Consider the following 72,089-nt stretch of genomic DNA (forward strand, 5'->3'; position numbering starts at 1 on the left):
ACCGCACTCCGTTGATGTGAAGATGGATCTGTGATAACACATGGTGTAACAAGGTCATTAGAGGGGTGCAACAGTGTAGGACGTACCTTGGGTAACTGAGCATGCGAGTGCAGTAAATCCTCAATAAGTCTACAGGTAACTGCTGGGTCACCATTGTGATTTCGAAAAATCACTGCATTACGAGTAGTCCAAATTGCCTGGAGAACACAGCAAAAGTAAAGCAAGAGCCATTTTTGATCCGTCACCAAAGATTGTTTGTGAAGATAAGACAAGAAGTCGCCAATCCAAGATATAAAGGAAGTTGATGGGTTAGCTATGGCGTTAATCCCAAGGGCGGATGCTTTCCCAGGACGCTACCGGGCGGATGCACATGTACGAAATAAATGTTCCTCTGTTTCAGGGGAAGAAAGACAGAGAGAACACATGGAGTCAACCGGCACATGTTTGGATAGTAAATTATCATTCGTTGGCATAATATTATGAGCCAAACGCCATAACATGAATGAGATCTTTGGTGGAAATCCTTTTCGCCACACTCGTTTCCAAGGAAAAGTGTGAACAAAAGATCGTATGCAGAGAGCAGCTGAAGATTCAGACCATAGGTGGGAGTAACCGGATTTTACCGAATAAGAGCCGTCCTCTGTATATTTCCAGTAGAGAAAGTCATCAAAATTCTGAGCTGGTGGTTCCATAGCAGTAATTTCCTTCGCACAAATAGAGGAAAAGTATCGGAAAACCATAGACGGATTCCAGTCACCGGATTCCAGCAAGAAATCCGAGAGAGATGGCGCAGGCTCTGGAACTGGAACTGGAGGTGTGCCAAAAGGCTGTTTACCATTAATCCAACGACTCGACCAAAGGTCAAGAAACCGTCCATTACCAAGCTTCCAACAAATACCATTTTTAGCCGCAGAAACAGCCTTGCAAATACCAGACCATATAAAAGAAGGATGAGAAACGCGAGAGGTTGCCAGAGGAATAGGCAAATCTCGGGCATACTTCGGGACATGTATCTCGGCCAAAACCCAAATGGTCAGTGGGTATGAACTCGCCAAAAATTCTTAAGAAGCAATGCTTGGTGAGCGGATGGGTGTTTTTGAAACCAAGACCACCATATTCCTTTGGTGCTTGCGGATACTTTTGGAAGTCCAAAGAATGGAGTGCTTATTCCAGTCATTACGCCACCAAAAAGCCGTCAACAAGGCATCAATTTTGCGACACACACCAATAGGAATAGGTATCGCAGAAAAGACATGATTCAAAGAAGCAAGTAAGATTGCCGAAATAACAATCAATTTCTGTCAATCACGAGATGGAGAGCGACCAAGATGAAATACGCAAAGTGAGAGCATCAATAAAAGGAAGAAAAAGCGCAGACCTCTTGCGAGGGATATCAATAGGAACTCCCAAATAGGTACCAAAAGAGGGAACATGAGACATCTTCAAAATCGAAGTCAGATGCTCTCGGAAGTCTGCAGGTGTATTCGGACTGAACTTGATATAGGACTTACTAAAATTAATCATCTGTCCCGAAAGCACTTCGAAGTCCTTGAACAAATCCCGTAAAGTCTCAAAGGACAAAGGTGTTGCCTTGCAGCATAGAAAAGCATCATCCGCATAGAATAAGTGCGAAAGCGTTGGTGCATATCTTGAAATTTTTATGTCGGTTAAGGAGCCAAGTTTTTCTGCCCTGATCAGCTGGCGGGACAAAATTTCCATACACATAATAAAAAGGTAGGGAGAAAAAGGATCCCCTTGATGTAGACCACAGACAGATCGAAAAGATTCAGATGGTTCACCATTAATAAGCACCCTATAAGAGATCGTAGACACACATTCCCAAATAATATTTCGCCAGAAAATAGGGAAACCCATGCGCTTCATAACCATCATGAGGAAACTCCACGAAACACGATCAAAGGCCTTGTTCATGTCAAGCTTAAGCACAGCAAAACAGTTCGAGCCTTTTGTGGTTTTGTTAATATAGTGCAGCACCTCATGAGCTACAAGGCAGCTATCAGTCATCAGGCGTCCTGGGACAAAAGCTTGTTGCGAGTCAGATATAATAGATGGGATCACCAGCTTAAGTCTATTTGCCAGACATTTGGACGCAATTCGGTAGATAACATTACAAAGACTAATAGGCCGATACTGGGTGACCAACTCAGGGTGTTCCACCTTCGGAATGAGTATAATATGAGTCTGATTCCATTCCTTCAGCATTACGCCGGAATTGAGGAAATGTAAGATGGCCGCAGTTACCAGATGACCAATCTGAGGCCAAAATACCTGATAAAAGCGGGGAGTAATACCATCCGGGCCAGGTGATTTCGAACCATCCATACTACGAACTACGCTGAGAACATCAGCTTCAGTGAAAGGAGTAGATAGAGTAGAGCAGTCAGCAGGCGAAAGCGATGGAATATCCAGGTCATCAAGAAAATCTTCAGTGGACTGAAAAAGAGGTGCTTGAGACGCCTGCTGACTACCCATAATAGATCGGAAATAAGAACAAATCTCCGCCTCTATTTCAATTGGGTCAGTGATCCATGTGCCGTGAGAAGTGCGAAGAGAAATCAGCCGTTGCTTGGAAGAGCGTTGTTTAACACGGTTAAACAAAGAACGGGTCGGAAGGCCATCGAGAATCTCTTTACGGGTCTTGTTTCGCTGAATCCAGTAACTATGTTGTTTGGAGAGCAGCTGAAGGTGGGAAGATCGCAGGTGTTGATACCTGAGGGCGTCTTCCGAGTCCAAAAGAGAAGAAGATGCTTGATGAAGATCATATTCAATCGAAGACCAGTTTATACCGTAGCGGATGCGGTGTTGAATAATCCAATTCAGAATAGCAAAGCGCGCAGCAGCTAACTTGCGGGATAGGACATAAGAAGAGGAGCCACAAACTAGAGTATTCCAAGCATTAGATACAAGGGTCATCAGTTCCGGTATTTGAAGACACCAGTTATCAAGGCGGTATGGTCTTCTACGTGATTTTGGTTGCGGTAGGAAACGTAACATAATTGGCGAGTGATCCGAAATAAGAATAGGTAAGTTAAGGACTGAGGTTGCAGGAAAAAGATCAATCCAATCTTGGGTTGCATATGCACGATCGAGGCGTTCCATAATACAGTGGTTAGCAAGCTGGCCATTCATCCAGGTAAAACGAGGACCAAAGAAAGGAATGTCGACGAGATTGTTGTGAAATTTCCACGCTGTAAACTCAGCTTGACCTCTTATTGTTAAAGAACCACCAATTTTGTCCGAATGTAATTGCACTTGATTGAAATCGCCAATAACCAGAAAAGGAGAGCAACCAGAGATTTGATTAGAAATGTTATCCCATAGAAAAGACCTATATTGGAAAACAGGTTCCCCATACAGGAACATTACATACATATCTTTAAAAGTAGCTTGATTTACAACTATGCCCACTTTACAAAAAATAAAACGGGGGCAACTACTTATAACTTGTATATCTACAGAGTCATCCCAGTACAAAAGAAGACCACCACTACGACCAATAGAGTCCACCCCAAAGAAGTTAGGATAACCAAGATGGTGAGTCTTCGTAGTTGCTATGTCGACATTAGTATGAGTCTCTTGCAAAAACAAAATCAGCGGATGATATTTAAGGACACACTGATGTAGATACGGAATTGTAGGATCATCCGCTTCCCCAAAGCCCCTACAATTCCAACAAAAGATAGTCATGGATACCCTGGTGGTGACTTAAGGTCCACCACCTGACCTAACAGATCCGCCCTATCTTCAGCGCTGTGAGAAGACAGGAAAAGAGACGGAAAAACAGTTAGTGACGAAAAAAGGAAATCCCACATAAAGCCAACAGAACATCTAAAACGTTTATAAGAACAAAACTCCAGGGCCGAATCTGAGTCCATAAATTTGCGCTTATTCGGCCCACAAACACCAGCATGAACTAAATCCGGCGATATAGGTTTCGTGTAACTGAAACCTGGTAAACCCAGAAAAACATATAGACACTTAGGGGGGAGTGCAGGCGGCCCAAGGACGAATCCAAGGACAAGTCCATAAATTTGGAACGAAAAGATCGTTTAAACTTAGGACAACTCAAACGGTGCAGCTCGTTGTTTACCTTCCTCTTGAAAACAAATTTCAATTTCCTACCAGACGAGTCCATAGGAATGGAACAATTACCAGACCCAGAACTAGGCCCAGCAGCCAGAGGGTCACGAAAAAGGATACCCACATCCACATGGCGTGGGGGAGTAGCTGGGTCAGGGAGTCCAAGATCCATGATAGGATCCAACTCCATCTCAGGAGCCATCATACGAAAACCAGGCGAAACAGGAACAGCAGAGGTTGAAGCGCCATTAAGATCAAGGAGAGAGCATTTCAAAGGATGAGTCTCAAGCAAGACTTCTCGAGATTCATCTTCATGAACCGTAAACGCAGGTGGCGGCACAGCAAAAGGAGCTTCCTCATCACCTCCATTATCAGAAGGTGAAGAAGAAAACGAAAAAATTGGTGAATCTCCTCCTGAATCAACTTGAGCAGACTCATCAGGTTCCGCGATATCAATTTTAGAGGTCAAGTACTTCACTCTTGAAGGTAGCCCCATAATCTCCGGCGTGTAAAAGCGTGAACCAGGCGGGCCATGGAGTACTGTTAACCCACTTGCACTTAGTTCCTCCATCCGGGCCCGAATCCGGCGAGCACCATGAAATCTTCCAGACGGACAGAAGGATACTCGGTGACCCACTTCTCCACAAGTTTTACAGAATCTGAACACTCCCTCGTACGAAAACCCAATCCACTGATGAGTTCTATCATCAATCTCCAAATAGCACCCAGGGATCAACGGTTTCGAGAGGTCCACCCATACCTTTACTCTAACAAAGCAGCGAGAGGGGGTTAAAGAGTTCACAACCTCCTCCTCGAAAATGTCTCCCACATGAGACAACAGGTAAGCCGCAACAGAGGAGTGCATTAGATGAAATGGAAGATGCAGGACACGAACCCAAACAGGGACAATATGAAAAAGCATATTGTCCGGGAATGAAGTTGCGAGCACGGACGCAAAGACACCAAAGAAACTTCCATCAATATTAACAGTTTGACGCTTGCGGAAGTACTTGTAATCAGCCAAAGATGAAAAAGAAAACAAGTAATAAGGGTGCATGGGTCGAATTGAAATCGACCCATTTAACCTCCAGTGAATACCAATCTGGTACATAATCCGGTCAATAGCCAGATATCTCTGGTCTATAAAACGGGCAGTTAGGACTTTATTGAAATCTAACCCCGTAAGGTCAACACAAAGGTGAGGTGGTAGTTTTATATTCACACCAGCCCGACAAGGGGCGGTGGAGGAGGAAGAAGCCATGGTTATATGTTTTGGTTTATATATAGATAAAATATGAAGTTGAAGCTCTAGGGGTGAATAAAAAACTGTAGAAAGGTATTTATAGATGATAAACGGGAAACAAGGGTTAGGCCGGAGCACGACGTGGCATCAGACCGGAAATAGCATCAACACGTGTGCTAAAACAGGGCGGCCAACGAGACATCCCACCCAGAAAAGAGTGGAGTTAGGCGAAGAAGGAAAATACAAGCTGAAAAAGGGGGTTAGGCGAGGAGGAAAGATAAAGAGATGGTGGATCAAGATGTCGGAGATGTGTCGGAAACAGGACAAATAAGTTTGGCGGTGGATAAAACCCAAAGGGTAAGAAAACTCCCAAATAGAGAGAAACTCTCTAGTGATAGAGAGAGAATTTTTGTGGTTATATTTCCGTTTTAGTCGTAAGTGGGTTTTTTGAGATTTCAAGATAGAGATTTAGTTGATAATATGCGTCAACTAATTAGATAAAACGATCGTTTTGTTCAACTTTATTTAGTTAGCTCAGTTTGCTTTAGTTAGCTTCATTAAAAAGGCTAAAATTCAATTCAGACATTTAAGTTCTTCAATTCAACTCAACTAAATTCGATTTAGTGCAGTTTAGTTCATTAACTTAATTTAAGTTAAGTTATGTTTGATTCAGGTTCATTAGGTTCAATTTAATCCAGTTTCGATAGAATCAGTTAGGTTATACTCAATTATTCTATTCAAATATGCCACAAAAATATATTTTCGATAAAATATGATATTAGCTTAATAAGTTTAATAAAGTCAATTTAAATTAATGTAGTTTAATTTGCATTTAGAAAAGGTGCCTTATTTTTTTTAATATAACTTACTTCATGGATATTATTTAAAAGATTTTACTAGGTGGCCCGTGCATTGCACGGGCATTAAATCTAGTATATATAACTAAAGGAGGTTTTTTTCTAGATATACTATTAGTATTAGAATTAGGAGATAATTAATTATTTACAATTTTTATATTATAACTATGAATATAATTTTCCTATTAAAAATGATAATTAATTAATTAATTTACAATTTTCCTATTAGAAATAGGAAATAAATTAACAATTTATTAATGCTTTTTTTCCTAATTATACTATTAGAATTAGGAGATAATAATTATTTAAAATTTTAAGATTATAATTTGGAATATAATTTTCCTATTAGAAATGAGAATTAATCAATTATTTTAAAATTTATTATTAAAAATAGGAAATAAATTAATTATCCACAAGTTATTAATATTAAAAAATTATTCATTAGTATTTGTTCACTTTTTATTTAATTAGAAGGAAAAAAAACCTTTGATATATTTATAATATCCAATTTTATAATAACTTTCGATTAAAAAAATGAGGTATTATGAGGCTAAAAGAGTAAAAGGCCCTAGGCCAAACTGGGTTGTGACAAATGTGCATACATAATACGTACTACATGGAATTTACTCATTTAAAGAGTAAAATGAACGCTGAAATAGGCCCCTACGTCTTTTGTTATTGCTAATGTCATATTTAATTATACATAATATGAAGTTTATTTTTCAAATGTCATATATTTCTCCTACTAATTTTAAAGTTATTTCCCTCACAATACACTTCAACTTATATTGATATTTTATTATTATATTATTTACATTCATTTGTCATTATATAAAAGTATATTAATCAAAATTTAAATAAGATATTTACACATTATTGATAAGTACAAAGTTTGATATCTATTTTTCAAGGAGTATTAAAAGATAAAGAAAGTTGTCGCTAATTTGCGAATCGAAATATCATATTATGACAAATGAGTAAATATTTTGAAAAACTTTATTGTGCGATTGTTTTATAATTTAAAGTAAAAATGGTACCACGAGTAATAAAATAGATTTGAATAAGGCTTGAAGGTAAATTAGATACAGTTATTATAGAAATATGTATAAGGTTAAGATTCACTCACTACTACAGAAATCATGAAGGACATCGGACTTCTAGACACATGGACATCGGATTATAGGCCGATGTAGAGTTCAGTCCCGTCCATATGGGGTGTAATGGACATGGGATTTTAAACCGATGTCCATTAATATATGCACATCGGATTTTTAAATATATCCGATGTCCATATGAGTAATGAACATCAGATTTTAACATTAATCCGATGTCCATATGTGTAATGTACATCAGATTTTTATAGAAAGCTCATGTCCTTTGAAGCTAGAATTACATCGAACTTTTATAAATCCGCTGTCCTTTATATTATTTTTTTTTTTTTTAAATTTGAAAAGAGCAGGCCAATTCATATTGCATTACACGAATTTGAATGCCAAAACATTAATACAAAACATGCCAACTGCCATTCAACCAAAATGATCGATTTCAATTAATAAAAACCGATCCCAATCATCATACAACGCAACCATCTCCGTCATCCGAATTCAACAACTAACGAACAACAACAAAGGGCATAACAAATCCCAGCCAACATAACATATGGTCTTGCAGATCATGTAATCAGTTTTTCAAAATGCAACTACCTAATACATTACTACGCTAGCTAGCTATCTACGGCTAGATATTGAGAAAATAGTTCGCCCACAAGTCCCGAACCTCATCTAATTCTTCTTGTGAATATGGCGTGGTGTCTTGAAAAACCTGTAATGCATATTAATGACAATGGGGCGATCGACATGGCCTCACAAGGGCAGCTTCATATAAGCTAATAATTAAGGGAAGAGGGTGCGCAGCTAGCTCATTGAATTGGCGAAGCAGTTCGCCCACAATGCGTATAGGCAGCAGGTCAAAGTAGGATAATTACTTGAAAAAATACCGAGTTTTGCTATAATGTCGAAACTGACCTCATTGATAGCTTTTGTTGGATTAGAACGCGTGACGATTTCCAGCATGTACCTCATGACGTAGTACCCGCATCCACTGAGTTCTCTACAATCATCAAATATCAAAACCCACATTCAGTTACATCCACGGTAGCCAAAAAAACACCCAACAATTTTATCACTCTCTTCCAATTAGATTATCAATTAAATTATAACCCTATAATTCATTCTTCAGTCAAAATTACAAACAAATCAAAAACCATTTCAGTAAAATATTCAAATAAACCATAAAATGATCGAGAATAAATATATAAATGATAGGGGAAGATTAATTACCTAATAATAAAGAGCGAAGATCGAAGCAGCGGCAGCTAGGGTTTGATGTCGCGAGGTGATGAGAACGAAGACTGATGATATCGCCGGTGAAGAGAAGAAGGATGATGTCGCCGGTGATGAGAGAAGAAGGGATGAACGATGAAGCAGCAGCAGCAGGTATGATTTTGGGTTATTGATCGGGTTTTGAAGTGAAGAAGCTAAGGGATGAACGATGAGATAGAGAAGAAAGGGATGAGTAAGCTAAGGGTTTGGGTTTGGGTTTGTCTAAAAAAAAGAATGATATGGAGTAAGTATAATAGATTGACTCAGTATGCTAGTGAAAATAATTTGGGGCGGGGGAATTGTTTTCATTTTGCGCCCAAATTGAGGATTATATGGACATGGGTTGTAATTTAATCCGATGTCCATTATAATGGACATGGGTTGAAAATAACAACCGATGTCCATATAATATAATTACATCAGACTTTTATAAAAATCTGATGTGCAAACTTATTACATCTGTTTTTTCAAAAATCCGATGTCCATCCACTGATGTCCTTGATGAATTCTGTAGTAGTGACTTCAAGCAACGATCAACATTAAAAAAAGTCATGAAAAACACATAAAAGGGTAAGAGTAGTCTTTCCCTAACATAGTGAAGGCCACCTCTCTCAAGCTTTACTTCTGACAAATTTACATGCATAAAAAACGGTACTATTCAATTATATGGAGCAAACTAATTATTGTTGATGTTATATATATTTTTTTTTGTGTAAATTGAGCACATCATCACTATAATTTAGGGAGAGATACGAATTGAGGAAGGGTGAGACATATTCGTCATGCATAATACGATGCTTTAACCACCTTTAGGCAAAAATATAAAAATAAATGAAGAAATTTAAACCTAAAATGGGGACACGTACTTGTCAACTCTTCTATAGTTCTCTACCGCATTAATATTCGCATGAAGTTTATGACATTTATTTCATATTAATAAAAAAAAATGATTATACTGCTTCGTACAATTTGTGATTTATAACTTTTAGCTAACTTATTTGAACTTGCTTAAATTTACATATTTTAAGTAAAGAATATTAATTATAAATATGATAAAGATAAAGTTTGATCTTTAATTTCCTCAGAGATAAAAAAAAACTCAATTTTTATTTTCTTATAATAAACTAATTAAAGGTCATAATGTAAAACAAGAAATTGCACCACAATCTACTATTTCAATATGTCGATGATCAACACTTAAAATAGTACATTTGTTATTTAAATAGTGTAAAAACTCTCAAAATGCGAAAAAAAATGTTCAATCTGTCGTTATCAAACTAAACCTAAGTTTCTGCATTTTTTTTTGTCATGTTCAACTTAATCTTTACGGGATGTAAAAATGATGAAGTTCAGAAAGTAGCGGATAGTTTTCTGTTAGTTAGATGGACTTTTCAAGAGAGATATGAAAGCTAGACCGTTTTATGTGTGAACCGAAGGGATTAAGTAGTGAGCTAAAGGTTGTTTCGAGTGAGAATGCGGTTGATTGCGACGAGTTGGTTGACTAAAGTTTTTCCTTACTAGATCTAGAAATGGGATAATAATTATGAGATAATAAAACTTGAAGAAAAAAGGACAATAAAAATGAGATGGAGGTAGTAAGATTTATTTATGCAAAATGAAATAAATAGCAAAGTTCGTGTATATATATAATATTCAAACTTATTCAGTTTACAAACATAGTACCCAAACACTTTGTTTGAGTATCTGGAATGGAGGTAGGGGAGGGGACGAGAAAAAGACTAGGAAGGGAAAGGGGGAGAGATAAGAGGAAAGATTGCTTCTTAAACTTTTTTTTGTTGAAGGAGAAATAAATTATCTTCGATAAGGGGAGGCGAGGATCCATATCATCTGGAGTAAAGATTGGTGTTTCATGGAGGTGAATGTGATTTATGACTTCTTAGATGTAAAACGTGGCAGAAAGGTAGTGATAGTGGTAGTGGATTGGAGGTTGTTTCAAGTAGTAAGAACTAATCACAGTGGCTAATGTTTTATTTTGGGGGTAAATTAGTGGGGTCTAGGGAGTAAGGTTGTATTTGTGGAGGGTGACGAGTTTAACGAGGATAGTGATAATAAATAAGGTTATTTATAGGCAAAATATCGCTTGCATTAAAACATATAGGTAACATGAATAATAACAAGAAACCTCAAAAGATCATACTGATAAACTTAATCTTGACCCTATCAATCCCAATTAAAATAAAATCTTAATTCTAACAACATTGTCGAGAGCAAGGGTTAGTTTTCATTGGATTGTGGATTTTTCTAGAAGTAGGGGTTTAGTTTTTACTTGGTTGGATAAATTTGAGAGAAATTTCGAAGACAAGGATCGATCTTTCAAGAGATGAGATTGTTTTAGATCATGTGTGCGAATAGGGAAGAAAAATAGGAGTCTGCGTGAAGAATTTTGTTTCAAATCAGAAGATGGGGGGCAAGACTATTGTTATAGGGGGGTGGTCATAAGCAGCCCCAGCCATGTAGTATTGCGTTGGAATTTGGTTCACATTTAAAGGTACGTCTATAGTTTGACCATGAGATATAACATTTAACTACCTGTAAATATTTTTACGTAACTACCATTTGACCCAACAATGATTAAATTATGGTTGTTATTCTAAAGAAGGAGATTTGATGCATCATTAAGTTGATTATGCAAAGTAGATATTATTGTTTTCCTTGACCAATTGAAAAATAAACAGGTATTAATGAACCAAATCTAAAAACTCTTAGTCCCAAGTATCATATATATAAACTTCATATTGGTTTTATTTTCCTAAAAAAAGTATTTTATTAATCAAACACTTTTTTATTCTTATGTCAATATTATGTTAACGGGAATTATTTGTTGGTCATGCAGCATACATAAAATCTTAGACATGAACGATGTACTATATGTCTATATTCCATTTTATCTCAATTTGTTTAAGTTTTACCGACCCTTTGTTCTTTTGAATAGATAAAATTTGCACTGAATTATAGAATTTGAATTTTTTTTAACTAAACTTATAGGATTTGAATTAAATTGAAATTATAGGATGGGAACTAAATTTATACAGATACTCTCCTATACGACCGTTCTATAGCATAGGACGGGCTTATTTAACAAAGAGTCCAAAATATTTTAGAAATAAGTAATCTTATCTTAATAAAAACAAGAACATTTAAAGGATTTCTGTGCGTCCACGTCATCACAGTATGTTTTTTTTTAATACCTAAAATGCGGGTCCCACAGAAAAAATTACGGAATTAATTAACGTCTGTTTTGATGTTCTTTGCGAAATTGTTCGGGACGTACTGATTTAATTATTCGTGGTGTACTAATTTAATGATTGAGACGGAAATATGTAATTAAATGGAATACTCCGTATATTACAAGTAGAAAAAAATATATACAATAAAAAATAATCAATTACAGCAATTTACATTACAATAAATAACAAAAGATTACAAATAAAATTTACAAATCTTATCTTAATAAATAGAAGAACATTTAACCTCTCCTCCTTCATCCACTTCACCACATTCAACCTTTAAAAAAAAAAACAAAAAGTAAAAGTGGGACCCACCGCAAAGAATCTAGATTAATTTCTAAAAAAACCATTTTGTACGTATATATTTACGCTTAGGTTTTATACGTAACTCAAGAATAGTTCCGTCTAAATTTTTACACTATAATAAATTAGAATAACAACAATAATAATAAAGTACAATAATTTTTTTTATAATGAATTATATTGCTCTGTGCAACCAAAAAGGCGGACTTATCTTAGTGTTAAACAATTAATCCGATAAATTAATCAGAAAAATAATCTCACTTATCCAATTAATCACACAAAATTTCAATTTAACTACATAATGTGAAACAATTAAAAAAATTAATATTTAATAAACAACTATGATGAATTCCGTCTGAGCGATATCATATGCCGGAGAAAGAAATCGCACATTAAAGAGAATATTAATTTGATCAAACTCATTCATCAAATTATTCTTTTAAATTAATAATTTAAACACCACATAAAATTATTAAAAAACATTATTAAATAAAGTAAAAGATTTGCTAAACAAGAATCTCATGGATAGTGTCACTTGCATATTGTGAGAGGACATTATCCGATTTCAGCATATGACGGATAGTACCCGTTTTCAATGAGAATTTGTGTATATGAAATTATATAACAAACAAGTTTAATAAGCAATCTCGTGCAATTCTGCACGGGTTAAAACTATATATACAAAAAGAAAACAAATTTTTACTACAATTTTCCCAATAGTAACAAATTCAAATTTAAAAAATGCATTTGGAAAGAATATAGATAATTTTATAATAATGATTTAAATTTTTTAACAAATTAAATACTACATAACAAAAGGCAATTGTAACATAATATCATAATCAAAAATATCAATAATGAAATACAAATTAAATACTACTTAATAACCAAAAATATCAATAATCAAAAAATTATTTGACGATAAAAATAATTTGTAAAAATAAGTATATTTATTAAAAATATCAATAAGCAAAAAATTATTTGACTATAATTAAACATATCTTTTAGCATAATTTAAAGAATACTAGTTTTCTTGCCCGTGCGTTGCACGAATAACGTGTGATAAATTTCAGAATAAAATGGAATATGTTCATTAATACATGGCCTGATAGTTTTTAGAATTTGTTCATTAATACCTGTTTGTTTTTCAATTGGTCAAGGAAAACAATAATATCTACTTTGCATAATCAACTCAATGATGCAACAAATCTCCTTCTTTAAATAACAACCATAATTTAATCATTGTTGGGTTAAATGGTAGTTACATAAAAACATTTACAGGTAGTTAAATGTTATATCTCCCGGTCAAACTATAAACGTAACTTTGAATGTGAACTAAATTCCAACACAATACTACATGGCTGGGGCTGCTTATGACACCCCCTATAACAATAGTCTTGCCCCCCATCTTCTCATTTGAAACAAAATCCTTCACGCAGACCCCTATTTTTCTTCCCTATTCACACACATGATCTAAAACAATCTCAGCCCTTGAAAGATCGATTCTTGTCTTCGAACTTCTCTCAAATTTATCCAACCAAGTGAAAAACTAAACCACTACTTCTAGAAAAATCCACAATCCAATGGAAACTAACCCTTACTCTCGACAATGTTGTTAGAATTAAGATTTTACTTTAATTTGGATTGATGTGGGTCAAGATTAACTTTATCGGTATGATCTTTTGAGGTTTCTTGTTATAATTCATGTTACATATATGTTTTAATGTAAGCGATATTTTGCTGATAAATAACCTTATTTATTATCACTATCCTCGTTAAACTCATCACCCTCCACAAATGCACCCTCCCTCCACCCCACTAATTTACCCGCAAAATAAATTTGCTGATAAATTTTCACTATGTTGTTCGGACGACAAAGTTGTTCTCCCATACTTACATGAGCCACCTGAAATCCTTAAGTCTCTTTTGAATGGACAACATCGGTTTAGCAAGCATTTTAGAGAAAACATCAGAGTTTATAATTTGATGTTTTCCTTTACTTCTATGGGTGGTAAAATTGATCATGCCATCAATCAAGGTAGAGGTCCTTACACTTTTCGGATGAGAGGTCAAAACGTTCATGGAATAGGTACTTTAGTCCCGCCTGCAGAGTCAAGCCCTAAATTCTGTCAATCGTATATATATGATACTGAAGAAGAAGTTTATAATCGTAAAACTGCCATCAGGTATCTATATATTAATTTCTTTGTTATGTATAGTCGAAATTCATTCAATTTGTTTCCATTTTACTTTATAATTATCTTTTTTTATTGCAAAAATATTGAATTCAATTTTTTTTTTTAAAAAAAATGCCGTCTCAACGATCCCGAGAGGTTTAACGATGATCTTATATGGCTGTTAAAAAATATGATTGACCAATATAATCCTCTTGCTAAGATGTTTAGGATGTTTAGGGATAAATTGTCTATAGATAAAGACAGTGAAGTGAGTATCAGACTTATTTCCAGAAGAGAAAAAGATGGAAGAACATATAATCGTCCAACGGTTTCCGAGATTGCGGCTTTGATTGAAGGGGATATCGGTCCAAATATGGAGAAAAGGGATATTATTGTAAAGAAGTCATGTGGTGGTTTGCAGTGGATATCTGAGTTACACCCTCTATACACTCCACTCCAATATCCTCTCTTATTCCCATCCGGGGATTATGGTTATCGGTTGCGTATCCTACACAGTGAGGCTTCTATTGGAGTGAGCACGAGCGATCAACCGCGTGAGGAAACAATATGTCGGGAGTGGTTTGCCTATCGTCTACAAGACAGATCACCTGATATTGAATTTCCAACGTTGTTACTATCTGGAAAGGTTTGGAGGAGCAAGATTTGGAGGAGCAACAAGATGCCATCAGCTTGGAGGAGAAGCACTCTTGTCCATTTGTACAAGAACAAAGGTGATGTTCAAGAGTGTTCCAATTATCGGGGAATTAAACTTATGAGTCATACGATGAAGTTATGGGAGCGGATAATCGAGCAAAGTCTTAGGAGATGTGCAGACATCTCGGATAACCAATTTGGATTTATGCCCGGGAAATCGACTATGGATGCGATTTTTATCATGAGACAGTTGATTGAACGCCATCAGGACAAGAAGAAGGACTTGCATATGGTTTTTATTGACTTGGAAAAGGCATATGATAGGGTACCAAGAGAAGTACTTTGGTGGGTTTTGGCGAGAAAAGGTGTCTCTCAAAAATATATTGACCTCATAAAGAACATGTATGAGGGGGCTAGTGCAAGTGTTCGCACTAATGTTGGGAGAACGGAAGAATTTCCCATTATCATCAGGGTGCATCAAGGTTCCACACTTAGTCCTTTTCTCTTTGCTATAGTTATGGATAAGGTGACAAGGGATATTCAGGACGACATCCCTTGGTTTATGATGTTTGCTGATGATATTGTGTTGATTGATGAGACGAAAGAGGGGGTGGAGAGAAAGTTGGAATTGTGGAGGCAGACTTTAGAGACTCGTGGGTTTAGGCTGAGCAGGAGTAAGACTGAGTATTTGAGGTGTCAGTTCACTAAAGTGGCGGGGTTGAGATCGACAGAGGCGGGGAGTATTATTTTCGATGGGATCATTGTTGAGGGGTCAGATTTCTTCAGATATCTAGGATCTATTATTCAAAAAGATGGGGAGTTAGACGGAGATGTGGCTCACAGATTTAAAGCGGGCTGGTTGAAATAGAAGAGTGCTTCAGGGTTTTTATTCGATAGAGATATGCCCCAAAGATTAAAGGGAAAATTTTATCGCACGACAATTAGGCTTGCCTTACTTTACGGTTCCGAGTGTTGGGCCGTGAAACATTGTCACATTCAAAAGATGAGTGTGGCGGAGATTGCGTATGTTGAGGTGGATGTGCGGACATACAAGGAAAGATCGATTAAGAAATGAGGTGATTAGGGAAAAGGTAAAAGTGGCGCCAATAGAGGATAAGATGATGGAAAACCGACTAAGATGGTTTGACCATGTGAGAAGGAGACCTATGGACGAACCAGTTAGGAGGCTGGAGACTTGGAGAACAGAAAAGGTCCCTAGAGGTAGAGGAAGACCGAGATAGACATGGTTGAGAGTGATAGAGCACGATATGAGATTTCTGGGGCTTGAGGAGAGTATGGTGACGGAGAGGGCACAATGGAGGGAAATGATACATGTGAATTTTTAGTATTTGATATTGTTTTTTTTTACATATTTAGCGTTTTTATTTAATTTAATAAAAATTAAATTATTTGTTCTTCTCTCCTTTATTACACTTTTTTTACCAACCACTTTCTTATATATTTTACTTGGTTTACTTTTAAGGCATTCCAGATCCTTAATTTTATTTCGGTTTTCAAAATCGTTTTAATCTTTTCTCTCGATTTAAATTTTAAGTTTTTATAAAAGATATCCGAAATTCAATTTTTAAAACCTGTAAGTTTACCTGGACTTTGCATTACATTTTCGCTCTCCCTTTTGTTTTTCATTTTCCCTTTTCTATTCGCATTTTGAGTTATGCGTTCACCCATAGACAGTTCTGAAGGATGATGTTGGGATTAAGGCTCTGATGTTGTTGTTGTTGTTGTTGTTGTTATTGTTGTTGTTGTTGTTGTTGTTGTTGTTGTTGTTGTTGTTGTTGTTGTTGTTGTTGTTGTTGTTGTTGTTGTTGTTACTATCTGGAAAGACATTCCACCAGTTTTTCGTTGATGGTTATATGATGGTTGAATCGCATAGGCTCAATTACAGTTGTTTTAACCAAGATCGACTTCTGGTTGATAATTACAAGAACCTTTCATATGCTGTTGGGAGAGGAGACATCGAGCCATCTTCTGCCAGTGCTCGGTATATTGTCCCTGCTACTTTCCCAGGTGGTGATAAGTGGACGAAAGTGAATTATCTCGACACCATGACTATTTGCAAGTGGTTCGGTTATCCAGATTTATTCATTACATTCACGTGTAATCCCAAGTGGCCCGAAATAGTTCGATTCGTTACTAAAAAAGGCTTGAGATCGGAGGATCGTCCAGATATTTTATGTCGCGTCTTCAAAATTAAGCTCGATGAGTTGATAAGGGATTTAAAAGATCGGCACATTTTTTGAAAAGCTAGAGCAGGTACACATTAAAGTTAACCGTTTTATTTAAACCATTATTTATCGTTCTACAGTACCGTATATAATCTGATTCATTTCAAATATTTATTTTGAAGTGGTATATACTATTGAATTTCAAAAGCGTAGTCTGCCACATGTGCATATACTATTACTCCTACATCGAGAGTACAATTTCCCTAAAGCTGCAGATGTCGACAAAATCATTTCTGCCGAGATTCCTGATCTGATTAAGGAACCTATCTTACATGCTGCTGTTTGTGAGTACATGCTCCATGGCCCGTGTGGTAAAGAAAAGTTATCATCACCGTGTATGGTCGGGGAAAACTGCTCAAAACATTACCCAAAGCCGTGTACTGAAAGAACAACGGTTGACGGTGAGGGTTATCCTATATACAAGAGAAGCAAGAAAGGAGTTAGGGTGAAAAAGGATGGTGTACCTCTCGGCAACGAATTTGTCATTCCATATAACTCTCAGTTTTTATTGAAATATCGGGCTCATATCAACATCGAATGGTGTAATCAATATCGATCGATTAAGTATCTCTTCAAGTATATGAACAAGGGTTCTGATCGAGTTACGATGTAGTCATCTTATATGCGTCGCAATGAGGAGGATCCTGGTCGATTTGATGAGATTAAGAGGTTTTACGACTGTCGATATCTATCCGTATGTGAAGTAGCTTGGAGGTTATTGTGACACCCCCATACTCCAAGTGCCTTACTAGGACCACTTAAGGTATGAGAACGTCACCATCTCGGCTACCCGAGGCAATGATAATCAAATGACAATGAAAAAACATAATTTAAATAACAATATAGTTTAAAGTGCTTACATGTTCAACACCAAAACTGTTAAACTGAAATACAAGGTTCTCAGACGGTCTACTGATAAAACTATCAAAGCTATAAAACATCGTCTGACACAGCGGAAGACTTCTAAATGCCACGTGATGACTCATCCCAACTATCCCATACGCGTCAGATCATACCTGCTCAATAACTGCTCACCATCCCCGAATGGATCACCACAGTTTTTAAAACATTTAAACGGGGTCAATACTAATTACACAATCAAAGCCACACTGAAACAATCATACAAACAACTCACACACAATCCCAGTCTCCATCTCCAGTCACCTCATAACTGACTACACACTAAAGTGTGTAGCCCCGCTGCAGTACCCATCACAATGTATACTCCTCGCGCCGGTGGGGACCGCAGCCGTTCCCACCTAATCCCCGCTCATCTCCATCGAGCGATAAACCCATGTTCATTAATGTGCACATCCCTTCTGTGGCGGGTTCCACAGAAGGCAAATCAAGGGCGTGAAACCACTCCCGCAAGTGACTCCACCCAGCCAGGGACGTACCCCGAAGAACACAGACAGATAAACAGCAACCACAATACAACATCAATAACCGTCTGAATCAAACAACAATATGAAATCACAACCATCTGAATCAATCAACAATCACTAACTACAGCACAATCACCACACACATCATGTAACTAATACTGAGTAGGGAAACCCTACCTGGAAAGCAACCACCACAGACGGTCTAGCAGCTAATCAAAATCGTTCTTCAACACAATCACCTCCTATCAAACATACAATCATACAATCAACATCTAATAAACACAATACTCCTAAAACCCCCAAATTACCCAATAGGGTTTCAACTAAAATCAATGAAACAACATAAAAATTGTACTGGGACCTTACCCACAATACGACGGTCTCAACGGCATAAAGAACACAACGATCTGATGACTCTAGCCCTTAGGATTTGCCAACAACACGACGAGAGAGAACTACGTAACTTCTTTTTCTTTTGAAATGTTTAGAAAGGTGGAAAGTGATTAAAGAAAATGACAGAAGCCTTTTGTATTAATCTCGCATTCTCAGCAAAACCCATCAAAACAAACCCGTAAAACACACTTACTCGATCGAGTAAGTCACTTACTCGATCGAGTGCCACCTACTCGATCGAGTACCCAACTTACTCGATCGAGTACCTGTAGATACCTCATTTCTGCACCTCCCGCAAACCACCCGGTGATGATTGGGCCGCATGTTTGATACGCGGAACGATTTGTGACAATTCGTAAGATTATCGTCAAGTGATTGCTCAAATATTAATGTCTACCTCATGGTTGTCATCTACGTCCCGATACGGTCGTTTTGGCAGTAATTAGAGTACATTCGGAGTCCGGGCCTAAAACCATCTCCATTTTCTGATAACCGTTAAATCCCGAGTCGGAATGTTCTGGGATGTTCCAGATATTTCTATTCCATATTTCACAAATTTTATCTTTTGGTAAATAAAATCCCGTAATATTCATATAAAATATTAAGGAAGATCGAATTATTTCCATCCTACCATAACTCAAACGCGGAAATCTTTCTTCAAAGGAGGAAACCTCCCGGGAATAGACGCAAAGCAGTGTTGCGCCTCTTCCAAGAGACGCAGTGTGGCTTTGCGCGCTCTTCCCAGGCCCTTTTCTGCGTATTTTTCGTATCTTTTTCATATCTTTCCGAGATTCACTTCCAAAGAGTCTCCGAAACCCTAATTCCTTCACGTGATTAGTATAAATAGGAGCCTTCGCTCCTCATATTTCTCCCGCGAGTGTCCGCCCTTCTCTTCTCCCTTTGCATTGTAGACTTTGTTCTTACTTATTGGCGCCTACGTGCTTGAACTTTCGACCACGTTAGCTCGGATCTTTCCGGGTACCAGCCTCTCCGTTGCATGACCGACCAATTTGACCAACTACACAATAATCAACTTAATAAATCAATCGTTTTCCTCTTACGAGGGCACTTTCTTTGCATTCGCGTCGAGCATCACTAATCGATATCTTAGTCCTTCTCGTTTCGTCAACATGTAAGTCTGAGGGTGTAAATTCCCCTTTTATTTATTGTATTTTACTTTTTGTATCATCAATTGTAAGGTTTACGTCGAAAATACCATTAAAATCGATTTCTAAAACCCTTTGTTAAAACCCGTTTTTGCGGATTTCCAGTAGATAACCGTCGAGAAAGGACGCAAAGAATCGCCGCGCCTCTTGAAGGAGCGCAGCCTGCCGCGCTCTTCGTGAGGCTGCCGCAGTTCCTGCTTCCTTTCTTCTTCGTTTGTCCTCTGTAATTCGTGTTCAAATTCTTTCTTTTGCTTGCTTCGTCTGTTAATTCTTCGTCTTAATATCATAATAATTCTACATGTATATTATTCATCGTCATTCTCATGTTTAATTTGTCATAGATCCGACTTAAATCCCTAATAATCCGATGTTTGCGGGTTTTTGTCATTAGATTCAATTCCGGGTTGTAGAGATTCAATTTGTTCATATTGAGTTTCTGGGATTCGTCTTTGATATAGTTTTTATCTGTTTATTCACATATTCGTCGCATATTTGTCATTAATCCATCATATCTAATGTAGTTAATTGATTTAATTCGTTTGACTCATTAATATTTTTCACTTCTATCATTATTCCATCATGTAGTTAATCCGTTTGTATCCGTCTCATTCATATTTTATCGTTTTTATGACCTATTCATATGTTAAATAACGCGCTAATCACTTTCATCCGAGTAAATAATTTAATCGATCATCAAAATCACCAATTAACATTAACGGCTTGCAATTACGGCTTCCCGGAGGCCAATAGCCAAGGAACAGACGCGGCGTCTGCTGCGCGCCTTATTCGAAAGGACGCGGCTCTGCTGCGCTTTCTGGTGAGTTCGTCACTCGAACTCCGTTTACGCTTGACCTAGTTTGTTTAGACTACGTATTAATCAACTATTAACCGTATTATCACCTTCTGTTTTGTTCGTTATTTATTCTTTTATCTCTTTTTCCCAAATTATCCGTTTTAAAGGTATTTTCGACATAAATCGCCTGTTCCATTGTAATTATTGTAATTTTCATTATTGTAATTCATAATTATTGTATTTCTTTCTTTGTTTGTATGCTTTCACATGTAAATGAGCATTAAATCCTACCTCAACCCAATTGTATGCTAATTACGTGTCAACCGACTTAGTCTAATTCTCACATGCTAGGATTAAAACTTGGATGTTGCATTGCATGCATATAGCCGACGATATATTAAGTACGAATAACTTCCCTAATCATTAGTAGAGGCCGCTATCGAGGCGGGCGGGATTAGGTGTTCGATCAAAAGAGCTTCCTAATACGTACCCTCACCCCTTACTCCAGATATCTGTGAACACCCGTGTTCATTGGCATCCACGAGAGTCATTCTAGACATAGAATGCTAAGGGTAACGATTGCTTAGTGTTCATGTCACTACTTTGTTTCTTGACATGACACGAGATATTCGAACGGTTCCAATTTCCCATAAAAATTGGTGGCGACTCCATACAAAATGCAAACGCTTGCTTCGTTTTCACCAAGCGCCCCCGTCGGCGGCCCGCTGTCCACAGTTTGGCGACTCCGCTGGGGATAATACACTTACGTGTAGCCAAGGGTGAAACTTGAACAAGTTTAGGGAATAGTTTGTACAAGACAATTGTCGGTTTTCATAACTCGGTCTTCCTAGACCGTTTAATTCGGCCTTCCTAGGCCCAACCCAACCCTTTCGACCAATCGTCCCGTCTAAACGGTCCTAATTCTTATTTGGGCCTAAGGATGGATAGCGATTGACGTCATCCATACCATGATGCTTACTCTTGTTTGTATCAAGGGCCTTCACTACTTGAGAAAATGGACTAGGAATCGGCCTTACTCTTGTTTGGCACGAGCCTCTCCACAGACTTCGGGTTTGATGGTTCGGTATGGCAACCCACCCTTTAGACCAAAACCTTTCTAAATGCACTCAGCATCCCGTTATAATGCTTGTATAAATGTGTAAAACTTATGTGATCACCATTTCTAAACAAAACCATGACGAATTTTCAAAAATCAAAACCCTTTTTTTTAAACAAAATTTCGAAATAGGCTCTTAATTAGCGAAAAACCCGGTCAAAACTCTGTCCGTTTATCGCGTCAAAATTCGGGCCACAAGCCCATTTCAAAACCTCACTTCGAGTCCACTCCTACAACTACACTACAGTTGACTAGGACACACATTTTCAAAGACCTTGTCTTTCTTCAAAACTCACTCAACACAAGTGGCACACACCCACTTCACGAGTCAAAACTTTTCCTCTTTTAGCAAGTGTTATAGAATGGTCGATCGTGTTTTGATTCGTCGCCGATCTCTTATCCAGTTTCCAAGATGCCCGGATCAAGTGATGAAGCAAACTTCAACCAACTCCAGAATAGTAATGATCGAATCCTAGCCGCGCTAGCCCAAATGCAATCTACTCAGGAACAAACCTATGACCGCCTTGAGCTCATCGAAGGCCGTATCTATGCCGTAGAGGGAAGGTTGCCTCCTCTTGAAAGTGAAGTGCTACGTAACTCCGATGATGAATCTAGGGATGAGAATCCTCTCATGGGGACGACTGCAGCTGAGAAAAGACTCCAATACCTAGAGGAGCAATTGATGTACCTTAAGGGGGATGACATTTATAGGGAGAACAATCGCAAGTATGAAGCCGTCAACTCCAAATTGCCAACTAACTTTAACATGACGGATATCCCTAAGTTCAAGGGACACGAGAACCCGTTAAACCACATCCGTGCCTTCAAGGATTACATGTCTATCAAAGGCATCAAACCCGAGATGTTCTTAAGGATCTTTCCTTCATCTCTTGACACCATCCTGAAGCAATGGTTCTACACTTTAGATCACAAGAAGGTCGCCACTTGGGAAGATGCCGCAATCGAGTTCTCTAAACAATATGCGGATAATGCCGAGATCCAAGTCAACATGCGTACTCTAGAGGTTCTTACCCAAAATGACAAAGAAGGATTCACCGACTTCCTAAGTAGGTGGAGGAAGACTAGCACTCAACTAGTTGAACGCCCGGATGAGGCTACTCTTGTGGAAAAGTTTGTGGATAATCTCAAACCCATCTATGCCAATCATTTGAGATATCAAAACATCAAGACTTTCAAGGACTTAACCGTATTAGGGACACGAATTGAAGATGACATCCGTAAAGGACTCTTGTCCAAAACGGTAGGCCGAGGATATCAAGGGTCCACAAGTCGTTCATACGGCTCTACTAGCAAAACCGATGAAGTTAACCTTCTCGAGCCATCCAAGAAAACTACCCGACCAAGGAAATTCACAAACTTGGGGATACTTACTCCAACGCTCTAAAAAGGCTAATGAAGCAAGGTAAACTCCAACTCATTGGGCCTACTCCCGAACCCGAAAGGAAGTCCAAGTTTTGGGACGAAAATTCATACTGTGAATACCATAGGGGCAAAGGGCACGACACAGAAAAATGCTACAAGTTGAAACACGTGCTTCAAGATATGATTGAAGACGATCGACTCCCAATACCACAGGGAGGTAAGCCCAACAACACTCAGAATCCTCTTGGAGTTCTAGTGATTACAAGTGATGAATCTACCTTAGATTGCTCACACCTCATTTCTCCCACCGAAAATGAAATTCATGCAATCGAGAATGAAGGGCTCTACTCTACCATCTCCCCTACCATTTCCGACTTCATCACATGGGCAAGGAGTGTAGATAGGCAAGTTTGGGAATTAGAAAACATGGTAACAACTTTACGAAATCCCAACGCAATACCCGAAGAACGCGTGCCACTAGTCTTCTCTCAAAATGCCACTATGCAAGAAGTAGTCACCATGGTTGATAAACTAGTTGACCAAATCATACGACTAGAAGGTGATATCATGAAAATGAGGGAACTAGCTGCAGTCAATGGGGTTTGGGCCGATGATGATGAGGACGAATATCTCATTGAAAACTCTTTAGTCAAAGAAATAGTCCAAAATGGTGAAGACCAAGATGTGGACCACCTAATTCGTTCGGGTCGCCCATATCAAAGCACTACTCAAAATGGTCCAAGCAACGTCATCACACCAAATGACAATGAAGATGACCCCACTGATCATTTGCTCAAGCAATTACAGAAGACCAAGGCTGATCTTTCAGTATGGCAACTAGTAGCAAGCTCATTCCCACATCGCCAAGCTTTACTACAAGCTTTGGCCAAGCTAAACGTAGCACATAACTCCACTCCTGAAGATGTAGTCAACTTGGTCTTCCAAGAATCACCCAAGCTAAGTAATCCTATTACTTTCTCGGACGAAGACTTGCCACCTTTCTATTACCGGTCACAACCTTGCTCTATACATCACTGTCATTTGTCTAAAGAAGAATGTGCCAATGACCTTGGTAGATGATGGCTCCGCGGTCAACGTCATACCCCTCAAAACGGCATACAAGCTAGGCATGAAAGAGTCGGATTGGACTCCTACCAATCAAGGTGTGCGTGCATATGACGGTACGCGACGAAAAGTAGTAGGACTTGCTAACTTAACCATAGCCACGGGGCCAATTGAACGAAAGGTTAACTTCCAAATAGTGGACATTGAAGCTTCATTCAACATACTTCTGGGAAGGCCTTGGATTCATGCTTCCAAAGCGGTAACATCCACCCTTCACCAAAAGATCAAGATCCCACTAAACGGCAAAGTAGTGACGATCACTTCGTCACCCATCAAGGCAATAATCGAAAAACAATCGAACAATCAAGTCCTTGCGGATCCTGTATACGAACTTGGGGGCTTCCAAAGTGTAAGTGTCATAGAAAGCGAATTGGCACCCTTATACTACAATCCTTACTCCAACTTGGTGGTCAACCACATACTCAAATCCCAGGGATACTTCCCTGGAATGCCTTTGAACCCTATTCGAAAGAATACCTTCTCGCCCTACAAGGAAGGCAACTCAACGAGGATACCACTTGGACTAGGATACAAACCTACAAAAGAGGAAATTCTCGAAATGCTTGCCCAAGTCCAAAACCGCAAGCACGTAGGAATCCAAATGAGGCCGTACCTCCCTACTTTAAATGGGTACTTTGTTCAAGAAGGAAGTTCAGAGCTCTTTCATGGATTTCCCGAACCTTGGCATTATCTTGAGAGGAAGTTAGCCGGAATCGAGATCTTTCACGATTGCTACTTCATTCCTCCAGAAACGGTTCCAACCGCCAAAACCCGTCAAGCACCTTGCTTAGACGAACAAGCTGTTAGCCTATTGTTTGGAGAAGATCGATTCGTTAGGGCCGCGCAGGATGAGATCATTACTATGATACTTCAAGACGATCGCTTCAACCCCACCGCGTTGATCACAGAAACCGACGCAAGACAAAGAAAAGGATGGAGAAAATCAATCAAATGGACCAACAATCAAGGAAGACTCTTCAAGCTCACCACTGGAGAAGGAGAGATGTTCAAAGGAGAACCAGAAGACGATGAGTTCGAGTCGGAGTCGGAGTCAGAGTCGGAGTCTAGAGAAGTCATTAGAGAGTCCACTCCTGTCGTCATCCCCACTCCCTTCGTTACTCCTAGCTTAGTCTCGAGTAGTCACAGTAGTTCGGGAAATGCCCCAACCATCTGTCCCTTTACCGCCACCGACCATGGATCGCCTGGCTTCTTTGTTTCAACTTTACTCAAATCTTAATATGAATAAATCAGGTTCTGCTTACTCTTTGTGTTATCTTGAGTGCAATTCTGTTTACGATGATACTGAGGATGACCAAGACCCAGACTCAATCGAAATACCTCCCTACGTAGCCAAAGAAATATTACAGGAAGGGGAAGGGGGACCAGTAATAGAGGACACCGAACCCATCAACGTAGGAACCGAACTAGAACCCAAAGAACTTAGGATAGGGACTACCTTGAGCTCTACCGAAAGTGCCGATTTCATAGACCTCCTAAATGAATTCAAAGACGTTTTCGCTTGGTCCTACAAAGACATGCCAGGAATCGACAGGGATATTGCCAAACATAGGATTCCGATTAAGCCAGGTTTCAAACCCGTGAAACGAAGCTTGACGAATGAGAACAAAATGGGCTCTAAAGATTAAGGAAGAAGTGGACAAGCAATTTAAAGCCGGGTTCATCAAAGTTTCCGAGTATTCTGACTGGGTAGCTAACATAGTACCCGTACCCAAAAAGGATGGGAGAATCCGCGTTTGCGTCGACTTTAGGGACTTGAACAAAGCAAGTCCAAAAGATGACTTTCCTCTACCTCACATTGACATATTAGTGGACAATATTGCCGACCACGCATTACTATCCTTCATGGATGGATATGCGGGTTATAACCAAATCAAGATGGCCATGGAAGATATGCATAAGACCGCATTTGTCACCCAATGGGGAACCTATTGCTATACAGTAATGTCGTTCGGATTGATCAACGCCGGAGCTACATACCAACGCACCGCAACTACACTCCTACATGACATGATGCACAAAGAAGTTGAGGTATACGTAGATGACATGATCGTCAATTCCAAGGAAAGAGAGGGACATATTGCGAACCTTTGCAAGTTCTTCGCAAGGCTACGAAAGTACAACATGAGACTCAATCCTCAGAAATGCACATTTGGGGTAACATCCGGCAAACTCCTAGGATACGTTGTTAGCCAACGGGGTATAGAAATAGATCCTTCCAAAATCAAAGCTCTGATCGAAATGCCACAACCTCAAACAGAAAAAGAAGTCAGAGGATTCCTGGGAAAAGTACAGTACATAAGTCGATTCATATCGAAACTTACAATGATTTGTGAGCCTATCTTCAAGAAACTCAAGAAAACAGACCACACCATGTGGGATGATGATTGTCAAAAGGCGTTTGACCGAATCAAAGAAATATTGGCTAAACCACCAGTGCTCATGCCGCCACAACGAGATCAACCTCTTGGTTTATATCTCACAGTAACTGAAACCGCCATGGGTGCCATGCTAGCTCAAACCGTAGGAAGTGAAGAAAGAGCTATCTACTATCTTAGCAAGAAGTTCTTGGAGTACGAGTGCAAATACTCACAACTCGAAAAGACATGCCTCGCTCTTGTGTGGGCAACGAAGAAGTTACGCCATTACATGCTTAGCTACTCCGTCAAGATATACTCCAAAATGGATCCAGTCAAATACCTCTTCGAGAAACCCGTCCTCAACGGACGTCTGGCAAGATGGACTCTGATGCTCTCAGAATTCGACCTTAAATACGTACCACTGAAAGTTATAAAAGGTCGCGCCGTCGCCGAATTCTTCACAGAAAATCCTATCAATGATGCACAAACCTTAGATACTTGGTCATTTCCCGACGAGGATATACTTCAAACTGATGTAGACTCCTGGGACCTATACTTTGATGGAGCATCAAACTTAAGAGGATTCGGAATAGGAGTGTTGCTCATTTCTCCTGAAGGTGAGCATACACCGATTCTTTGTCAAACTCGACTTCGAGGTGACAAACAATGCTTTGCATATGAAGCCTTTGTCTCATTGGGCTACAAGCGGCGAAGCTTAGGCATCAAAAACCTCCGAGTACATGGGGATTCATCACTGATCATCAACCAAGTTACAGGATCTTGGAAAATCCGAAACGAAAGCCTCGCACCCTATCAGGCTAGGATAGACCAAGTTGCTCAATTCTTTGATCACGTAACCTACCTACACCTACCTCGGGAGGAAAATCAATTTGCAGACGCTCTTGTGAAACTTGCATCTTTGATAAATATGCCAGATCACATGATAGAAATGCCTTTGTGCATCGAACGACGGTCAGAGCCGGCTTATGTCCACCAAATCACCGATGAAGAGGAAATCGCACAGGAGCCCTGGTTCCAAGCAATCCTGAATTTTAAGCTTAATGGTACCTATCCACCGGATATGGACAAGAGGGGACAACGTGCTATACGCCTATTAGCTTCCCAATACGTTCTCATGCAAGGAGAATTATACAAAAGAACACCTCTTGGTGTAGTCCTACGTTGCCTTGATCATTCACAGGCACGAAAGGTGATGGAAGAAGTCCATGACGGAGAATGCGGTCCTCACATGAGTGGGCCCATGATGGCAAAGAAAATCACACGTCTGGGATATTATTGGACCACAATGGAATCCGATTGCATCAAATACGTAAGACATTGCCACAATTGTCAAATCTTCGGGAATGTACAACATGTCCCTCCTTCACTGCTCTACACAATGACATCTCCTTGGCCATTTTCTGCATGGGGAATTGACATAATCGGGAAGATAACCCCATCCGGAACAGGAGGTCACTGTTTCATTCTAGTGGCAATCGACTATTTTACCAAATGGGTAGAAGCGGCTTCCTACACTGGTCTTACGGCTAAAAATGTGGCAAAGTTTATACAAAACAACATCATCTGTCGATATGGTTGCCCACATGAGATCATTAGCGATAACGGGTCACACTTCCAAGCTGAAACCGAGCAATTGCTAGCCAAATACAAGATTAAGCATCACCACTCTTCGCCCTATAGACCACAGACTAACGGCGCGGTAGAGGCGGCAAACAAGAATGTTGTCACGATTCTCAAGAAAATGATCGACAACTATAGAGATTGGCCAAGCAAGATACCCTTTGCCTTATGGGGGTATCGTACATCTGTCAGGACGCCCACTGGGGCTACTCCTTTCTATTTGACCTACGGCATGGAAGCCGTACAACCAGTCGAGCTAGAAATACCATCCCTGCGTATTCTACTAGAAAGTCAAATCCCGGAGGCCGATTGGAAAAAGGATAGATATGAAGAACTCATCCTCCTGGATGAACGTAGGCTACGCGCCTTACATAATGTCCAAACATATCAAGCACGTATCAAACGAGCTTTCAACAAAAGGGTTAGGCCAAGAAACATCAAAGAAGGAGACTTAGTACTCAAATCGGTTAGAGCTCTTTTACCTGTCGACCCAAGGGGAAAATTCAAACCTAATTGGGCCGGACCATTTCTAGTCAAATCCATACTCCCAGGGGGTGCGGTTAGAATCACAGACCTAGATGGGAATGAGTTTTCAAACCCCACAAACCTTGACCAACTGAAACGGTACTATGCCTAGGATAGGAACAAAAGACGCGCCTCGCGTAAACCCATGTGTCGCTCTTGTGGCACTAAATAAACGGCCCCTGGCCCAGCTGAAATAAGCTAATGTCACTGTCCTCTTGCATTTTGACGAGTTTGTCATCCTCATATCATCAAATAAACTAAATTCGCACCTCCAGAGTAAGCAAAAGCTCATGCTTATTTTCTATGTTCATTACAAGCTCTTGCTTCGAACAATTATTCTTTTACATTTACTCGAACTACGCGCAAGGGTTTGATTTCGCTTTTCAAGTGAATACGTAGGCAATCCTTCACAGGATTCAACCCATTATATCTAAAATGTAAATAGAAGGACATTTGCTTTGCATTTGAAATTCGACAAGAATAATAAGTAGAAAATCTCAACGGTTTCATAACCATTTAACCTTTTTATTTCATTCATTTTCTAAACAATAATAGTACGTTACATAATAAAAATAGAATAGACTAGGATTCTAAAAATCCCTCCCTTTTATTACAACAACAATAATAATAATAACCAAATAATAATAAATAAAGACTCGGGCTATTCCTCCATTTTCCCCTTGCCCTTGTCATTCTTGTCATATTTCTTGTCACGACCTCGAGCCGGACGCTCTTGCACCACTTCAGACCTAATCACCAACGGTCTTTCTCGAGGCCTGACTCTTCCATTCTTACCAACCACCATTTCTGCGACAGGAGTAGTCTTTGATTTCTTCGAAGGATGAATGACTTGAAACCCGGCTTCTTCTTCTCCCTCTGTCAGATGCTTCTCGTTCTCTTTCTCTCCCTCGCGCACCTTGTAGTCAACAGGCTCGCGTTTCCTCAGTCTCTCGCGCTCTTCCGGAGTAGTAGCCTTTCTCCACCTCAGATAAGAATCCGACACCCACAAAGCATTGGCGGAGAAGTTCAAGAACCACATGTTTCTTTGGGCCCATTTGATAGCCCACTCTCTTCGGCTCTCGGTAGTAAGTGCCATAGCAGTCTGCGGGACGGTATCGAGCCTAGGGATCGTCTGCTTCAGCCCAACTTGTCTCATCAGCCTTTCCGGGAAGATGCACACCATAAACTCCAATCCAGGAATGCGCACGGACCTAGTGGGATCCAAAGAAGACACTCCAAAGGATGACTTGAGGTGCCACCACGGTGACAACCCACCTGATCAACGGACCATCATCATTCTTCAGCTTGTTCTTCCAATAATCGCAGACCCGGGTAAAGTCCACCATGTACAACCGCGTCCTCATCGCAATCGAACGAGAATGATAGGAAAGTGCATGAACTGGGGGCTCGATCAATCGGAGCCGTTCCATAAGCCAAACCTACCAAAGCAGGTATTAGACATCGGAAAAAAAAAAAAAAAAAAGACGAAAAAAAAGACGAAAAAAAAAAACAAAAAACAAAAAGTCTCTTTACCTGCAAAATGACGGGACTCCCCAAGAACGACAGATCGCGGTTGGATTTCCTATTATCCAAACCCAAAATAATCTCTCCTAAGCATAAGCAAGCTGGGCTCCTGCGCAGCTCCATTTGCTCAATAAGGCCCAAAAGACGGGGATCACCTCTCAAGTCTTCATCAACGTGTCCTTGGAAGACGTACACATGCAACAAGCAAAAGCCAAATGCCCTCCTCCTAGCAACATGAGAAACAGTAGGGTCGGCCCTGTTGATGAATCGGTCTACAAAATCCAACATTCTCACGCCTTTCGGGGTAATTAGACGATCCACCTCAAGTCTGGTCAGTCCAAGCAAGTCTCTAAATTTGCTCTTATACCCTTGCGAAGTGGAAGGCATGGCAGGTAAATGTCCGGGGTCCCACCCACCAATAGCAGCAATTTCTTCAGGAAATGGGCAAATGTCACCTCCTGGGAACGCGAAAATATGATAATTCGGGTCCCAATAGTCAAGGCAAGCATCCAAGAACGGTTTTACAACCTTGATGAGTTTCAAACTCAACAAAGACCCAAGTTTATAAGCACCCATGTCATGCTTCTCCATATTCAAAAATTCGTTGGTCCATTCCTTCATGCGGATCTCCAAAGTATTCATAATGACAATTTTCTTTTGAAGATTTATTTTGAGAGATTTATGTGAATAGACGAAGAAGAGACGGAATATTTATGTGAATTAAAGCTCCATCGACGCTTCTATTTATACTATTCTCTGTTTCCAAAAATTCGTCAGAACGGACCAGCTTGGGAACAAAGCGCAGACTGGCCGCGCCTCTTCAAAGGGACGCAGCTCATGCTGCGCCTCTTCCCCAGTCTCACTTCTGTGATTTCCGCATTGGATCTTTCCTAATTCTATAACGAATGATTTCCTATTCCTACGGGTTATTATTTTGGTAAATACGAGGAGATTACCATGTTTCAAGTTTCCTAAATTCGCGGGCACGCATTTCGAGGCGACGTCGACACCTTCGCCATTTCATCACACTTAATTCATTTTCTTTTTTTTATAGGAACTAACTTTCATCTTAATTCATTTTCTTTTTTTTAGGAACTAACTTTCATTTTAATTCATTTTCTTTTTTTGGGAAACAATTTTCATTTGTTTCCATTATTAACGAATTTCAGCATTTTTATTCAATTCAGTTTCTTAATTTCATTTCTACATTTGCTAACTTATAGATTTATTTTTTCTATTTTTTTTAAGGGGTAACCCTCCCTACCGTCCGGTCATTTCCGGCAAAATTTTTGCTTTTTTGTTCTTTTGAGTCTCATTTTGCGCTAATTAAGGCCATATGTATATAAAAATGTATGTTTTGCGTGATTTCTATGTAAATTTCGGCAGCATGACGGCGTAAACCGTTATCTACCAAACCTGTTCAAGAACTAACCTGCAGATACAAGCAACACAACCCAGCAGCAAAGGCACCCAGGCCGTCGTATATACGCCAAACAAAGCAAATGTACAAGCAAACTCGGGGCTTGCGCCCAAAACAAAGTCCAAAAGTGTTCAAAATCAAATGTCCAAATGTACAAGTCTACAAAACTACACAAAACTACTGTTGGGCGCCCTCCAACTCTGCAACTCTCGCCACAAGAACGGCGATCTCGACGTCCCGAACCTCGAGCTCCTTCAACAAGCGAGCTGTCTCCTCCCGAGACTGGGTCAACTCTCGCTCCAGCTCGCGGTCACCCTGTAGACAGCAATAAATTGGCTCATGTCAATCGGTTCAAGCAAAATTGAAAATAGAAAAATCAAAAATCAAAAAGAGAAATAGGTGTAAGGTTCATACCTGACGACCTCGACCACCGACGAGTGCCTCGACGGCAGTAGCTCGCAGCCGGTTGGCCACCCTCCAAAATGCCACGAACCGGGACGGCGCGACCTGCATTTTCAAAGGAAATTCTCAGCAAATTGAAAAAACTCAATCAAATGTGTTCCTACGCAAAAGTTATACAAGTTAGAGACTCACCCTCCGAATCAGATGCTGCCCGTCGTCTAGGCCAGCATCCGTCACAGCTACGTCAAAGTCACGCAGCTCGGAGATCGTCGTCCTCCCGGTCGCGTCAGTGTACTCGAGGGTCTCGGGGTACACTGGGGGCTCGATGCCCGCCGTCTCGACCTCCTGCAAAGACAAATAGCTCTCATTAATCGATGATCTTTCGTCGTAATTCTCAAAATCAAATCAAGAAAAAGTAAAAATGTTCACCACTACTGGCCAGTACGCCAACCTCCCGTAGAGGAACGCCGAGTAGTCCTCGCCGGGAAGAAGAAGGTCGTCGCCACTGGCACCAGCCAAGTCCGCCTCCCTCTCAGCCTCAGAAGGCTCCCAAAACATCGTCCTGGGAGGATCGACGGGAATCGTCAACGCGTCCCGAGAGCACTGACGATCCAAATGCTCGCCCAAGTACCACACAGGACCCATCGACATCCTCAACAGCAGTCGGCTCGGGCTCCTAGGTCGAAGGACCTCAGCCACGAAAGGAGGCACTCCAGCGTACTCCGCCCAAGGTCTGGGCACCCACTATGACAAGATAAGGCAAAGATCATTCCTATGATCAACTAAAAGCAAGAAACAAGTGAATATAAATGAGATACTCACGCTGCTCAGCTGAAGGGCATTCACGTCCCGCCGGTAGACGTTGTGAGAAGAACGCTTGCTCTTCGTCCGGCACATCACCCAATCCCTCACCACAGGATATGCCCTCTCCAGCGGCTCCGTCCTCTTGGGCGCGAGACTCGGGAAGTAGGAGTACACCCTCGCCTGTAAAACAGAATAATCAATGACGATCTTTCGTGATTTGATAAAAGAAAGGAATTTACTTTGGTCTAAAGGAAGGTTCATACCTCCAACAGTAGTCCAGGTCCGACAGCACCTGGAGAAGTCCCCTTCTCCATCAACTCCGGACGAACCATAGCCCTCATGAAGCAGATGAGGACCGCAAAACCAGCAGTGACCCAGTCCCAGCGCCCTAGGGAACTCAGGTCAGAAAGGAAGGGAATAAGCTTCGTCGACAACCTCTCACCCTTGTCTCCGAGGTAAATCGAAGACAGGAACCACCAAAGCCACAGACGAGCCCTCTGCTCAGCTGTACAGGGAGGAGGAGCCGTCTCCCTCCCGTCAATCGTCACCAGCGCCGGAGTCTTCCCCGCAAAGTAGTCTCGAACATAAGAACTGGGTACCAAACCCGGCACTGCAACAGCCTTCGGCGACAATTTCCAGCCGATCAATCTCCTCGCCTCGGCCGAGTCCACCCTCATGGCAGTCTCCGGCCACACTACCTCCTCGGTCCCGCACGGCAGACCAGAAATCATGCCGTAATCCTCCAAAGTAACTCCCACCTCACCGAAAGGCAGGTGAAACGTGGAAGTCGTATCCCAGAATCGGTCCAAGAAAGCGCGGACCAGGCTAAGGTTAGCCCGTAACTTCCTTTTCACGATATCCCTCCAGACCTGTACCAAAGGACCGAACGCTCCACGCTCGATCATGGCCCTCTCCTCCGCCGACAGCCGCTCGTAGTGCTCCATCGCTGTCGTGTACCCTGATACGTGCATTTTATATAGTCTTTTTAGCCTATTTTATGCACGTATTTCTATGCCTTTATCGTGGTTTTATGCTACGAAATGCCCCGAATATGCTACTTTGGGTTATTTTGTCTTATTTGCAGGAATGAACCAGAAAGTAGCGAAATCAAGTCATTTACCGTCCGTTCTGCATGCATTTGGAGGAAGAGTAGATTTGGAGCGGAAATATAGCTGTTTTGGGATGCGTGAAGGTGTTTCGGGAGCTAAAAGGACAAATCAAAGTCAACTAACGAGAATGATGAGCTGCTGAAGTCAAGACCCACTCGATCGAGTGATTTATTAGTCGATCGAGTGGTTTAGGAGTCAATAATCAGTCGATCGAGTAAGACTTAGTAGTCGATCGACCAGTTTCTCTTATGCACTCACTCGATCGAGCACTTTACCTTCCGATCGAGTGTTTTAAAATTTGAGTTTACTCGATCGAGTGATTTCTTTACTCGATCGAGTGGGCTATCTTTGACGGGTTGGGCTTTTAATCTCTAATTCCGTCATTAGGTTTAATCCTATTCCTATTTTCTTATAAATAGGAGTAAAGGTTGTCATTTGTAATCATCCAAGGATCACGTTGCTCTTCCCCTTTTCTCTATACACTCATTACTTTTATTCTGTTCATTTCCGGATCTCTTTAATTCAAAAGAATTCTTTCTTCCTTTCTCTCTTTTTATTTAATGGTTATTATTCCCTCTCCCTCTTTATTTATTATTCTTATTAATTCCATGTCTAGCTAAATTCCCCTTAGTATGTTAGGATTAAGGAAGCCGTGGTAGCAATGATTTAATTGTATTAAATAGATTAGCCCTGCGATAAGAATTGTATTAGGCAATTTAACTGTTATCCGGTCGAATGAATGCATGCAGGAGACCATAAATCTAGTTAACCCCGACCTAGATCGAAAGATTGGAAGGGAAGGCTTGCTTAATTACAATAGGGTATTGCGGTGAGGCGAAAGTTAATCTGTTTACGCTCTAGGGCGGTTTAAGGACCGAAAGGTGACGACCATAGCTCTTCTTATCAATAGTCTAATCGCCTTAGTATTCCCGATAGTATAAGATCTGATAGCTGCCACGGTGGACCGACTCTTAGCATACTACCCTTCTCCTATTGTTAATTTTTCTTATTCATTTCCCTCGCTTAGTCTCTAGTTAGTTAAATCAAATCAAACCCCCATTTCTGTTACACCCTGACAGACAGAATTGAACAGATAATTAGCAAAATAGCCTCCCTGTGGAAATCGACCCTACTTACCGCTGACTTCTGTTAGTAGTAACTTAGGTATTTATTTTTGGTACAAAACGACAGTATCAAATTTTGGCGCCGTTGCCGGGGAGGCGACGCTTTTTATCTGTTTTATTTTGTTTGTCCTTTCGCCTCAAGGGAAGACTAAGTACCTTGAGGCTGTTCTTATCTTTTTCTTTAGTGCTGTTTTGATAGGCTTACAGGTTTATTAGACAGGCTACTGAGGGAGATTGCCGAAGGGAAGGCTTGAGTACCTTCGATCCCTCTTGCCAAGATGACATCTGTCTCCCGACTAATTGCTCAGCTTGAAGCCCAAGTTGAGAAACCCGCTAGTTGGGAAAGGAAGAAATCTTGGGGATGTGGTGCTTCTTGAGCACAATGCAGCTGTAGTTGTGCCGCCACATCCACCCTATCAATGGCCACCGCAACAAGATCCTCCTGATATACAAAAAGAAATTGCGGAGCTGAAATCTTTAATGCAAGAATATGATAGACGATTTTTCGCGGGCGTAGATGAGATAAGGTCTGGAATAGCTCAGCTAACAGCTGAGTCGGATGCTCGGCAACCAGAAGAGGTGTGCTTGACCAAGAGCGGTTTTTCCCATGAAGAACCCGCGTTGCCCAATGCTGAAAATGATTTCTATATTTCGGATGACGACTTTCTATCGTATTTCCAGAACGTATGCAAGGATATCAGCGCTGTACAGGAAGAAAGTCCTCGATCGAGTAATATCTCTTCTCGATCGAGTGACATGCATGAGGAAAGTGCTCGATCGAGCGATTTTGTTACTCGATCGAGTGAGATGCGGGAGGAAAGTGGTCGATCGAGTGATTATTCGCTCGATCGACCGAATTAACCATTGGGAGCTTTAATTCGTCACTTGGGTTCATATTGGACGACGAGTTTGACGATGATGAAGGTTACGGTGAACCTCCCTTATTCACAGTAAGTCGGATACACTTGAAGCTGCGATTTACGGGATGGATTCCACTGAGGAGGTTGATGAAGAAGCAGCTGAGACGGTAATTGCTCCTAGCACGGATGAGGTAATGCATTCCTTTGTCAGTGATTCCGTCGTTGAGAGCGACCAACCCGAGGTAGTAAGCGATAATTTCATTATTGTTTGTTTTAACAGTATATTGCCTCGTTTAATTTGTGCTCCTTCTTTTAATGCTACACCCTCTCATATGTGGACGCATAATTTAACGAATTTTCACCGTCCTTATCATTTCAAGTTTGCTAATCTGAATCGGGACCCTTATATATTGACATTTCTCCGCGCTCCTTTATTATGTGGATAAATTTAGGAGCTCACATAGGAAATTTGTTAGACTCAAACGGTTGTTTAATTTCATTTCCTATTTCTTGATTCCACTTTGGTGCTACTTATGCTGTTGTGTAGCACATGCGCAGCTATTTGACAGGTTGTTGCGCGCTTTGAGCTGTTTTGATTGTGATTAGTTTGAGTGGCTCGAAGAAAAAGAAGGTCGAGCTGGGACCTGACTGAAGCTAGCGCTAACCGGGAGGCAACCCGGCGTCTTTATTTTGCATTCTTTATTTTATTTCAGTTGTAATAAATGGTTTCTACACCATAGACTTTATCAGTTTGCTTGTCTAGTTAGTTTACGGGCTGTTTTCCATTGTGTTTTGCAGGTACACGCTGAGATCCACTCGATCGAGTAGTTTCTCTACTCGATCGAGCACCTTTGCTGATGAATCCACTCGATCGAGTGAAGATGTTACTCGATCGACCACCTGCAGATTAGAGAACCACTCGATCGACCACTATTCCGATCGATCGAGCGGTTTTAGACGCCCATGTTACTCGATCAGCTACTATCCCTCTTGATCGAGTGTTATTGACTTGGATTAGCTTCCTGAGACGGTTTTCCGGGCCTTAGCAACCTCCCATTTCATGGTCGGTTTGGGGAGGTCCCCTTATTCGCGCTATTTTGTGAGTTTTTCCGCACTTACTTTCTCTTCCTCTTTCAGTTTGCATTTCCTTTCCATGTTTTGGTACAATGAGGGCATTGTACGGTTTGGTTTGGGGAGGTTATGCATCCATATCTGTGTCTGCATTTTGTTTTTACTGCATTTCAGTTATCACGTTTAATTTATGTTTGCATTGTTGTTTATTTTTGTTAAAAAATTCAAAAATTCAATAAAAATTTGAAAAATTGTTAAAAATTCAAAAATTTTCACGTTTATTTTAGCATATAGGTTGAGTCGGAACGGTAGATTTCAATGATGAAATTGCACTACAATTGTCTTTTTGCTTAAGCCTTGCATTAAAATGTTATCTTCTAACTTTGTCTTATTGCATGTCTACGAGTTAATGTTAAAATTTAGCTGAACGAATAGACTTGACCTGAAATTTTGGCAACCTACTTATAATTTCTAAGGAATTAGAGCCTTATAAACTGGTGTCATTTATGACCAGTTTCATGTAGGATTGTGAGTAGTTACTCCTTGCATAACATGTATCATCAATTTGCACGTATATGAAATTCAATTGCTTTTTGCCGTCATACATTCGGGTTAGTGGTTGGTGTCACATGCAGGGAGGTGCTTACGAATTCCCTTTTCTTTCATTTTTACCCATAAACTCCACATTAGTCAAATTTGCCTGTTGACCCTTAACTACATCCGTTTTAGCTTTGCCTTGTCAAGCTAGTTTAGATTGTTCTGCGGTATATTGTCTATTGTATCAAATCTTGGCTCATATCATATTGATTTGGAGTTGGTAATTTATGAAGAAAAGGAGGTTGATGAGAAAAAGAAGTGAAAAAGAAGTGAAAAGAATTGAAAAAAAAAAAAAAAAATCGAGAAAAAAAGAAAAGAAGAAACCGAAAGAAAGAAAAAATAGAAAAAGAAAGGAAAAAGATTTCGAAAAAAGATTGATGTTTGATGAGACGGTTTCACTCTTATGTTCTATCTTATATCATTTGAGGAGTATTTCTAGTTTGGTTTGGTGAGTTTTGTGCCAAATGAAGGGCATGTGCTTAAATTCATAATTGAGTTGGAAATGGATATGTTTCATATGGTTTTGTTTAGGTACTAGCTTGATCACCTATACCTCCACATTCCCATAAATGTTTTGCCTTTTCTTACCCATTGCCTCACTTTACCATATTTTTGTAAGCCATCGGCTGTGACAGGACCTTGTTTGGTTGGAATGTATGTTTGGTAGTTAGAATTGTCTATCATATTAGCTGCATACATGTTTATGTGGGTCGTAGTTTAGGTGAGCGACTATTTTTCTTTCTCTCTTACATATATATGCTTACCCTTTGCTTCATGAGAGAAGAGTGACCCGTGAGAGTCCATTGTTAAAGGTCTTGCAAGGTCGACGGTTCAGCTTTATTATGAACATCTTATAACTCGTTTGCATTTGACTGTTTAGCTATAAGTGTTAGTTTGCTCGCATTAAATTGGCTTAAGTGGGCATTTGTAGCTGGCTCTGAGTTATCTTTTCCGTTCCATTAGTTGCATTTTAGTTTACTCGAGGACGAGTAAAGGTTTGGTTTGGGGAGATTTGATACGTGCATTTTATATAGTCTTTTTAGCCTATTTTATGCACGTATTTCTATGCCTTTATCGTGGTTTTATGCTACGAAATGCCCCGAATATGCTACTTTGGGTTATTTTGTCTTATTTGCAGGAATGAACCAGAAAGTAGCGAAATCAAGTCATTTACCGTCCGTTCTGCATGCATTTGGAGGAAGAGTAGATTTGGAGCGGAAATATAGCTGTTTTGGGATGCGTGAAGGTGTTTCGGGAGCTAAAAGGACAAATCAAAGTCAACTAACGAGAATGATGAGCTGCTGAAGTCAAGACCCACTCGATCGAGTGATTTATTAGTCGATCGAGTGGTTTAGGAGTCAATAATCAGTCGATCGAGTAAGACTTAGTAGTCGATCGACCAGTTTCTCTTATGCACTCACTCGATCGAGCACTTTACCTTCCGATCGAGCTGTTTTCTGGCTGAGTTTACTCGATCGAGTGATTTCTTTACTCGATCGAGTGGGCTATGCTGACGGGTTGGGCTTTTAAGCTCTAATTCCGTCATTAGGTTTAATCCTATTCCTATTTTCTTATAAATAGGAGTAAAGGTTGTCATTTGTAATCATCCAAGGATCACGTTGCTCTTCCCCTTTTCTCTATACACTGTTACTTTTATTCCTGTTCATTTCCGGATCTCTTTAATTCAGTAATTCTTTCTTCCTTTCTCTCTTTTTATTTAATGGTTATTATTCCCTCTCCCTCTTTATTTATTATTCTTATTAATTCCATGTCTAGCTAAATTCCCCTTAGTATGTTAGGATTAAGGAAGCCGTGGTAGCAATGCTTTAATTGTATTAAATAGATTAGCCCTGCGATAAGAATTGTATTAGGCAATTTAACTGTTATCCGGTCGAATGAATGCATGCAGGAGACCATAAATCTAGTTAACCCCGACCTAGATCGAAAGATTGGAAGGGAAGGCTTGCTTAATTACAATAGGGTATTGCAGTGAGGGCGAAAGTTAAGCTGTTTACGCTCTAGGGCGGTTTAAGGACCGAAAGGTGACGACCATAGCTCTTCTTATCAATAGTCTAATCGCCTTAGTATTCCCGATAGTATAAGATCTGATAGCTGCCACGGTGGACCGACTCTTAGCATACTACCCTTCTCCTATTGTTAATTTTTCTTATTCATTTCCCTCGCTTAGTCTCTAGTTAGTTAAATCAAATCAAACCCCCATTTCTGTGACACCCTGACAGACAGAATTGAACAGATAATTAGCAAAATAGCCTCCCTGTGGAAATCGACCCTACTTACCGCTGACTTCTGTTAGTAGTAACTTAGGTATTTATTTTTGGTACAAAACGACAGTATCATACCCCAAGAACGACCTGATGTTCCCGGCCTCCTATTATGATTGGAAATAAAAGCTATCTTTAGTTTTGAACGAAATTTGAAAGAAATTTGGACAAAAGGATGAATATGGGATGAGTAGTGAGTAGTGAATTCCTATTTACCAAACTCTTCACCGTTCTGTAGGACAGGTGACCCTCTGCAGCCCACACGAGGTGCCTACTCTCCCAGGTCTCAGACCACGCAGGAGCTCCCCTCAGCTGACGACCTCCTCGCCCGACGTTGGCCCGTCTCGGGATCTCCTCCTCCTCGACGGCCTCCTCCTCGTGAAACTCAGCAGCCATCACCGCAGCGGTGAAGGCCTGCTCTAAAGCCTCCTCAACAGTAGCGGCGTCTATCTCCATGGGAGCTCTCCTAGAAGTAGAAGCCTTATCACCTGCAATGTTAAAGCAAATTCAGGCCGCGTCATACGACGACAAGCCTTTGTTAAGGAGTTTTCGAGCCTTCAAAGCCCTGAAATCGCCCTTTCCTTGCCATCCTTGGCCATATTCCCATCAACCCGATCACTCATGTGATAAATTGGGTCAAGTCAAGTCCAATTCGGAGCCTAGTTCCGGGTTCAAGTCGAAATTTCGGCAGCATTTCGCTATAACAACGATTATGCCCTAGAAAGGTGTCCTGAAAAAGTTGTCACAAACCAAAATTCCGAGATGGTAGAAAGTTTGCCCATCACCCAGGGATCCCAAATATCAAATTTCATCGCAAATGGGCAATCCTAAGGCTATTTTCGAAGCAATTTAGGGTTTAGCTGTAAAACCGTCTCAAAATTTCACTCAAAGGCTCAAAACTCGACAAAAATTCGAAACAAATACATGGTTATGTTCCTAACATTACCTACTATCCATTTCTAACATCAATTTGACAAGGCAAATCCATTTGGGGGAAAAGCCCCAAATTTTCGATCAAAAGGGTCGAAAACCCTAGATTTTGCGGCTCAAAATTCAACAAATGTAGAGGATTAATGCAAGATTGAGATACATACCTCGATTAGTCATGTTTAAAGCAAGCTTTTGAATCAACCTTGACGGAAATGGTGAAGATTTGAGAGAGAAATGAGTGATTTGTGTTTCGAATGCAAATGAATACAATCCCTCTGATTTTCGCGTTTTTACGCAGGAAAGCCAAATTGGGGAATAGACGCAGCAGGCGCTGCGCCTCTTCCAAGAGACGCAGCTCTTGCTGCGCCTCTTCCTTTTGTTCCCTCCATACGGATTTTCAAAAATTCGTTATAAGTTCATTATTTGTGGGCCCATCTTTGGTGCGCCTCTTCCCCGATGCTATTTTACTCTTTTGGTCCGTTCGACGATTTTCTTCCGTTCCGACTCGCATTTCCAAGCCAGCAGCAGACTGTATATTCCTTCCAAGACCCGTTTTTGCTTGTCGCAACGAGCATTTACTTATTCACGAGAATTCGACACACATTCATTATGTCTCAAGCGAGAGTAAGCGGATATACTTTCCCTCTCATGAAAAGAAGAATAATTCCCCATGATGTCTCCAGCGAGAGTAAGCGGACGTACTGTCTCTCTCAAGACGTGAGGATTAACATCTACCCAAACAGTTTTCCCTTTAGCAGTTCCCAGCCGTGTCCTGCTACTTGCAATATTTTCCCGAAGATTATCCAAACAGTTTTCCCTCCAGCAGTTCCCAGCCGTGTCCTGCTACTTGCAATATTTTCCCGAAGATTATCCAAACAGTTTTCCCTCCAGCAGTTCCCAGCCGTGTCCTGCTACTCTCAATATTTCTTGTTTCCCCGCGGAGTTCGACGAGGGTGTCGTTCTCCAGAAGTTCCCAAACCCAAAGCCTTCTTTCTTAGGTTCGTAAACCCAAAATTAGGACTTTCCAACTATAGGATCCCAATCCTTTTAGGTTCATAAGCCTTCAAGTTCCCCAAACCAATAGAGTTCCTATACCCAACCTTCGGTTTACCCCTTAAGTTGAACTTACTTTAGGCCTCCTTCCCGTCAATGCTTTCCTTTAGGGTCCCATACCCTAGTACAATCCTTATATGTCCTTTAGCTCTTACCCTTAGCTCCCATGCTCAACCTTAGCTCCAACGCAACTCCGGAAGCATCTCGAGAAGAAGTCTCAGGTACGGTCTCTTCTTATGGCTGGCGAGCCTCCTTACGTAGTCTAATGGACTTTAAACGACCCTCCCCGATAGTCGACAGACTTTAAAATGTTCCCGACGACAGGTCCTTGGTTCAGACCCCTTGAGCCGCCTCGCGTCGCCATAGTCGTCAGGTTGTAATCTTCGATTGACCTGATGGCTATACTTTGACTTTCGCCTTGTCCAAGCCTCAGTCAAAGTGGGGGCTCTGTAGATGCCTCATTTCTGCACCTCCCGCAAACCACCCGGTGATGATTGGGCCGCATGTTTGATACGCGGAACGATTTGTGACAATTTGTAAGATTATCGTCAAGTGATTGCTCAAATATTAATGTCTACCTCATGGTTGTCATCTACGTCCCGATACGGTCGTTTTGGCGATAATTAGAGTACATTCGAGTCCTGGCCTAAAACCGTCTCCATTTTCTCGATAACCGTTAAATCCCGAGTCGGAATGTTCTCGGGATGTTCCAGGATATTTCTATTCCATATTTCACAAATTTTATCTTTTGGTAAATAAAATCCCGTAATATTCATATAAAATATTAAGGAAGATCGAATTATTTCCGTCCTACCATAACTCAAACGCGAAATCTTTCTTCAGGGAGGAAACCTCCCGGAATAGACGCAAAGCAGTCTTTGCGCCTCTTCCAAGAGACGCAGTGGCTGCTGCGCCTCTTCCCATGCCCTTTTCTGCGTATTTTTCGTATCTTTTTCATATCTTTCCGAGATTCACTTCCAAAGAGTCTCCGAAACCCTAATTCCTTCACGTGATTAGTATAAATAGGAGCCTTCGCTTCTCATATTTCTCACGCGAGTGTCCGCCCTTCTCTTCTCCCTTTGCATTCTAGACTTTGTTCTTACTTATTGGCGCCTACGTGCTTGAACTTTCGACCACGTAAGCTCGGATCTTTCCGGGTACCAGCCTCTCCGTTGCATGACCGACCAATTTGACCAACTACACAATAATCAACTTAATTAATCAATCGTTTTCCTCTTACGAGGGCACTTTCTTTGCATTCGCGTCGAGCATCACTAATCGATATCTTAGTCCTTCTCGTTTCGTCAACATGTAAGTCTGAGGGTGTAAATTCCCCTTTTATTTATTGTATTTTACTTTTTGTATCATCAATTGTAAGGTTTACGTCGAAAATACCATTAAAATCGATTTCTAAAACCCTTTGTTAAAACCTGTTTTTGCGGATTTCCAGTAGAAAACCGTCGAGAAAGGACGCAAGAATCGCTGCGCCTCTTGAAGGAGCGCAGTTCTGCTGCGCCTCTTCGTGAGGCCGCCAGCCTCGCTTCCTTTCTTCTTCGTTTGTCCTCTGTAATTCGTGTTCAAATTCTTTCTTTTGCTTGCTTCGTCTGTTAATTCTTCGTCTTAATATCATAATAATTCCACATGTATATTATTCATCGTCATTCTCATGTTTAATTTGTCATAGATCCGACTTAAATCCCTAATAATCCGATGTTTGCGGGTTTTTTTCATTAGATTCAATTCCAGGTTGTAGAGATTCAATTTGTTCATATTGAGTTTCTGGGATTCGTCTTTGATATAGTTTTTATCTGTTTATTCACATATTCGTCGCATATTCGTCATTAATCCATCATATCTAACGTAGTTAATTGATTTAATTCGTTTGACTCATTAATATTTTTCACTTCTATCATTATTCCATCATGTAATTAATCCGTTTGTATCCGTCTCATTCATATTTTATCGTTTTTATGACCTATTCATATGTTAAATAACGCGCTAATCACTTTCATCCGAGTAAATAATTTAATCGATCATCAAAATCACCAATTAACATTAACGGCTTGCAATTACGGCTTCACAGCCAGAACTGAGCCAAGGAACAGACGCAGCGTCTGCTGCGCCTATTCCAAAGGACGCGACTCTCTGCTTTGTTCTGGCCGAGTTAAATGTCCCTGAACTCCGTTTCTGCCTTGACCTAGTTTGTTTAGACTACGTATTAATCAACTATTAACCATATTATCACCTTCTGTTTTGTTCGTTATTTATTCTTTTATCTCTTTTTCCGAAATTATCCGTTTTAAAGGTATTTTCGACATAAATTGCCTGTTCCATTGTAATTATTGTAATTTTCATTGTTGTAATTCATAATTATTGTATTTCTTTCTTTGTTTGTATGCTTTCACATGTAAATGAGCATTAAATCCTACCTCAACCCAATTGTATGCTAATTACGTGTCAACCGACTTAGTCTAATTCTCACATGCTAGGATTAAAACTTGGATGTTGCATTGCATGCATATAGCCGACGATATATCAAGTACGAATAACTTCCCTAATCATTAGTAGAGGCCGCTATCGAGGCGGGCGGGATTAGGTGTTCGATCAAAAGAGCTTCCTAATACGTACCCTCACCCCTTACTCCAGATATCTGTGAACACCCGTGTTCATTGGCATCCACGAGAGTCATTCTAGACATAGAATGCTAAGGGTAACGATTGCTTAGTGTTCATGTCACTACTTTGTGTCTTGACATGACACGAGGTATTCGAACGGTTCCAATTTCCCATAAAAATTGGTGGCGACTCCATACAAAATGCAAACGCTTGCTTCGTTTTCACCAAGCGCCCCCGTGGGCGGCCCGCTGTCCACAGTACCCTACAGGCAGACTACTAGTTTGCGTCAAAAACTACTTACTCGAGAGAGTAAGCCCTACTCGATAGAGTACCCAAAGACTCATAAAATCGTAGTATTACAGTTATTTGGTTTTGAAATTCATTATAGGACTACTGCTGTTGAAAGGCTGTTGTACCACCTTCCGGATGAGCAGCCTGTTGTTTTTTATGATGATGATTTCATTGACGACGTTGTAGATAAATCATCAATGGGAGTATCGCAGTTTTTGAATTGGATGGGCTGCAACAGTTCTGAACAACGGGATATACAGGATGCAAAAGAATTGTTATATTGTCAATTCTCAACTAAATTTGTTTGGAAGAAGAAGGAGCGACAATGGAGTCTTAGAAAAAAAGGGTTTACGATTGGTAGGTTGGTTCACGTCCCACCGAACTGCGGAGAGCTGTATTTTATGAGAATCATTTTGAATCACGTTAAGGGGCCCAAGTGTTTTGAGGACATCAGGACCGTCGACGAAGATGTCTGTCCGATATTTAGAGAAGCGTGTTACAAATTGGGCTTAATTGGTGATGACAGAGAGTATTGATGCGATAAAACAAGCTGCGGATTGGGGGTCTAGATTCTTCGGAACCTTTTTTTGACTTTATTACGGTCTAGTACTTTGTCTATGCCGACCACAGTTTGGGAAGAAACCTGACAACTTCTTTCCGATGATATCCTTTATAGGCAACGCAAATTTCTTAAAAATCCAGGTTTGTCTTTTATATCACTCTACATTTATGGCTCCCTTGATTAGAATAAGTTTTTAATAAAGGGTCATTTGTTTACTTTTTCACTCTATCTCTCATTATATTTATACTTCTCCAACTTCCATTTGTCGATCAATAATATATGCACCTTTTTTCCTATATCGGCCTTACAACTGACTGATGAAGAGTTGAAAACTTATGCTCTTATGGATATTGAAAATTCTCTTCAATTAAATGGGAGTAGCCTAACTAGATTTCAAGGCATGCCTCTTCCAGATTCTTCAACAACGTCACACCATCGAAACATGTTAGTAATGGATGCATCGTCGTACGACAAACAGTCACTTAGGGAAGAAAATGAGCGTCAGCTATCTTCAATGACTGATGAACAAAGGTCGGTGTACAATGAAATAATAATGGACGTTGTTTTAAATAATGGAGGAGGGGTGTTCTTTGTTTATGGATATGGCGAAACTGGGAAGACATTCATTTGGCGTTCTTTGTGTTCTGGCAAAAGAAGTAAGGGAGAAATTGTTGTAGCAGTTGCATCAAGCGGAATTGCAGCAACCTTGATACCTGGTGGTGTAACAGCTCATTCGAGATTAAGCATTCTGTTCAACGTGAATGAGGATTCTACTTGCTCTCGAATTAAGCCCGGTAGTGATTTAACTGAACTTTTGATAAGGGCCAAACTCATAATATGGGATGAAGCACCTATGACTCACAAACATAGCTTCGAGGCTGTTGATAAAAGTTTGAAAGATGTAATGCGCGTTGTGAACGAGAAAAATGCCGAATTACCGTTTTGAGGTAAGGTGGTAGTATTCGGGGGAGATTTTCGCCAAACTCTACCGGTTGTCTTCAAAGGAAGTAGAGCAGACGTTGTGCGTGCATCTCTTTGTTCATCGTATTTGTGGCCTTCCTGTAAGGTAATTCCTTAATTACCATACCAATATATATGTCTACCAACGTTATTAGTTACTACGGTTTTAAAAAATTAATTATATAAATATGATAACATTTGAATTTGTCCAGGTGCTTAGACTGACAAAGAACATGCGTTTGCAAGGTGGAATGACAAGCGACAATTTTGACGATATAAGGAAATTCTCAGAGTGGATCTTGGAAATTGGAGATGGTTTAGCGGGCGGTGAAAATGACGGGGAAGTCGATCTACAATTCCCAGACGACTTACTCATTCAACATGTGGCAGATCCGATTGCATCAATAGTAAATGTCACGTATCCGGATCTACAAAACCAGTTGTGGATCCCAGATTACCTCCAAGAAAGGGGAATCCTCGCCCCTACTCACGAGATAGTTGAAGCGGTAAATGACTACGTGTTGTCAAAAATCGATGAGGATGAGGTTATATATCTAAGCTCCGATGAAGTTTCTAACGATGATAGAGGCATGGGTGAGCCTGACCTTCACTCTACCGAATACCTCAATAGTATCAAATGTTCCGGACTCCCGAATCATCAATTGAAGTTGAAGGTCGGTGCTATGGTGATGCGTCTCAGGAACATTGATCAATCACGCGGTTTGTGTAATAGAACACGATTAATTGTGACTGATTTAGCGTCACACGTGATTAGATGTACGTTTTTAATAGGTAGTCATAAAGGTGATCACGTGCATATTGCTCGACTAACACTGACTCCATCGGATACCAGTAAATTCCCGGTACGTTTTAGCAGAAGGCAATTCCCCATCGCGGTCCGTTTTGCCATGACTAAAAGTCAAGGACAATCTTTATCTCAGGTCAGCATCTACCTTCCAAGACCAGTTTTTAGTCATGGACAGCTTTACGTAGCGATTTCCAGAGTTACAAGAAAAGAAGGTTTGAAACTTTTGATTTGTGATAGTAATAAGGTTACATCAAATACAACAACTAATGTAGTCTACCATGAAAGTTTCCAATATTTGGAATGATATTAGTCTATTTTCGTTAAGTCTGCAATTATGTTTCTTCAATTTGATTGTAAACCCTTTTCAAATTTGATAATTATTTCCATTTTATAACGATATTTATAGTGTTTGCTTTTTATTATTTCCCATACATTGCATTTATTATATATTATATATTATGTTTCATGTTACAACACCGAAATTGTGCGTTAATATCACAAATTTAAAACATGTGCAAGTTTCAATCCCTTGCAAATTTAGCACGTGTTTTACTCTATTATCAAAATAAAAGAAATAGAATATAAAATATTAATATATACTCCCTCCCATTCATAATAAACCTCCCCATTTCCTTTTTCGGTTATTAACAAAACCTCCCTATTTCCTTTTTTGGTAAGTGTTTGTGTGGTCCAAATTTAATTGTATGGTGGGGTAGTGTATTTGTGTGGTCCAAATTTAATTATATGGTGGGGTAGTGTGTTTCCTTAATTTTTGTGCCAAAATGAAATGAGAGGTTTATTGTGAATGGGAGGGAGTATTACTTAACATTTTTTAAATATTTACAGGGATTTCAATGACTAGTTTTGGTAAACTGAGAGATAACGGAGTGAAAGAAAATAACCGCAACATTTCAACAAAAACCCAAAGCATGGAACGTGGTCACGTGGAGAATGGAGTAAACATTTCTACTGCATCAATCTATCTACGGAGTACTAGTTTGAAGCATATTGAGTTCTGACAATAAATATTTGACTTGTGCTCACAACTAAAGTCGTTGCTGTATTCTGTAATTATTCAAGTTTTTAACTTAAAGATGTGAGTTTTGAGTATAAATATACTCTCCGTGAGTTTTAAATTTTGGAATGATTCCGAGGACATAAATCAATTTTTTTTTCTAAATTCTCTATGATAAATGTTTATCACTTTGTAAAACTTATCCCACTTTAACTTATTTTGAATTATGAATATTAGTACATAAAGTTTTAATTACAAAACTAGTAGTTTTCTACTCGAAACTACAATTTCGTCTAAAATATACTCCCTCCGTCCCGGTCAATTGTTGTCCTTTCGTTTTGACACAAAGATCAAGGAAAGAGGAAAAGGCCAATAACTAAATGACAAGTGGAACAAATTGAATGAGAATGGTCAAATTACTCATCAAGTTCATTCTTAAAATAGAAAGGACAACAAATGACTGAGACACCCTAAAATGGAAAAGGACAACAAATGACCGGGACAGAGGGAGTATGAGCTAGCGATTTAAAATCATGAGTTTACAACTTAAAGTAACAAATTTGCAAGATAAAAGCCAATCAATCCAGATTGGAGTTTTTCCATGAATAATCAAATGTTATCAAACAAATGCTTTTAAGAAAATTATAAATTATTACTGTATGAGTTTTCAACTTAAAACACCGTACATATTAATTGTCTTAACTTTAGAGTTCACACTATTTTTTTTTTTTTTTTTTTTTTTTTTTTTTTTTTTTTAATAGCACTACCTTTATCATCTAGAAACCTCAAAGTACTTTTTCCACTTAAAACATATAATCTCAAGGTGTTGACAAAGTGCCTAAAGTTTCCAAGGTTAAAGTTTAAGTTATCAGCTAATATAAAGGCCTTAGTTTTCAATTTAAAATGCAAGTCTTTCAACTTAATGACAACTGAGTTCATAAGTTTAAGTTGTCAATTCTAATCTTAAAATCTGATGAATGACACTTTGCAAATATAAACTCACATGCAAATATGATGAGTAACATCCGCAAGCGTAAAAATTCCATGAACATTGTACCACTAATCGAATAAAATCTTCAATGCTAGTTTTCAAATAATAAAATCTCAAACTAAGCTGTGTTTTTTGAGTTAAAGACGCTACATTTGACCATTCGAGACGTAAAAAGTTAAATTGGACATAAATACATCTTTGATCTACTCCGTAGTTCATACAAAGAAAATACAAGTTTTTAAACTCTATTGTTGGACTTTGGGTGCTACTACCAAAATTATTGACATCGTTTATACAAAGAACATGTAAAGTTTCAAATTCCAAAAATACTAGATAATCAGTACATCTTCGAGACCTCAGCTCCAGTGACCTTTGAGATCAATAAATCAAGATCACAAAAATAATGTTACATAGATTCATAAGATGTTCCAGGATGATATCTTCTTGCTCAACTTCGGCCGTCAACCAACTCTGCATTTCAAACATTTTTAAGGGAACACTAATTCAATAAAAATATCAACCAACAATACGAAATTTTACCGATAGATGACTACAATTATCAACAATTGTTACACTGTGGACTAAATTGAAGAAAGTCCATTAAGCCTTACAAAATTAAGAGTTATAAAACCAACGACAATCGTGGAGAGAGAAAGGGAAAAAAACCCCGAAATAAAAAATCCCCAAATCAAAATCGATTGATCTCGCTGGCGACTTCTCCGGTCGTCTTTTTAGGTCGCCGGCGAGGCTACTACAACCCTTTCCTTTCCTTTATTGATTCTCACCACCATCCGGTGGCTTTGTAGTTCGTGATTTTTTGATGGTCATCCGGTTCGTGGCTTTGCAATCAAGGTTGATCGTTCTTCAATTGTGTGTCGCGTCTACCATCTTGTGGTGCGATTTTCTTAGACCGCTTTGTCGTCGCTGATTAACGGTCCACGCAACACCACCGATGACATCGTCTTCTCTTTTATTGTGTTTTTCTGTTAATTAGTTTTTTGTATGTTTAATAAGGTTTTCCAGTTTTTGCTTGGTTTTCCATTTCCGATTTACTGTCTTAGTTACTGTCTTTTGGGGTGGTTTTCGTTTCTAATCGTCTTCGTAGCATCTGTTTTGTTGCTCTTGCTAGGTTTGTTGTATGTGTGCATACTTCCATCTGTATGCAAGCTTTATTGAGTTTTCAAGCTGTTTTGGAAGTTAAGTGTTCTATTTGATCGTCATCTTGAAGTTTTTTCTCTCCTTTCCGGGGTGGGTTTTCGGTTTGCTGGAGTGCTCGAGTTTGGGTCTCAAGATTTTGTAGAACTATGACTTCCATTGAAGATTATCAGAAATTTCTCGAAGCTTTTGCGTGTGCCCATGTTAGCGATGGGTTTATGGAGAATGATGGGGATAAGATGTTAAGCTATTTTATGAAAATGCAGGGGTCAGCTCAGATAGCTTTAGCTGAGGTGAGGGAGCTTAAAGATAGGGGAAACTATTTTTTTAGGCAAAAAGACTTTGATATAGCCGCAGCTAGGGGAGAGTATAGATCAGATATCTGATCCGAAACCGATTTCGGATCGGATATCCGTATCCGAAACTCACAAATTTCATTATCCGATATCTGATCCGAAACATTCGGATATCTGATTTTTAGTATCCGAAAATTTCGGATCAGATATCCAAATATCCGTTATCTATCCGAAAAAAATCAATTTCAGAATTCAAAACGATAACTTTCATCATATTTTAATATCCAAAACCAATTTAATATCCAAAAATCGATAATTTTCATTATCAATTTCAGAATTCAAAACCATTAATCAATTATAGATTAAATATTCAAGTGTGTTGAATATGAACAATCAATACATGCTCAACACAGATGGTGATTCGATTGCTGAACTCCGGTGGTCCGCGGTTGCTGGGCTCGGTCGATTGGTGATGATGAGCTCGGTTGATACGGCGTCGGCGTGCGAAACACAGGGCAACTTGTTGACTTGTTGCTGATGACGACGGAGTCAGGTCTTCTCCTGGTTGGAGATGCAAGACTGAGTAGCGATGACGCCTGGATTGAGGAGTTGGCTGCTGCTCGTGGTTGATTTTGTTGCTCCGATGGTGGTTGGGTGGGTGTGATGCTGATGGGATGGTGGTTAGTGATGACAGAGATGAGAGGAAGGAGAAGAGGGAGGCAGATGGGGAACAAAGTAAAGAGGGATTAAGGGATTGAATTTTTAGGGTTTTGTATTGGGTTGGGTGAATGGGCTTTATTACGTCAAAAACAAAGACCCACATCCATCCAAACAACCAAAATGAATGTTTTTTTACTTTTGGTTCGGATACCGGATATCCGAAATTTTGAGAGCTGATATCCGATATCTAATCCGTATCCGAAAGTTTCGGATCAGATATCTAATCCAAACTATTTTTTGGATCGGATATCCACTTTTTCGGATCGGATCCGGATCGGATATTGGATCAATTCGGATAATCGGTTTTTTTGCTCAGCCCTAGCCGCAGCGTGCTACGATGAAGCTTGTAAACTGCTTAGTATAAGCTTGGGAAATAGTGGAGGTGAAGATATTCAATCATTATCTGACCTTGCTATTTCCCTTATTTCTAATATGGCTACGTGTGCCTTGAAACTTGAGGAATACAAAGCTGCAGCGGGTATGTGCTCCATGATCTTGGACACATTTCCTCGAAATATTAAGGCACGGTTTCGAAGGGCGGTTGCTTATATGAAGTTGAAAAGGTTTTCGTTAGCTGAATTCGATTTGGTTGAGGCCTTAGTTGTTGAACCTAGTAATAAGGATGTATTAAGGGAATTAGATGTGGTAAAAGGTCACATTCTCATTAAGGAAAATGGTAAAAGAGTGTTGGAGGTTGCTACTGATAATGACATGGACGGGAGCAATAAGAAGCCTGCTCATATCTCGGCATCTGACGTGGGTATAAAAGATAGTGAAAGCATGATCACGGAGGTGATGGAAACTAAAAGTGATGTGACTCTCAAGGAAAATGAGAGTCTGGATATGGAGGTGATGGAAGCTCAAAATACTTGTGCTAATAAGTCAGTTTTTGAGTTCTCCAAAAACGGAAGTGGTAGTTCCCGTCTAAGGATCCCGGCATAATCTTATAAAAAGTTGCTGGATGGTAAAACGGTGAGCTTTTACCGTAAACGGGATTCGTCAACTTTAACAATTCGGATTCTTAAGGGTGAGGTTACTAAGGTGAGAGACACTATGAGAGACACTATAAAAGAACGATCTAAGAAGAAGAAGAAGAAGAAGAAGAAGAAGAAGAAGAAGAAGAAGAAGAAGAAGAAGAAGAAGAAGAAGAAGAAGAAGAGGAGGAGGAGATGTTCTAAAAAGTGGGAACCTAAGATTATGAGGGCTATGAACGAAGACATGACTCCCTCTGATATTATCAAGGTGAAACTTGCTTTTCCTAACGAAATTTGGAACGCGTTCTCTACTGAGACCGCGACTTCAAGTGCGTCTTCAATATGCGATAATTTTTCCCCTCCTGATACTCTTACCCCCCAAGATAACACTAGAGGTGTTGTTAATGATCCAAGCGTCCTTGTCTCTCTGGTGAATGAAAAGACTACTTTTATTTGCTCTCTAGCTCAGATGGCTTATAGTGACCACCAGCCTTTCATTTTCTCAGCTCGCCCCAAGAAGTGTAAGACTTACTCGTTTGAGAAATCACCATGCGCCCTTTTTACACCTATGCTTTGCAGGTACCCCTCTACTCGTCATGTGCACAAGAAATGGAGAATGACCATTTGCAAGAAGAATCATAGTCAAGGGGATGAATCTCCAAGACACAGTTTATCTACTCTCGCTGAAAGTAGATCTCTCTCCCATAAATTTCTACGTCCCGGTGGCGTAAGTGTGTCTTGTTGCAGGTACTCTCCTAAAGCTCAATTACCGAAGAAAAGAAAAGCTCTTGCATCCTCAATGTGTTACTACAACAATTCTTTGAAAAAGCCCCGGATTTTAAGTACCACTACCCCTAGTTTAATTTTTGTTATAATAATGTAGTGTTTGTGCCTGACTTAGAAATGTAGGTATACTTTGTGTAAGGAACCTTTATTTATAGTTGCCAAAAAAAAAAGGAAAAAAACTCCAGAAAATCTAACAAAACTAGAATCTAGCATTATAATGTAGGTTAGTTGTTGAAATAATAAAAGGTCAGCAAACAAATATTAATAGTTGTGAGTAGCTTTTAGTAATCTCTCATTTTTGTTATCTAGACCAATTGGTAAGTTGATCGCCAAATTTGGTAAACTAAGTAATCAGACAAAAAAAGTAAGTTTTCAAGGTAAAAGTGTATGTTATCGACAAAAAGTAATAGAGATGATAATTAGACTAAAATCTTTAGATTTCATCATAAAAGTAGTTAATATAAAAACAACAGTATTCCTCCTATAACCCTCAATTAGTATAATATACAAGCAGAAGTTATGAGCAAGAAAACAAATACATTGCGTACTAGTCAAATTAAAGCCTTCGGTAGTCTACTGTAACATCAATTGATATTGTCCATGAGATCTGTGACATTTTTCTTGCACAAAAGTGAGAAGAATCAAAGTTGAACAAGTTATATATGTGGGTTAAAGAAGTTTAAAATTCATATCATAGCTATATAATATACAATTAGTCTCTTTTGTGACGGATGTTATCCGTCACAAGCTGAAGACGGAGCGAATAGATACCGAATTAGATAATACGGATTCTAGTGGGCCGTTTTTGCTATTATTATATTGTAAACATGATTTGACAAAAGAGATTAAAAAAATTAAAAGTGGGGAACTCTCATGCATGAGTTAGGCGCGGCTTCTCAGTCATCACATCCTCACTTTTCTTCTTTTCATTACATTTTTCAAATCACCACCCTCTCTCTACCTTATCACATCACATTCTCTCTCAAAACCCAAAATAATTAAAATCTCTACCATCTTCATCCTCATCATCTTCATCGTTTAGAGCTTCATTCAGCTGGTGGCAAAATAAACAGTGGCAAAATAGAAAACATCGGAAAAAATATGGAAGATATTTTGTTTAACATGTTGATTTTATGGTGGTATTTGTTGTTTAGTAATTTAATTTAAAATATTGCTGGGTTTTTTGGTTTAGCAATTAATTTGTAAAAAATGGTCATATTTGTTTCATTAAGATTCGTTTTTTTTGTCTAGTTATTTCGGAAGATTATCAAAATGTTTGTTTTGTTAACATAAACACCAAAGAATAAACATGGTATCAATCTTTTGTGTTTTGATTTATTGGATTTTTGTTTGATTTATGTTAAAAAGTTTGAATTTTTTGTATTTTAATGTGCAGATTTGAGTTATTATGTCAAAAAAATGAGGATTCTATCCAAATCATAGAGGTTTAAAGTTCTAATTTAGATGAGGAATTTGCTTTAATTTGTCATCATTTCCCATATTGTGTTTTTATTTTTATTTTATTTTGCAGTTGAGTTGGTTTAATTATCTATGCAATGGTAATATTGTACAGTGAGATGATATCATTTTATTTATGTTTGTTTGATTTATCTCAAAGCCTCTTATAATGATTACGTATATGAATAAACATGGTGACATATGGGGTTGTGTTAAGAATGTTACCATATTAGTTGAGAGATGTAATTATTATACGAGATGTTTGATTTTACCTCAAAACCTTTAAAATGAAAACATATATGAGTAAAATTGGTGACGTAGGGGTTTTTGTAGCAATGTTATCACCTTAGATTGAAATGTAACCGTTAAATAATATGTTTGTTTGGATTTGAATGAATGTTATAATGATAACATCTAAGATAAATATGGTGACATATGCCTTGTGTTAAAAATGTAACCACTTTAGTCTCGAAATGTAATCATGCTTTAAATGTCGCAATATTATTTACAATGTGAAAATGAATGTCTATGAATAAACATGGTGACATTTGATTTGTGTTAAAAATGTTACCACCTTAGTATTGAAATGTAACCCTGTTTGAAATGTTATCATATTAGCTATAATGTGTGAATGGATACTATGATGATAACATCTATGAATAACACGGTGACATAAGAAAATGTTAGCACCTGAAATGTAACATAAAATAACGAGCACAAATACGTCTATAAAACTGACTTAGACTAATGTTAACATAAAATAAAATGAAGTGTTACCATTTTAGCGTACAATGTTACCATTTTAACCTAAGTTGCAAATTTGGTTGCTCTTGACATAGGTACTAATCTTTCATGGTATTTACTTGAAATAAAGCCTGCAAAATGTTACCACTATAACATTGTTTCAAGTTCTGCATAACATCTTTTAGAGTGGTCACATTTCTCACTTAATTGTTGACATTTTTAAGTCTCACAATAATACCATCTTAGTGTGTAACAACATAAGCTAACATGGTTACAATGTGACATATTGTCTTATGTCACCACGTTCATGCAAAAATGTTGCCATTATTAACATTCTTTCAAATCTTGCATAACATCTTTTAGAGTGGTCACATTTATCACTTACTTGTTGACATTTTTTATGACCAATTAAGGATTTTTATTATATTTACATTTCAGCCTAAGATGTAACACCCCCATACTCCAAGTGCCTTAACAGGACCACTCAGGTATAAGGATGCTACCATCTCGGTTACCCGAGGCAATGATAATCAAATAGACAATAACGAAACAACATTTAAATAGAAATACTTTAGCGAAAGGTTACAATCCAAAACCAAAACCAAATACGAAATACGAATACAAGTTCTCAAAACCAACTGTCTACTGAGCTAACTGAAATGTTTATTAAACTACTAAGCTACAGCGAAAGACTTCTATCATCGACGGTGGCACATCCCAAACTATCCCAAAGAATCGACTCATACACCTCAATGACTGCTCACCATCCCCGAATGGATCACCACAGTTTTTAAAACATTAAACGGGGTCACTACTAATCACACAATTTATATAAACCAACAATACAGTAAAACAAACAGCTCAATCATCACAGATATCCTCCGAACTCCAAACCCAACTCCACAATCCTGACTACACACTAAAGTGTGTAGCCCTGCCAGAGTGCCCATCGCAACAGGTCACTCCTCGCCGCTAGTGGGGGACCGCAGCCGTTCCCACCTAAGCCCCGCTCATCTCCATCGAGCGATAAACCCAAATCCATTAATATGCACATCCCTTCTGTGGCGGGTTCCACAGAAGGCGAATCATGGGCGTGAAGCCACTCTCGCAAGTGACTCCACTTAGACAGCTTAGCATACAACTCATGCTCCCTCAAAGTCTGCAACACAATCCTCAGATGCTCCTCATGCTCCTCCTTAGTCTTAGAGTAGACTAAGATGTCATCGATAAACACCACCACAAACTTGTCCAAAACCGTAAAGATTCTGTTCATCAAATCCATAAACACAAATTAACATTAGATAACCCAAACGGCATCACCACATACTCATAATGGCCATACCTCAACGTGAAAGCTGTCTTTGTTATGTCCACCTCTCTAATCTTCACCTGATGGTACCCCGACCTCAAATCAATCTTGGAAAAGACTGATGCACCACTCAACTGATCAAACAGGTCTTCTATCGTTGGCAAAGGATACTTTTTCTTCACCGTCACTCGGTTCAGCTCTCTGTAGTATATGCACAACCTCAAACTCCCATCTTTCTTCTTCACGAAAAGAACTGGTGCTCCCCACGGCGATACATTAGGTCTAATGTATCCCTTCTCTATCAGATCATCTAACTGTTTCTTGAGCTCCTCCATCTCTTTAGGACCCATCCGGTACGGTGCCTTAGAGATTGGCCCCGTCCCTGGTTTCAACTCAACTGTGAAATCTATCTCCCTCTTCGGTGGCAACCCCGGAATCTCCTCTGGAAAAACATCTGCAAACTCTCCCACCACTAGTATCTGATGAACTGTTGGACTCTCTATCCGGTCATCTCTCATATGACACAAGATCAAAGGGCATCCCTTCCTCAGATAAGACTTCAAGGTGACAGCTGCAATCAACTTAACTTTGGGTTTGACTAGAAACCCACGATAAGACACACTAACGCCCTTAGGCCCTCTCAAAGACACTTTCTTTTGATGACAGTCTATCTTAGCTTTATACTTTCCCAACCAATCCATCCCGACTATCATCTCAAAACCGTCAAAAGAAAACTCTAGCAAGTCTACAGGTAGATCAACTTGCCCAACTATCATAGACACATCTCTATACAACCTCCCACATGATACAGATTCACCCGAAGGTATAAAAACTTTCTCACTTACAGACTCATATACCCTCAAACCCAACCGTTTAACATGACTCGAAGATACAAACGACTGAGACGCCCCCGAATCAAACAAAACAAAGGTATGAATACCGTTAACAAGAAAAGTACCAGTGATAATATGTGCATCATCCTCAGCTGCTTTCTTGTCCATCATGAACAGCTTTCCATTGGTCTTCTGTCCACCTCCCTGGACAGTACTGGCTGATATGGTCGGCTTAGCACCCGACCCCTGATTGTTGTTGTTGTTCGTAGCTGGTTTCTGATAAGAATTACCGCCATTGCGGTTACCTCCACCCTGATAGCTCTGACTTCCCCGGTTAGACCATGACCCCAGACGGTCTATTGCTCGCATAACTCTGTGCAGGTCCCTGAGAATAGCTCCCCCGAGCCGATCCCTGAAAAGCTCCTGGTGCACTCGTGCACTCATGTCTCTTGTGGCCTACACCGCCACAGCCAAAGCAAGTCATCCCCCATGTAATACCCGCCCTTTTAGGGATCCTTTGACCAGCGTTGACTGTCCTTGGGAGCGGGAGTAACCTTAGGGAAGTGTGCCAAGACCATCTTGGGGTGCGTTTTAAGAGTGGTACTCGATAGAATAGAGGCTACTCGATCGAGTAGCTAGGGTACTCGATCGAGTAGGGGGCCACTCGATCGAGTAGGTTGGGTACTCGATCGAGTGCCTGGTTTTCAGCGAGGGTTTTATATCGCGTTTTGTTAAATCCGCAAATCACTTCCGCCACTTTCCTCTTATCCTTCAGTCGCCTCTTTCCCATCCCTTCACCTCAAAACCTCCATGGAAGCCTTTGTGAAGATCCTTGTGCCTTAGAAGAGCGTCTCTTGAGTCGGGTAGCGGTCTTTTGCCTTGTCTCTCCCTATAGGTATGTCACAATCATCATCCGTGTCCTTGTCTCTATAGTTAGGGTTTGATTGTTAGTAATAGATATTTGCATGATGGTAATAGGCGTTGCTTGGTTGCTGGATGTGTTATCTGTCGGCGTGGATTGGTTGCGGTCGCTTAAAGGTAGGTTCGCCTACTCAGTTTCTGTAGATAGTCTAGTGTGTCGGTCGTTATGTTAGTAGTGTGATTGTTTGACAGAGTAATTGATTGTGCTGTGTTTGTGATTGTGATTACTGGTGATGGTTCTCGAGATGCGTTCTCGGCTGAGTGAGGTCACTTGCGGGAGTGACTTCACGCCCTAGTTTCGCCCTTCGTGGAACCCGCCACGAAAGGGGATGTGCACATTAATGGGACAGGGTTGTCGCTCGTATGATGAGCGGGGCTTAGGTGGGAACGGCTGCGGTCCCCCACTGGCAGGACTGGTCCAGTGGACAGTCAGTGACAGGTTTGGATGGATTGTTGTGATTGCAGTTGGAACTAGTGTCACTGTTTGTATTGTTGCTTGTAGTTGTCTTGTCTTATCTCAGTACTGACCTTGCGTGGTTGTTTGTTATGTGTCTGCCGTGATCCCTTATGGTGAGCAGTCGGTCTTAGCAGGTGTTGATGATGCTGATAGCTGGTTTCCGGGCAGGGATGAGTCTTCACGAGTTATGATGGTCATAGCGAGTAGTCCTTGAGTTGTACCTTTGTGTTGTATTTTGGTTTAAATCACTTGTAACACAACTTAATAGTTCTTTTATTGACGTTTGATAATTACTTTCCTCGGGCAACCGAGATGGTAACGCCCTTATATGCTAAGGAAGGCCTAGTTAAGGCTCCTCTGGATATGGGGGTGTTACAAAGTGGTATCAGAGCGACGATTTTGGAACCTGTAACAAATGAATTTAATGAACGTAGCGAGTCTAATAAAATGAACCTGGTGTATGTGTAATGGGAGCCCCGGCTGATGCTAGATTTTGGGTGAGTAGGCGCCCTCATTTCAAAATCTTGGCCCCATGACACTTAAGCCAGTCACATGGGATAGGAATGTGAGTCCGTGTGTCTATGTGTGCTATGTAGGTTAATTGTGCCGGAGCTACCTCTGGTTAAGTTTTGTTAGAATTAATTGAGGTGTGATAGTAATGTTTGGGCCGAGTGTGGTAATCATTGACGAGATTATTGAAACTCGTTGGATGATTAGCGAGCTTATAGGATAGCTAGGAATTATGTGACGAGATTATACGTCATGGAGATGCGTGAAAGTGTGAATTTGAATGTGTAATATGAATAGCGAACATGTAGGTGTTTGTCATAAAATTTATGATGACGGAAGTTGTAAGTGAGCTTGTAGATCCTACTGAGATGACTATAATGATAATTATAGTATGGAGGAGTAATAATTCGAATCACGGTATATGGTAATGTGTATATGCTTTATTAGCTAGTTGAAATTTTTCCGCTGCGAAATATTTGAATTATGCAAAATAGATTGCTTAGAATAACATGTAAGACATAATTGATTAGGTGATTTGCAAAGTATATAATTATGTGATAAGTAAATATGGGGAATTAATGTGAACTATACGTTTCAGTTTGATGTAAACACGAGTCCAGTAATAGCATGTAAAGTAAGTTTAAATGTAATAAGATGACACAGCTAGATTTATACATAACTCGGTGACAGGTAGACCGAGTTGGGTAATTTGTATAACGTAACGTGATATGTCTCTTAGTTGTTGGAGAGTTGTATTTTGTGTGACGATGGTTATAAAACGTGATTGAATGCGATGATTAGTGTCGAATTCCGAACTTAGTTGGAATCGACACGCGATGTTGTTTTTGCAGGAATCTTCAAAGTTACTTCGTATTTTTGATCGAGTACTTAACTATACTTGACCGAGTAGACCTCACTCGATCTAATTAGGAAGCTATGATGTCGGGATATGGGGAAATTCCCGCAGTTACTCGATGATTTAGCTCCTACTCGATCGAGCAGGGTGGTACTCGATCGAGTACCCCAGGCACTCGATCGAGTAGGTTATCTTTGTCAAGTGATTTCTACGGGTTTTCTTAAAACCCCTAATCCTCCTATATCTTCTTCTTATTCCCCTATGTTTCGACACTCTCACATCTAAACTTCTCTCAAAACCTTAATTCCTCTCAAATCCTCTCTTTCCCTTGGGTTAATAGTGATTCTTGGGGTTAATTTCTTAGTTTAATTTCGTTCCTCTACTTGTTCCTCTACTTGTTCCTCAATCAAGGTATGCTATTCTTCCTAATGTACATGGTTTATTGCTTTGAATGTGTTAAAATAGTAAAACAAACTGAAATTTCGATGATAATGGCCAATTTGGTGCTTTTAATTGTTGAAATATGATTCATATGCCTCCTTTTTCATGGTTGTTGGTGATTATATGCTGTAAATTAGATTAGAAATTGCAATAGTGGAACCCGAAATTTCTAGGGTTTCCAAATTGAAATCGATTTTTGGTTGTTTTATAATGATTAGATAGTAAAATTGAACCTTAAGTATTGATTATATCATGTTGAAGGATAGATTTTGATGATTTTACCCTTGAAAAGTTGCCTTAAAACTCCGTCTTAAAAGTGCCTTATGAGAAATTTGTGACTTAGAATTAGAAAATTGATGTTGTAATTGACAATATAAGCATGAATTGAACTTCAATATGATAATAGAAACAATGAATGATGAATACATGCCACAATTTTCACAGCTGCAAAGACCGTCTGAAAATTTTGATTGAGTTGTTTTACATAATAGTGAAGGGTGATATAAATTTGTCATAAATTATTCATTCTCTTGAATTAGTAACATGTAATTAGCAATGTACTAGAACAACCCTTAGAAGCATGATAGGGTATTCAAATTCGCTGAACATATGCGGCCATCATGATAATTACTTTCACCACTATGCCTTATGAGTAGTAATAATATGAACTTGTGTGTTGAAATCGTAGAAACTGCTAATGAACATGTATACTTATTTTCATACTCAAAGTAACAACGTGAAATATGTGCTTCACATGCTGAGAATGGTTGGAAAATTGGTGTGTACCTAGCTGAGCAACTAAGTTTGGTGACATGATTTATGTGCTTCAAATATGGAACTGGTTGATGAATTAGTAAACTTACTAAGTATATAGAACCCAAATTACATGAAGTATATGCTTGCATGTTTATATAAATTGTTTGAACATATGTCTAAAGTAGATGCCGAGACTAAACCTTGGAACCCGTCAGAGTAAACGGGGAAGGGTTGATCCACTTGAGAGGGGGGAGGCTAGTGGACCAAAGAGTATCCGCAGCTTTAAGTACCCTTCATTGTTTTTGTTGACTTTAAGCAAAGAGAGCGTTTTGTAGCTTTACAAAAACGCAAGATGAGACCCACAAAGTGTATAGACACCGGTGTGTTAGAAGAGTTAGAAATAGAGACGGATGTCCGTCATATATTCGAGACCTTGGGTTTTACTGGTTTGTATAGGCTGAGGAAGCATACTTACCCTTTTCTTACCTTGGAGTTCCCGAGTTCCTTTAACTATGACCCGGTAGTCGACGTTGAGTTTAGATTGATGAATACCAGTTTTCTGTTGACCATGGATTTGTTTGCCTCTCACCTTGGGTTGGCCAAGCCTCCCAAGGACTCCATCACCGACATTCCACCGAGTGCGGCGTCTGCCGCCTAATGCCTTGCTTGACGGGAAACAAGCTCCCACCTCGAGCAATATCTTTGATTAACGACGTTCAAAGACATCACCTTGAGAATCTTCCTCCGTTCTCTTTCAAACCTCCTCTATGATAGAAAGGATATCGCAAGTTGAACAACCATGAGGTTTTACTTTTGATGTCGTACCTCAATCCGGAGCGGGCCAAGAAAGTGGTCTTTAATGCTCCTTCCATAGTTTGTGCTGCTCTTGCCTTGATGGCTTCTTCTCCTTCTCGGTACCTGAGCTGTGGTGCCATTGCCACTCGGTTAGCTGAAAAGCTAACCTCTTTTGAGGCCTCTTCGGCATACGTGCCTCTAGTTACCCCTGTGCCTACCATGGATCGTGAATACTATCTCGACCTGAAATGGTTGAGAACCTTGGCTGACGGTAGCCTAGCATGGAGAGTGTATGGCATGAGTTGGATGAAGATTCCAGCTCCTGAGCACCTCCCAGCCACAGAGCCCTTAGAGCCTAGTGGTGGACTGTGGATGTGGACGATGAGGAGGAGGAGGAGGAGGAGGATGAGGATACACCCCGCCACCGCAGACCTATCTCATTGATGGCACCACCCTCCAGGAGATGCCGGAGCCGACGAAGGGCGAGAATGCGGAAGTCCAGAGGGTGGAGAGACCCAGAGTGGTGAGGGGACCCCGTCGAGTGAGGGAGAGGGCCTCGGAGTCTAGGCCACAGCCAGTAGCACCGCAGCAGCAGCGGTCCTTTCCATGCTACCCTTACCTCGACACCCCGGAGACGCGATCCAGTTACCTAGCGGAGAGAGTGTCATCTACCTTGACACTCCGGAACATGCACGAGATGGCGTACGCTCAAGGGATAGGTACAGAGGGACCGCATCCAGTTTGGTGGAGTGGAGTTGGGGACTACACGGGGGTTTTCCATTCCTACGGAGTGGAGCAGTCGACGTGGGGGACACCTCAGTCCTTCCCTTACGGCGGCTTGACTCCATGGTACGCAGGCCCAGGAGCAGGAGGAGCAGGAGCAGGAGTGGATGCGGGGATTGGGACATCAGGAGCTGGTACTTCGGGTGGTGGTGATGATGAGGTGATGTTGGAGCAGCAGCAGCAGGAGGAGTGATACTCCTCGTTCTTATATTTGTTGATAGTAGTTGATGTTAGATGGTGATATTGTTGTTAGACTTTGGTAGTTGTTTCCTTTTGTTTTGAGATTTAGTTGGATCTGTATGATTGGCCATAAGGCCGAATTTGATATTCTAACTGATTGCAGGATATTGGAAGTCGGGGAGTCGTCCCGACTCGATTTTATATGACAAGTATGCGCATGGGTGTTAACTCGTGACAGGTTTTATGAAGAATTGGCCTGTAGGTACTCGACAGAGTACCCCGTACTCTATCGAGTAGCTACAGGATGAGGCGAGGGAAAAGTTTCTGACCTGTAGGCCACTCGATCGAGTAGCCTAGACACTCGATCGAGTAGCATGGCACTCGATCGAGTACCGCTACCTACTCGATCGAGTAGCACTGTTACAGGAGGTTTTTGAAAATTAAAAATGTTCAATTGTTTTGTAATTACGAGTTTAATGTTTAAAGTAGTTGTGAGTACGTAGTAACACCTTTGAACCGTTAATTTCATATGTTACAAGTCATGATTGAAGTTTTATAAGCGTATTTGTCACAATTAGTAAGGCGGTAATAATTTCTTGTTACTTTTATTTTGTATACGCCTCTTTACGATCTATTTATCGGAGTTGTAGCTTCTCGTACATTAGTGAGTAATGTCCATAATAATGTGGTTTTCTTTCATGTTTTGATGCCCATAATAAGTAATACGTGTTGATATTTGGGTGATGAACTTCGGGGACGAAGTTCCTTTTTAGAGGGGAAGAGTAATGTCGCGAAATAAAAAGGTTGTTTTCGAATAGTGTTTTGCTTGTTTATAATATTGTTGGTGGTTGTTTATAAGGCGGGTGGGTGTCATGTGTTAAAAAAAAAAAAAATTGTTGTTGAATTGTAACGACTTATTTTCTTTGGTTCTTTAAAGTGAGTGTGATTGTATCTGAATCATGTTGCCAAGTAACATGGTGGCATTAGTTGTACCACATGAAAGTTGATGTGAGACATGTTCTAGATGGATGGTTGGACAGTAATTAGTGTATGTTGGAAGTTCGTGAGCGGCGATTCGCACGGCGCGTCGGATGTTTTAGGTGTATATAAAATAACGGTTGACTGTGATAAAGCTTGCATGATAGTGACAAGAGTCGATAGGTTTATTTGTGGACGGTGATGATGATGACATGGGGGGGGAATGGTGTTTACAAGGGGTGATGACCTGATCGGGAAGATTGGTGAGATTGGGTTGGTTCCGTGCCATGAGCGGGAGAGGTGATTTGAACTTCGGGGACGAAGTTCTTTTTAAGGGGGGAAGACTGTAATACCCGCCCTTTTAGGGATCCTTTGACCAGCGTTGACTGTCCTTGGGAGCGGGAGTAACCTTAGGGAAGTGTGCCAAGACCATCTTGGGGTGCGTTTTAAGAGTGGTACTCGATAGAATAGAGGCTACTCGATCGAGTAGCTAGGGTACTCGATCGAGTAGGGGGCCACTCGATCGAGTAGGTTGGGTACTCGATCGAGTGCCTGGTTTTCAGCGAGGGTTTTATATCGCGTTTTGTTAAATCCGCAAATCACTTCCGCTACTTTCCTCCTATCCTTCAGTCGCCTCTTTCCCTTCCCTTCACCTCAAAACCTCCATGGAAGCCTTTGTGAAGATCCTTGTGCCTTAGAAGAGCGTCTCTTGAGTCGGGTAGCGGTCTTTTGCCTTGTCTCTCCCTATAGGTATGTCACAATCATCATCCGTGTCCTTGTCTCTATAGTTAGGGTTTGATTGTTAGTAATAGATATTTGCATGATGGTAATAGGCGTTGCTTGGTTGCTGGATGTGTTATCTGTCGGCGTGGATTGGTTGCGGTCGCTTAAAGGTAGGTTCGCCTACTCAGTTTCTGTAGATAGTCTAGTGTGTCGGTCATTATGTTAGTAGTGTGATTGTTTGACAGAGTAATTGATTGTGCTGTGTTTGTGATTGTGATTACTGGTGATGGTTCTCGAGATGCGTTCTCGGCTGAGTGAGGTCACTTGCGGGAGTGACTTCACGCCCTAGTTTCGCCCTTCGTGGAACCCGCCACGAAAGGGGATGTGCACATTAATGGGACAGGGTTGTCGCTCGTATGATGAGCGGGCTTAGGTGGGAACGGCTGCGGTCCCCCACTCGGCGGATCGGTCCAAAGGATGCGATCGATGATGTGAGTTTGGATGGATTGTTGTGATTGCGATTGGAACTAGTGTCACTTTTTTGTATTGTTGCTTGTAGTTGTCTTGTCTTATCTCGCATCGACCTTGCGTGGTTATTTGTTATGTGTCCGCCGTGATCCCTTATGGTGAGCAATCGGTCTTAGCAGTGTTGATGATGCGATAGCGGTTTCCTGGGCGATGAGTCTTCACGAGTTATGATGGTCATAGCGAGTAGTCCTTGAGTTGTACCTTTGTGTTGTATTTTGGTTTAAATCACTTGTAACACAACTTAATAGTTCTTTTATTGACGTTTGATAATTACTTTCCTCGGGCAACCGAGATGGTAACGCCCTTATATGCTAAGGAAGGCCTAGTTAAGGCTCCTCTGGATATGGGGGTGTTACACCCCAACTACCACTACTACTCACACGGCCACGCCCAAAGGAAGCCCCAGCACTGAACCCCGACCCAGCAGAAAACCCTCTAGCTTGATTGTGGTTGCCTTTCTTGTGGCTAGATTGGCCACCACCCTCACTCTCAGCCTTTCTTTTCTCAACACCCACTCTCTCCTGACCCATCTCCACCAACCTCTCAGCTCTCCCAGCCCTCTCATAAGCTTCATTAACATCAGTAAGGACTCCCACAGGTAGCTTATCCATGATCTTAGGGGTCAACCTCCTCTCAAACCTCAGCGTCAGGTTCTCCTCACTCAAAACCCTATCCTCAGCATACCTAGACTTCTCATTAAACTGCTTGTAGTACTCAACAACTGACATATCAGATGTCATCTTAAACCCATCAAACTCCTCTCTCAGCTTACTTCTCACATGTTCTGGTACAAACTCTTTCCTCATAGCCCTCCGAAACTCTTCCCAAGGTATAGCAGGTAGCCCTGGTTCGCATACATCTCCCTAGCACTCACCTTCACCTTATCCCACAACTTGCCAGCTGCTTCCCTCAAGTAGAACGCAACTTGCTCTACTCTTATCTCATCCGGACAGTGAACCAGGTCTAGTATATTCTCCATCTCACGATGCCAGTTGTCAAGAAGGTTTGGTTCCCTGGTCCCCTTGTACTCTTTTGGGTTAAACCTCGCTATATAGAGGCTGATCTTAGAGTGATCAACCTCCTTATCCTGATCCTTTCCCACTTTCTTTAAGGCCTCCGTAAGAGCATCCTGATGCTCCAACATCTTAACGATATCATCTATGTTCATGGTCTCAGCTCTCGCATAGAAAGCGTTTCTCTTGGGCGGCATCTTGAAACTATATAAGAAAGGGTAGACATAAACATACGCATTAAAACCTCAAAACACGAAAGCGGACTGCCCAGAACACACTCCATCGAGTGCCTAAACATATTCGATCGAGGAGCGGCTACTCGATCGAGTGCCCCGACATCAGACCCCAAACAGACCTTCTGACCTCTAACATACTCGACCGAGTAGCCAGGCTACTCGATCGAGTGAACCCCTACTCGATCGAGTGCCCTATGTACTCGATCGAGTACCCAAAAACCACCATTCTGGTTATAAAAACGTCAAATACCCACTCGATCGAGTCACACCCACTCGACCGAGTACCTCACCTACTCGATCGAGTACCCCCTTACTCGATCGAGTCATGCTGACTCGTATATACTACCCGCATGTTATCTCACATATCCCAACCTACTATACAACTTTATAAACTCTACATATAATATAGTTAAGCCTGCAATTCTACCAAGCTTTTCATATGATCAACAAAACAACTATATCATATTATCAAACGCCACATAGTAAACAACCAACATGCTTCTTGTTCAAACAACAGTTCTATATACTTCACCAACCTTTCATGCACAAACTCAACCTTCTACTCCAAACATCCAACAATTACAGCATACATCACCACATTCACATACAAACTAACAAACATTACATACGACCTTGACATATACCCCCCATGTGACCGGTTCAAAATTGTAGGGCGAGTTCGCGACTTTAGGACGTCTCCCAAGCCGTTGCATTAGCTCCTATAACCTTTATCCCGGGTTCATTTTAATTGACTCCCTATATTCATTAGATTCATTGGTTACAGGTTTCAGGATCGTCGCTCTGATACCATTTTGTAACACCCCCATACTCCAAGTGCCTTACCAGGACCACTCAGGTATAAGGATGCTACCATCTCAGTTACCCGAGGCAATGATAATCAAATAGACAATAACGAAACAACATTTAAATAGAAATACTTTAGCAAAGGTTACAATCCAAAACCAAAACTAAAATACGAAATACGAATACAAGTTCTCAAAACCAATTGTCTACTGAGCTAACTGAAATGTTTATTAAACTACTAAGTTACAGCGTAAGACTTCTATCATCAGACGGTGGCACATCCCAGCTATCCCAGTAACTCGACTCACACCTGCTCAATGACTACTCACCATCCCCGAATGGATCACCACAGTTTTTAAAACATTAAACGAGGTCAGTACTAATAACACAATTTATATAAACCAACAATACAGTAAAACAAACAGCTCAATCATCACAGATATCCTCCGAACTCCAAACCCAACTCCACAATCCTGACTACACACTAAAGTGTGTAGCCCTGCCAGAGTGCCCATCACAACAGGTCACTCCTCGCTGCCAGTGGGGGACTGCAACCATTCCCACCTAAGCCCCGCTCATCTCCATCGATCGATAAACCCAAATCCATTAATGTGCACATCTCTTCTGTGGCGGGTTCCACAGAAGGCGATACATGGGCGTGAAGCCCTCCCGCAATTGACTTCACTTAGCCAGGGACGCACCCCGAAGAACACAGACAGATACAATCAATCATAACTACTACTCAGCAATCAAACCCAATAACTGTCACAATACGAGTATGATAATATTCAACAATCACAACACCAATCAACACATCATGGGACTAATACTGAGTAGGGAAACCCTACCTGGAAAGCACAATACAATCAGACGATCTCACAACTGATATAAAAACGCTTCCTCTACGAATCCTCCTCCTAACATACAAACAGATAATCACTACCAATCACAAAATACAACAAAACCCCCAAATCCCAATATTAGGGTTTAACCAACTTTAACGAAATACTATAAAAACGGTATATAGATCTTACCCTCGACGCAAGGATTACAACGGTATAAAGAAAGGTAAAATACGACCTTTCAAGCTCCGGGATTTGCCAACAATGCGATTGATGCGAAGAACGTAGTTTGATTTCTCTCTTTGAAAGTAATTAGGTTTTAAAAGTGTTTAAAGAAAATTGACGGAAGGTATTATATACTTAATCGCATTATTAACAAAACCCGAAAAATCATCCCCCTTAAACCGGCTACTCGATCGAGTATCTACGTTACTCGATCGAGTACCCAACAAGTCAGATACTATTTTGAACTGCAACTCACCCTTACTCGACAGAGTAAGGCCTACTCGATAGAGTACCTAGAGACTCATAAATCCGTAGTATTACATAAGATGATATCATTTTTTTTTAACATATATGCTATCCTCTTCCATATATATTCCCATATGAGTTCATAAATTTTCCCATTTAAAGACACTTCAAATGTGATCATTTTAACATATGTTTTAATGCTAATACTGGTCAAATGCTGACAGGTTTATCCAGCAATGAGACATCATCTATGTCAGTGGCACATTCAACAAAACGCTATATTTCACTTTGGGAAATTAAAGGATGATCGGTCATTCCAAAATTATTCAACAAATGCCTCAACGTATATGTGTAAACATTGCGACATATGTACTAGTTTTGAATATGTGACCATTTTTTCTGAGAAATGGTCCGGTGTTAGATTCTTTTGAAGATTATAAAAATGTTTGTTTTGGTAACATACATGATTAAACACGATGACATATATGTTATTGTTGCAAATGTGACAACCTTAGTTGAAGAATGTACGATTGTTATGTTTTTAGATTATTTTTTACATGTTAACATAATAGACTAAATATGGTGATATATATATATATATATATATATATATATATATATATATATATATATATATATATATGGTCGAGATCCGGTGAGAACCACCCATATAATGAGAACCATGAGAACCACTTAACAATCTAATAATACGCTGATCTTACCTTAACCAAACCCCCAACTTTTTTCGCGCGTCTCCCCCAAACCCCCGTAATCTCAGTCATTTTCTAATTCTGCTTCTCTCTCATCATTCTAACCTTCCGCTATCGCCTCTTCCAAAATCAAATTCCTGTTTCTCTTTCTCTACAATCGAACGATAAATTCTTCGACAATCAACCTTGCGACGCTGCTTCAATCAATGACGCCTTTAAATTCGAGGTAAAATTTCGATCTTTATGATTATTTATTGTGAAATTAGTTAATTTAGTCGATTAAATTAGATTGTTCGTGAAATTAGGGATTGATTAACCGATTATAATTCTGAATTGAACAATTATGGTTCTGAATTTAGGATTTCGTCAATTAAATTGGGGAAACTGAGAAATTAGGGTTAGGGGATTTGAGAAATTTGTTGAAACCATGAAATTAGGGTTTGATTCGTCTCTGAAGTTTATGGATTGATAAATCATGCTTCTGAATTTAGAATTTCATGAATTAAATTGGGAAAACTGAGAATTTAGGGTTGGAGACCGTTTATGTGCATCAAAATCTTGTTTATGTGCATCCAAATTCCTGTTTATATGCATCAAATTCCTGTTTAGGTGCATCAAAATGTGATTTTGTGAATCAAATTGGCCTAATTGAGAAATTAGGGTTTCATGAATTAAATTGGGGAAACTGAGAAATTAAGGTTGGAGACCGTTTATGTGCATCAAAATCTTGTTTATGTGCATCCAAATTCCTGTTTATATGCATCAAATTCCTGTTTAGGTGCATCAAAATGTGATTTTGTGAATCAAATTGGCTTAATTGAAAAATTAGTGTTGGAGAAATTGTAAAATTGCCTACATTTGTTAAAATCAGGGACTCAATTTCATGAATTATACTGTTGTATTGTTGCTTATTTAATTTTTGACATTTCTTGTTGCAACAATAATGACAACTCCTCAATACTATCACAAACTTCTTCAAATGTCATTACAAACGAAGGAGCGAATGTTGTAGCTAATGCATGTCAGCCTATATTAGAAATATCTGCAATAGCAGTTGAACATGATGTTCCTGAAGTTGTGACTTTCGAATTTGTCGAAGGTACAATTCTATTCATCATGGTAGTTGCTTGATGTTTTCAGCTTTTTAAAGGTACATTTCATATGCTTTTGTATCCCTCATCTTTCTTACTTTAATTTCACAACATATGCAGATATCATAGTAGAGGAGGCAGAGGACGAGGAGGCAGCAGAAGGTTCTTCAAGCAACACGAATCGGGTTTTTGAGTGTCTCAACCATCTTAAGCCTGATATTGGTATGCTATTCGACAACCTTGAACTAGGTGTTGAGTTTTATGAAGCATATGCAACAGAATGTGGGTTTGTGACTAGATTAAGCTCACAAAAGTCTAAAAATGGTGTTGTTACGCATAAAAAGTTATGTGTAATAAGGCTGGAGTATGTGAAGCGAAAGGGAAAAATCACAGGAGGCAAAGGACTTGGATAGAATGTCCTTCTTGTATTAAATTTAATCGAATTTTGGAGGAAGGTCCTGATATGGGTAAATACCAAATATATGATTTTCATGAAGGTCATAATCATATGCCACAAAAACCATCAACAATGGTACATTTGACACAAACGAGAGAGTTGAATGTAGTTCACAAAAAAATGATAATTGACAACTCCAAAAATAACATAGGTCCAGTTAAGTCGTATAGGTTGTTCAAGGAGCATGTTAGAGGTTATAGGAATGTGGGTGCGTCATTGGAAGACTTTAAGAACTTTTCTAGAGATATCAAAAATGATTTATCAGAGGGAGATGCTCAAATTCTTATTGAGCATTTTATGAAGATAAAACACATGTGTCCATCTTTTTATTTTGATTTTGAGGTAGACGAGATAGGTCGATTGTCACATGTGTTTTAAGCTGACCCTATTAGTATTAAAAACTATTTGCTATTCGGGGACATGACCTCTTTCGATACGACCTTTAGAAAAAACAAGTACAGGATGATATTTGGTCCTTTTACAGGGGTGGATAATCATAAGAGATGCGTGACCTTTGGGGCTGGACTTATTATAAATGAGAGTAAGGAGTCCTTTGCTTGGCTATTTACGAAATTCGTAGTGGCTATGAGGGGTCGTCATCCAGTTTGTATGATAACTGATGAAGATGTGGGGATAGAAGAAGGAATGAAATTAGCCTGGAATGACAAGGTGCAACACAGATATTCCATGTGGCACATACTAAAAAAGTTGCCTGAGAAAGTAGGGCC

General features: G+C 39.9%; 3 protein-coding genes across 3 annotated transcripts in view; all 3 read left to right on the forward strand.

Moving 5' to 3' along the window:
- Positions 1-14,500: 14,500 nt before the first annotated feature.
- On the forward strand, positions 14,501-45,734 carry LOC141632003 (uncharacterized). Its single transcript, XM_074444600.1, has 4 exons — positions 14,501-14,889; positions 16,859-17,082; positions 17,333-17,750; positions 45,296-45,734. The coding sequence occupies exons 1-4, from the start codon at positions 14,501-14,503 to the stop codon at positions 45,732-45,734; spliced, it is 1,470 nt and encodes a 489-aa protein (XP_074300701.1).
- A 477-nt stretch (positions 45,735-46,211) lies between these two features.
- Positions 46,212-48,547, forward strand: LOC141632004 (ATP-dependent DNA helicase pfh1-like). Its single transcript, XM_074444601.1, has 4 exons — positions 46,212-46,661; positions 46,933-47,440; positions 47,513-47,740; positions 48,375-48,547. The coding sequence occupies exons 1-4, from the start codon at positions 46,212-46,214 to the stop codon at positions 48,545-48,547; spliced, it is 1,359 nt and encodes a 452-aa protein (XP_074300702.1).
- A 23,276-nt stretch (positions 48,548-71,823) lies between these two features.
- Positions 71,824-72,089, forward strand: part of LOC141632006 (protein FAR1-RELATED SEQUENCE 2-like) — a 1,437-nt gene continuing 1,171 nt past the window's right edge. The window contains exon 1 of the mRNA XM_074444602.1: positions 71,824-72,089. This exon is cut by the window's right edge and continues 144 nt beyond it. Coding sequence (XP_074300703.1) covers positions 71,824-72,089 — 266 coding nt within the window.

The sequence above is a fragment of the Silene latifolia genome, chromosome Y (genome assembly GCF_048544455.1).
Source record: "Silene latifolia isolate original U9 population chromosome Y, ASM4854445v1, whole genome shotgun sequence".
In the NCBI taxonomy this organism is placed as follows: domain Eukaryota; kingdom Viridiplantae; phylum Streptophyta; class Magnoliopsida; order Caryophyllales; family Caryophyllaceae; genus Silene; species Silene latifolia.

Coding starts and splice junctions, on each gene's coding strand:
- LOC141632004 (XM_074444601.1), top strand. CDS start 46,212: ATGGATGCATCGTCGTACGACAAACAGTCACTTAGGGAAGAAAATGAG. Junction 47,441..47,512: donor GAACATTGATCAATCACGCG/GTTTGTGTAATA, acceptor CGTTTTTAATAG/GTAGTCATAAAGGTGATCAC. Junction 47,741..48,374: donor CAGAGTTACAAGAAAAGAAG/GTTTGAAACTTT, acceptor AAATATTTACAG/GGATTTCAATGACTAGTTTT.
- LOC141632003 (XM_074444600.1), top strand. CDS start 14,501: ATGATTGACCAATATAATCCTCTTGCTAAGATGTTTAGGATGTTTAGG. Junction 14,890..16,858: donor GAAACAATATGTCGGGAGTG/GTTTGCCTATCG, acceptor TGAATCGCATAG/GCTCAATTACAGTTGTTTTA. Junction 17,751..45,295: donor GCTCATATCAACATCGAATG/GTGTAATCAATA, acceptor AATTCATTATAG/GACTACTGCTGTTGAAAGGC.